This window comes from Gopherus evgoodei, chromosome 7 (assembly GCF_007399415.2).
Source record: "Gopherus evgoodei ecotype Sinaloan lineage chromosome 7, rGopEvg1_v1.p, whole genome shotgun sequence".
Lineage (NCBI taxonomy): Eukaryota > Metazoa > Chordata > Testudines > Testudinidae > Gopherus > Gopherus evgoodei.
Genome location: NC_044328.1, coordinates 19862028 through 19930822, shown reverse-complemented (window position 1 = coordinate 19930822; position 68795 = coordinate 19862028). Strand labels below are relative to the sequence as shown.

The 68795-nt window shown below is 43.4% G+C and overlaps 1 protein-coding gene across 4 annotated transcripts; it reads right to left on the bottom strand.

Moving 5' to 3' along the window:
• Positions 1–27893: 27893 nt before the first annotated feature.
• On the bottom strand, positions 27894–68553 carry DMBT1 (deleted in malignant brain tumors 1). Of its 4 annotated transcripts, XM_030569865.1 has the most exons (28): positions 68474–68553; positions 57421–57480; positions 56611–56628; positions 55785–56093; positions 55116–55145; positions 54555–54593; positions 54022–54333; positions 53824–53856; positions 53342–53386; positions 51266–51295; positions 50732–51043; positions 50534–50563; positions 50053–50097; positions 49277–49306; positions 48744–49055; positions 48544–48573; positions 48063–48107; positions 39339–39368; positions 38806–39117; positions 38607–38636; positions 38126–38170; positions 37470–37514; positions 36160–36310; positions 35604–35815; positions 34050–34222; positions 32873–33273; positions 30025–30296; positions 27894–29352 (listed from the first exon to the last, which is right to left on the bottom strand). In XM_030569865.1, exons 1-28 carry the CDS (start codon positions 68538–68540, stop codon positions 29171–29173), a joined length of 3600 nt encoding a protein of 1199 aa, XP_030425725.1. In that variant the 5' UTR covers positions 68541–68553; the 3' UTR covers positions 27894–29170. The 4 variants fall into 4 exon arrangements, with proteins under 4 accessions (XP_030425725.1, XP_030425726.1, XP_030425727.1 ...); XM_030569866.1 differs by lacking the exon at positions 38607–38636; XM_030569867.1 differs by lacking the exons at positions 38607–38636; positions 38806–39117; positions 39339–39368.
• Positions 68554–68795: the final 242 nt, after the last annotated feature.

Here is a 68795-nt window from a genome sequence, read left to right as displayed (position 1 = left end):
GGGATTGGGTCTGGACTCACCAGGGATTGGTGGGGGGAAAAAAGGGGGGATGGTTAATTTCTCCTTGTTTTAAGATCCAAGGGATTTGGATCTGTGTTCACCAGGGAATTGACAAAGCATCTCAAGGCAACCCAGGAAGGGGAAAGCTTTGGGAGGACAGAAAGTACCCCAGACACTGAAATTCTGGGCGGTGGCAGTGTTACTAGATCTAAGCTAGTAATTAAGCTTAAAAGCGTCCATGCAGGACCCCACATTTGTACCCTAAAGTTCAAAGTGGGGGAAAAAACCTTGAAAGGCTCCCACTATCTCCATTAGAGATACTGGCCTTTGTAGAATCCATACTTGCTTAGAGCTGGAGTCAGGTCTAGAAGTCAAAGCAGGAGTCAGACCTAGTGGTTACAGCAGAAGTCGGTAGCCAGGAATCGGAGCTCAGGGTCACAGCTAGAGTTAGTGGTCAGGAGCCAGACCCAAGGTCAGAGCTGAAATCAAAGGTCAGGAATTGGAGCTTAGGCTCAGAACAGGGTTACCTGGAGTGAGGCAAGAAAGGTGCAAGACTGGAAATGAGCAGGATCCATCACAGCTGAGGGTGAAGGTTTTGAATAGCCACTGACCTGTTACTGTTGCTGTGCTTAAGAGCAGTCTGCTGACCCTTCCAGACAATTAGGCAGTGTAATCAATCAGGCAGCTACTATAGGCCAGCTGTGCTCCTAGGTTTGTCTGAGACTGGCTCTACTGCAGGTCCTGATTCCTGACACTCCCTACAAATGGAGGTTAACAGCACCAATCTATGGCCTTTCCTATACAACAAGGGTAGGCAACCTGCGGCACCCGAGCTGATTTTCAGCGGCACTCACAGTGACCGAGTCCTGGCCACCGGTCTGGGGGATTCTGCATTTTAATTTAATTTTAAATGAAGCTTCTTAAACAATTTTTAAAACCTTATTTACTTTACATACAACAAAAGTTTAGCTATATATTATAGACTTATAGAAAGACCTTCTAAAAACATTAAAATGTATTACCGGCACGCAAAACCTTAAATTAGAGTGAATAAATGAAGACTCGGCACACCACTTCTGAAAGGTTGCCAACCCCCGCTATGCAAACTAGTGTCACTCACCTGTGTAAAAGTTCCTAAATCAACTAGCATCAAACACCCATGTGTAAGAGCTGCACAGCCATACCTGTGGAGCTACAATCTACCACAAGCTATGCAATGTCAGATTGGATCAGTTCTTTGATAAGAGACCTACAAGGAAAACCCATGGGCTACAGAAAGTGGTATTGAATCATACTATTTCTCCAGCACAGTGTTATCATGCTGGGTTACTGGTGGTAGTGTGTAGCTGTGACCACTAAATAACCCATGGAATGCCACCATCACACCCTACATGTCACCTAGAGAATAGGGATAAAGAACTCCGCATGTTGGCAAAATTCAATTCATCTAAATATTTTTCTCCTGCTGAGAGTCCCCCTGAAGTTTCCACTTCTTGTCCTAAACTGTTGAGTAGTGGCTCTATATGCTGACAGTTCCTGCGTTTCCCATCAGAAATGGCTGCATTTCAAAAGTAGCTCAGCTTAATATCTAGTTTGAAATAGGCATTTATAAGTAATTTAGAGACTGCTTCTGGATGAAAGGCGCTATATCAATGTAAGATCAGCATCAATAACCATTATGTCATCTACTCTCAGTCCAATTTTTATTTCTTTCACCTGCATATGTACTAAACATGGTTGGCAGTATGGACGACTGTCAGATGCAAAACTCTCTCTGTTTTCTCCAGTGAGTGGTTCCATAGTTTGTGCGGCTTCAATATGCTCCCATGATTATTTTTACTAAATACTTCAAGTTCTAATCAAAAATATCAAGAAGAGGAAAGAGCTAAATACAGCAGCAGACAAGGTCTGGTAAAGGGTCTGAAGCCTGCTTGGATTTGACATTGAGTCCTAAGTATTTCTGCTCTCTTTCAGGAAATGTACCTGCATTGGGGAAAACACATTGTTCAAGAAATATTCAGGTGTCATTTGGATAGTGTTTTCCACAGCCAGCAAGGTGAACATTCACATTGGCATAGGAGCCGCCATCTTGATTTTAAAGACAACTTTAGTGTTTGACTGAAGATGCTGCACTGAAGCTGACATTCAGGAAATCTTGGCAACTGGTTGACTGAGGCAAAGGGCCCTAAACGCAAACAGGGAAAGGTCATCTTGATTTTAGAACTACAAACAGGAAATGTTTTGTCAGTAGCCCTTCTCCTATTTCTTGGCACTTCCTTGATAACAACACCTTGATAACAAACACCTTGAATTACACAGCCCACATGAGATCAGTGCCCTGTGCTGGGATACAGGCAGAAGAAAGAGGCAGAGACAGCATCTGCTTTTCCATTCTGTTGTTTATTCGGTTTGGCCTGGGATCACAATTCTCCCCATGAGGAGTGCTTTATTTATCTGAACAGCAAAGTCTCGTATATCCTCTTGAACAATCTCAGTAAAACTTTCCCGGACAGAGTCCGCAATCCTCTCCTGAACATTTCTAGGGATGGCAGCCTTGTTTCTTTCCCTGCAGTAGAAACATTCCCATGCCACTTTGCAATGAGTTCTGCGGCACCATTGCAGTAAACGGACTAGCAGCATGTGGGCCTGGGCAGCTCTGGGATGGCAGTAGCAGCTGGGTTCTCTGTGCTTTTGTCACCCTCAGGAGTGAGATATCAGCCAAAAGCTCCACTGCCTGAGAAAACATTAGCACTACTCACCATATTTTCCCTATACTCATGCCCACGGACTCCCAGCATCTATAGCTTCCAGGCTACAGACCATCCCACATACTTACCATAGCCTGAGCTGCAGAGTGGTGTTGTAAGGAGGTGCTCTAAAGCTAAAGTGACAATTAGCATTTCTTATTAAAGAAATTTATGGGAATAATGTAAGGGAATTTTGAAACCTATTTTTCCCTTTCCATTGTGACTGTAAATATAATGCTATATCCTTTTTTTATAACCAATAGCTTCTAGAGGGCTGGCTTTGAGAGGTGCCCCCTCCATTCCTGTTGAACATCTGACCCTGATCAGGCAAAGAAAGAAGCAGACCAGGGAGGATACATTCTACAAGATCCTCCAGAGCTGTTTACAGCTGCTGATCTTGAACACAGAGATTGGAGGGGCCAAATGCCTGAGACCAGGGAGAAGGACCAAGAATGGATAGAGCGGTTTCTGCAGGAGAGGCAAAGGGACCGAGAGATACACTGAGAAGTGCACCAGGATCTCATGGATTTTCTCAGGCAACAAACTCAGATATTGCAGAACATTATTGAGCTACAGGCCCAAAGATCTTGGATACAGCAACCTTTCCAATCCATGGTTGCTGCTCCCTATACCCACCAACGTAACATATGGCAGCATGGTATGAACACTTACCATTATCACCCCATGTCGGGGGAAAACAAGGAAAACCATAACACCACCAACAAAATCACCACAATGCACCACATGTTTGTAACAAGAATGAAACACTTTAATGTGTATGTTTTTAACATATAATCATAAATGTTTATTAAAGTGTGGGTTACTCTCTTACACCGCTGCTTAAATGTTTCTACGCTTTGTTTTTGCACTTTTAGTTTGTTTCCTTTTTTTGCAAATGCTAAAGTTCTGTTTTTGGAAACTCTGAGTACATTTATTAGTTTATGCCATGCATACTTGCAGAGATACAAAATTCACAATGGGTAAGGTGGTCAATAACCCACCCATATTTAAGATTATCACAGTTGGAAGGGACCTTAGGAGGTCATTAGTCCAACTCTCTACTCAAAACAGGACCCATCCCCAGAATGACTTTTGCCCCAGATCACTAAATAGCCCCCTCAAGGATTAAACTCACAACTTTGGGTTTAGCAGGCCAATGCTCAAACCACTGAGCTATCCCTCCCCTCCACATGCTCCATAGTGTAAGTGCCATACACTAGGGCACACTAGCAGTCCATAAAAGCATTACACAATACTACTCTGACTGACTGTTAATATGCTTTTAAGGTCTCCCTCAGCTGTATAGTTCCATGGTTGGCTATTCTAATCACCCTTAAGTCTGGCTGTTAAAGTTCAGCAGATATTTGGTCCACCTTGCTCCCTCACCCTGCTGGTAGCCTTTCTCCCTTCACCTCACAGATATATAACATTTGGGACATTCACCTTCCTGAGATTCAAACTAGGTAGTCAACATCACCAGTGACCTTTTAATCTACCAAAATCACATTCAACTGTCATCAAGCTCCTGCTGAGCTGGAAGTTCAATTGTTCTTTGATGCTGTCGAAGTGGCCAGCGTGAGGCTTCATGAGCCAGGAAATCAAGGGATAGGCTGCCTTCCCCAGAATCACTATTGGCATTTCAGCATCACCAAAGGGAATGTATCAATCAGGAAAGAATGTTCCTGCTTGCAGCTTTTAGAAAAGTCCTGTGTTTTTAAAGATGCAAGCATCATTCACCTTTCCTGGCCAGTCCACACTGATATCAGCGATACATCCCCGGTGATCCACCATTGCTTATATGACCATGGAAAAGTATTTCTTTCTGTTTATGTACTCACTGGCTAGGTGGGTTAGTGTCAGAATAGAGATGTGTGTCCTGTCTATCACCTCACCCCAGTTGTCCAGAGTTACAGTCCTGTGCAAGAAGAAACATTTAATGGCCTTTCACACTTGGATGACGATGGCCCTCACTGTGGAATTTCCAACTCCAGATAGATTGGCCAGTGACAGAAAACAATCTGGCACTGCAAGCTTCTATAGTGTGATCACTGCTTGCTTCACCTCTGTCAAAGCGGCTCTCATTCTGGTGTCCCTGGCTGGAGTTCAGTACACAGATCCAGGAATGTGGCCTTCCACATCTGAAAGTTCTGCAGCAACTGCTTATCATCCCAAACCTGCATTGTGACAAGAGCCCAGCTATCAGTGGTTGTTTTTCAGGCCCAGAAGCAGCAAACCACTGGGTGGATCTGCTCCGTGAATGCCAGCAGTAACCTGGCATTTTTATTTGCTAGGTCCATCAGCTTCCAGTCATCATCGTTAAACATCTCTTTTTCCTCCCTGCACACCTGGTTGTAGATATGCAAATCATAGTCATAGAAATTAAGGCCAGAAGGAACCACCAGATCATCTAATCTGATCTCCTGTATATTACGGGCCATATCACCACCCAGCCCCTGCCCACTAAATCAAACAACCAAAATTAGAACGAAGTATTACAACCCACAGGAGACTGGACTATTATGTGCCTTAGGCAGAGAATAGGAGTGACTGAGGTGCACCAGTAACATGGGAGAATCATGCATACTGTGTTAGCAATGGTAATTAAAATTGCACTGAACTCTATATGGTTCGTGCTTCTGCCTGGGAGATGGTGGACTGCAAATCATCAAAAGGAACTGGAAGAGTTTTTTAAATGGTGTGGAAATTATGGGATGGAAAAAACATTGTAGGATGGAGAAAGTGGCAGCGTGGGACCTTAACACCTACTTCCCAGAAATCCATTGGCCATTCACTACAAAAATAGCCCACAAGGCATTATGCCAGATATCTGCATAGGGCACACTGGGACAGCTCTGTGGTGCACTGCGTTTTTCATCAACACAACCACTTGTGGTGGGTATGTGCAGTGCCAGTGCAAACAGCCAAGTGTGCATGTGCCTGAGGAATATACAAAAGTTGGTCACTGTATGCCAATGTAACTTACGGTGACCAAACTTTGTACAGTAGATATGGCCTTAGAAAAGATTAGAAATATCGTAGGTAGAAGGCAGATAACTCTGACTTGAAGGGCGAATGTGCTTTAATGTTAGATTAATTTATCGTTATCATTGCACTTCTAGTCAAATAATAAAAGCTAAGAAATGCACCAGTGTTAAGCTTAACTGTAGCAAAGTTTCAAGTAATGCAGAAGTATTGGAAGGCTTATGGCAGTGCTGCACTCACCTGGGAAGAGTAATTTTCAGTGTTTGTTTGATGAGCAAATAAAATATATTTTCATCATAATCATCATCATTGTAATGAGAGGACAAGCTGATTTCATGCCTGGGCTGGTACATTCCCATGACAATTTGTGTTACATAAACAATATATTGCAGCCCAAACTCTGATGGTCCAGTGACTAGGGCACTAGACTGTGACACAGGAGCCCTGGGTTCAGTTCTGTACATTTCCATTCCACATGCCATCTGGGTTCTTCCACCCATTTGTTTCTGTTCTAGATAGATTCTTGTATTGGTCTCATCTTTGTAGTATCTGAGACCCTCCCGGTTCCTTAAGTGACATGACTAACATCTGCTGCCTGTGGTTCATTCTCCCCTCAGGGAGGAATGGATGTGCAGTGGAGGGTTTTGATAGTTATTAAAAACAAACCTATGTACATAGAGGCAGATTAAGGGTTTGTGGGCCCCTGGGTCAGAACAAGTGAGGGCCTCTCCCCACCCCTTCTGCCTACAGTCCTGTCCCTCCGCCCCCTCTGCTCCTCCCCACAGTGCTCCTGCCAGGGAAATGAAGTCAGGATGTGGGGGCTTGCCCCTCCCACCCCGCCCCCCTGCCCAGCACTCCTGCTGGGGAGCGGGGTTGGGGCGCAGAGGCTTGTTCTGCCTTGCCCGCCCGGCGCTTCTGCCAGAGAGCAGGGTTGAAGTGCGGGGGCTTCCCCACTTCCCTGCAGGAGCTCTGGGCAGGTGAAGCAGGTTGGGGCACAGGGGTGCCCATTTTTCTAAGGGCTTCACAATTGGCTGAGGCCCCTGGGGACTGGCCCCGTTGGCCCAGTGGCTAATCCACCCCGTATGTACCTTTTGCTTTGTATTTGCATTCAAGAAGGCAGGTCGAAGCAGCACACATTGCACTTAGAGCAGAAGGTGGTGAGGTTTGGGGTGCTGAGATTAGTTTCTAGGGGGAGTTCTTTCCATGGACTGATTCCTGAGAAAGCTCTGTCTCCTGCACAGACTTGCATTGTGCCTGAGGAACTGTGCTGGTGACCACGGTTCTCCAACCTGGAGCTTTGGGGAATCTTTTAGCTAGCCAGGGCCCAGGCTACTGAGCACCTGATGTCAATTGAAGTTCCCTTCCTGAAACACCTGAGTAGAAGCCTGGATAGATGAGCCATAGTCCATGCTGGAGAGGAAGTAGCAGAATGATCACTATGTTTCAATTATACCCCAACTACAGCTTTGTTTCCACTTTTTGCAAAGTATTCTAAAACCAAGAAAAAATGCTGCTGTGGGTATACAATTGCATTAGTAAAACAAAATTTCATAAAAAGAAGCCAAACAAAAAAATTCATTACCCATAAAGGTGGCAATAATACTGGCATAGGCCCAGGTAAGTCATTCATTAACCATCCCACTATATAATTGTACATAACAGACAGTTATACGTATATTTACAGATTTATAGCAATGTTTTGCCACTTATCCTGGAGATCAACAAAACATTGTATTGACACATTTGATGACATATTTTATTTTACAGTCTGTTTATCATTCTTTCACAAATTGCTGCCTGGACAAGAGATCCTTTCTCTTTCAGATAGTGAGGCTATAGCTTTTCTGAGGCTAATTTTCAAGATGCTAGTTCTCAGTACAAATATCATAGGAAAGACTCTGAAACCACAGATTACAGCAGATACCTTTGCTTGCTTTCCCTAGTCGCGTCGCATCGATGAAAATAGTCTGCAAGAGCAGATCATGGAGCCTATTATCTTCTCTATCAATTCAAATGGCAGCTGAGCCCAGGAGGTTGTTCTTTTTTCTCATATTTCAGGTATCTTACCCTTTCATCCCTGGTTCTCTTTCAGTCTATATGAATATATTTGTTTCAGATGAAGGGAACTGACCCACTTTCATCCTTTTATTATAGAAGTGTTTTGCAAAGGGGCACAACAGAGGTGGGACTTTTTATAGTTTCACACAGCACTTCAGGTTTATTTCTCAAGGGCACAGCTCTACAGAATTTAAAAACTGTCACACAGCCCTACTGTGTCCATATTCATGCCAGTTTAACCAACAACTGTCCTTCACTGTCACATCCCCTCAACTGAAACCCAGACCAACCTGGCCTCAACGAACATCTTTCACCCTTGCTTAGCACTGCTTGGATACTGCATGAATCTTTGGATTTATAAACAAAAGTCTTTGATCTCCTCTTGTGTTTGCTTTCCTTGAACATTTGAGTGAGCAAGTTTCACTGGTACAAACATTCATGAAAAGTGAATTCCAAAGTTGCCTGGACAACTTTTCAGAGGTCAGATTTTTAATTCTCACCTCGGAATAGTCTCATGAGCAGTCTTGCACTGTCATTCACTCAGGGAACAGATACCCTAACACATGAGTTAGCTGAATAATCACAGCTATGCAATAAGCATAAAGTACACACAATGCCATATCAAGCATTATACATTCACAACAAACTGTTGACAAAGCAGCAAAATAAAATCTGGGCTTTAACTGTTACTTCACATAGCCTGCAGACAAAATAAACATTTAACAATACAGTAACTAGCATAAATATTGGAAAACAAGTAGACATGATGTTATGCCTGACCGGCTGTTTGCCAGTGGTTTTCCCTTGTACTAAGATGGTGGTGAGTATGGATCTCTGAATCCCATTCTCACTTGCCCACCCTACAGGAGCCACATACCATCCTGTCCATGATACATGCTGGCTCAGAAGGCCATGGCTCAACTACATTTCCATGCCAACAATATGGACACTTTGCCACTCAACAATCCCTGCCTTTACTATATTAATTTTCAAGTTTTCCCTCACATTTGCCTTTTAACTCACTTGTCAATAGTCCATATGTCCCTGTACCAACACTACTATACAATACAGCTGTTAGCTTATCCGGATAAATATCACTCCTGTCTTCTACACACTGGGAGTGAATATTTTAGGCTATTGCATTGGATGATCTCAGCTCATCCCCTAGTGGCCCTTAGGAGTTGTTTATAAATAGCTATGCCCAGTACAGTGCTGCAGACACAGGGCCAAACCAGAGAGCAGCTGAGCTCACCCAACTTCCATTGGACTTTGGAAACAGAAGAAACACCACCATTGGCAGGATGAGCCCCACAGCTAGTACTTAGATGGAGAATAAATCATAGTACTACCCAAAAGATTATGTTATTAGCGCTGTAAACTGTTGCTTCTTGTATTATAATAATACCTAGCTCTTATATAGCACTTGTCTTCCATAGATCTCAAAACTCTTTACAAAGGAGGTAAACAGCATTAATTCTATTTTACAGATGGGGAAACCAAGGCACGGGGTGGTGAAATGACTTGCCTAAGATCACCCAGTGATAGATTGGAAACAGAATTCCCACGTTTCAGTCTAGTATCCTATCCACTAGGCCATGCTGCCTTCCATTAAAGGTAACCATAACCTGCAAATATATTCTTTAAAATACAGCAGCTTTAGACTGATGGCCTAGTGCTCCAAAGCCAGGATAAGAAAGGGGCATGTACCACATTGTTAAATTTCTTCTCCTTTATTAGCCCAGTGTTGTGCAGACGCTAATTCAGTCTGACGCTAATTCAGTCTGACTAGTCCACACCCAGTTTACTTGAGGATGGGAAGTTTCTTGGGGTTACAAAAGAAGAAGAAAATGAATTTGGATCAGAACTTCTTCAAACCTCCAACTTTTTTGTGATTGTCACCTAAATCTGCTTGTGAATCTAGTCCCCCAAAAGTTTATTTTTTTCACGAAACTATTTCATGAATTTGAGACAAATTCATTAATAGTTTTGGGTCAACCAAAGCTGCAATTTTCAGCAAATAAGCTATTTGTCCCAAATATTTCACTCAGCTGTAAACACAGCCTGCCAGCTGAATTCAAGCTCCTGGGGGAAGATTACAGTAAGAGACCAAGTCCAGAAAAAGGGCAGAGGGCTGTACTCCAATGTTGCTATCCATGACGGCCCATCTCATTGTGAGAAGACTTTTTAGCATGGGACTAAGACTTCCAGACCCCAAAAATCTCTTCCTTTAGGTGGGGGAGAATATCCCTTTCTGCACCACCCCCTGGCACAGCACCCCACTCAAACCTACCAGCTCCCGCCATCTCCTCTGAGTGCTACAAAGATGGACCCAAGGCAGCTGTTGTCTTGGAAGTTTCCAGCAACTCCAAGACCATAGATACATGAATAAAAAAAATGTACTCAAAAGGTTAGGATACTGGTAATTCCTTATACTTACCTAACAGAAGAGAACTCCAGCACTACGTGATCATAATATTCTATTTGTATTTCCCAGACACGGAGGTTATCCCAGCAATTACAGGCTGGTAAGCTTGACTTCAGTACCAGGCAAACTGGCTGAAAATTGTCAGACATATGGATGAACATAATTTGTTGGGGAAGAGTCAACATGGTTTTTGTAAAGGGAAATCATGCCTCACCAATCTACCAGAATTCTTTGAGGGGGTCAACAAGCATGTGGACAAAGGGGATCCAGTGGATATAGTGTACTTAGATTTTCAGAAAGCCTTTGACAAGGTCCCTCACCAAAGGTTCTTAAGCAAAGTAAGCAGTCATGGGATATGAGGGAAGGTTCTGTCACGGATTGGTAACTGGTTAAAAGATAAGAAACAAAGGGTAGGAATAAATGTTTAGTTTTCAAAATGGTATTCAATATTTTGTTTTATCTTTATTTCTTGCCCACTGTTCAAACCCTGCTCTGAATAGATGAATTTCCTCGTGGGCTTTTCTATGGCACTCATCACTATAGTCTCTAAGTGCTTTACTAATATCAATGAATTTATCTTCGGAACACCAGTGTGATATGAAGGGTATTACAGATGGGGAACTGAGACACTGAAGGCAAAAGTGCCCACCAATACCAGCAGAAAGGGGAAGGCCAAAGAGGAATTGGGAGCCTGTAATTGACAATCCCCAGGGGCAAAGGTATGAGGCAACTCTCCAAGTCAACCCAGCTGACAGGGCAGGCAGGCCAATAAGGGAGGCAAGAGCCTGGGGTCCATCTTCCATGTGAGCTTGGGCTGCCAGGGGCACAGTAGAGCAGAGCTAAGGGGAGAGCTGCCCAGAGACAGAGAAGACAGAGCTAGGCTGGCAGCAGAGCAGCAGCAACACTGAGCCAGAGGAGGCAGAGCTGGGCTGGAGGTAGTCATGGCGAGTGGCAGCTGGAGCAGCCTGAAGCCAGGAGCTGGAGCAGCACAGACTAGCCATGCAGATGCCGAGCCAGGGCTGAGCTACAATGAGGAGCTGCAGGGCCAGAGCCAGGTTAGCAAACACTGGCTGAGACTCATGTAGCACGGGAGCCAAGCTCAGTAAGTGGCTAGGGAGAATAAGGTGGGGGACCTTGGGATGGAGACATCACCAGAAAAGAGGCCTTTAAGGCTGCACTTGGAGGGGTGACATGAACCTGACAGGAGGGCTGATGCTGAGGAGAAGGATCTAGAGCCACCATCAGGGCAGGTGTCTCACCCACAGTATCACCGCAGCACAGTCAAGGTCTGGGAGGAAGGCCTAGGATGGGTGAGATCTTTTCCTAAATTGTGAATTTTCTTAAGCTACCGTTTATGGTGTTCCCCATGCCCATAGTACAGGGTTCCTTGTTTCTTTAACCTTTTCCATTTTCCCCTCATTTTTCTTACAGTTGCGGTTTCATACGTCTTATTTGGTTTAAACTTACTTATTATAGTGAGCAGTGGGTCAGTGAGGAGAGAGTACCCTGGAGTGGGGATGCCCAAGCCCCTGTTGTAAGTGTCCGTGGCAAGACTGGGGGTTAAGCTTCCCAGGAATCCTGGGCCCAGCCTTATCAGGGTTATGAGGACCCTTCCACATGGGAGAATATGATAGGAGTCCTCAAGCTCAGGCAGGTAAAGAGAGTTGGAGTGGGGATTCGACTCCTTTTGCTATCCGTACAGCAGCCAGGGAAGTGCCTCACAATAGTTAGACCATTCCCCTGCTTACAATTAGTAGAATCAACATTTTATTCAACTAAAGGGTTTAAGCAATTTAGGCAATAGCTTTAGTCAGCAGTATAAGCTGCCAGCTTTTCTATCTGAATAGCTGTCTGAAAACTTGTCTTCATCATTTTATAGGTAACGGGAGAAGGGAGGGGAAAGGGGAGAAATCACAATTTTTTAGATACAATACCTGCATATAAAAGCTGCATCCAAATGAAGATTAAAGATTTATCCATTCTGACTGGGTTTAAAGGTGTAAGAAAAGCAATGAACTTCAAGATATACTTTGCTTGAAAATATACAGAGGAAGCCCTTGAAATGTGATCTTGCCTTTATCAACAAATTGGTTAAAATGAAGCATTTCCCAGGCCACCTTTAAAATGGCTTTTGTTGCCAGCTTGTTCTAGTAAACAATGACAACAATATAGGTGCCCTCAGTGCTTCATTGATTTCTTATCATGTATTTGAGTTACTTCCTCCAGAAACAGCCAACTTAAAAATGATGCTGAATATCTTATGCTACTTCCTTTTCAATTTATTGTGGATCCTGGAGTAGAAGTGTAGGCTGGAGGATTCAATCACCAGTTTGGGGGAAAATAATCAGCCACGTCCCGATCAGTTCATAGCCCTTACCTCGGGGCTCTGTTCATTGTCCAACACACACTCTGTTGAGGTCTAATTATTTTCTCTTCAGGAATGTATACAAGGTCAGGCTACCTATCAGTACGTCTCAGACTAACACATTATCATGTCCTGACCTCACCTCAGGCCATTGGGTGGTTGTTTTATTTAGGGTGTGGAAATGTATTGAGGGAGATCCTTTTAACTGTCTTTCTCATCTCTGAGTTAATGTATATATTCTTAAATATTTTGCAAGCACCTAGGGTAACTTTTTTAAAAGTGCCTAGGTAACTTAGGGAGTCTAAGACCTATTTTCCAAAAATAATTTAGGCACTTAGGAGCCTAAAGCCCACTAACTTTCAATGAGACCTCTAAGTACCTACAGTCCATGCTTTCAAAAATATTTAGGAGACTAAAGATACATAAAAGCACCTAGTGAGATCTTCAAAACTGTGTAGGCACATATCTCATCAATTTCAAGAGAAGTTAAGGTGCGTGTTCCTTCCATCAGCAGAAGTTTGTCCATAAATAGATATTACCTCACTCACCTTTTCTCTCTCCTATCCTGGGACCGACATGGCTACAACTCTGAAAACAATATTGAAAATCAATGGCAGTTAAGCACCAAGGTGCTTTTGAAAATCCCCATAGGCACCTATATGCATGCTAAAACACCTAAATACCTTTAAAATTACTTTTGAAAATGAGATTTAGGCATTCCTGAAAATATAACCCAGAACTGAAATAAATTTAAGTAAAGTAAGAGCTCCTGATCATTAGGTCACATCAACTACTATTGATTGGTACAAATCATTATAATCAGCAATGCAGACTGTTACAGACATATCTCACTAGAAAACCTTATATTAGCAGACACCCAGCAGAGAGTGCCCTACATCCCTTAAAGCACTCATGACTACAGCAGGACAAATAATAGGGGAAAGTAAGTCTAAAATTCACTATTAAAATATCAAGAAATTTGTGCAATGAATTATTTGACAAATGTTCTCCAATCCACTCAGTTCATGACTAAGGTTTCCACATGGCCCTTCAATCAGTAGCACAAACAAAAATACATAGATGGATGAACAATGCCATGGAAGAATTAATTCAAATCAGGAAAGCAAGCTGTTATAACCTTATTCCCAGATTTGGACCTTAGCGTCCAAAATATGGGGGTTAGCATGAAAGCCTCCAAGCTTAGTTACCAGCTTGGACCTGGTACTTGCTGCCACCACCCAAAAAATTAGAGTGTTTTGGGGCACTCTGGTCCCCCTGAAAAACCTTCCCTGGGGACCCCAAGACCCAAATCCCTTGAGTCTCACAACAAAGGGAAATAATCCTGTTTCCCTTCCCCCCTCCAGGTGCTCCTGGAGAGATACACAGACACAAGCTCTGTGAAACTACACAGAGTGATTCCCCCTCTCCGTTCCCCAGTCCTGGGAACAAAAAGGACTTTCCTATTCCCCAGAGGGAATGCAAAATCAGGCTAGCCAATTCAACACACACAGACCTCCCCTGATTTCTTCCTCCCACCAATTCCCTGGTGAGTACAGACTCAATTTCCCTGAAGTAAAGAAAAACTCCAACAGGTCTTAAAAGAAAGCTTTATATAAAAAAGAAAGAAAAAATACAAATGTTCTCTCTGTATTAAGATGATACAACACAGGGTCAATTGCTTAAAAGAATATTGAATAAACAGCCTTATTCAAAAAGAATACAAATCAAAGCACTCCAGCACTTATATTCATGCAAATACCAAAGAAAAGAAACCATAGAACTTACTATCTGATCTCTTTGTCCTTACACTTAGAAACAGAAGACTAGAAAACAGAACTACTTCTCCAAAGCTCAAAGGAAGCAGGCAGACAGACAAAAGACTCAGACACACAATTCCCTCCACCCAAAGTTGAAAAAATCCGGTTTCCTGATTGGTTCTCTGGTCAGGTGTTTCAGGTGAAAGAGACATTAACCCTTAGCTATCTGTTTATGACACGCCCCCCAAATTGCAGACAGTGGGGAAGCTCACTGGCGGCAATTTCCTTCTAGAACTTGAAAATAAACAGATTAATACAACACATGCACCTTTACATATACTACTAAGTATATAACTAACAGACTTTTACATTTTAAGAACACTTTTTAACTACTGGATTCTGGGAAACTCTCACGGGAGAGTGCATCAGCAACTTTGTTAGAAGCTCCTGTGATGTGTTGAATTTCAAAATCAAAATCTTGGAGAGCTAAACTCCACCGAAGAAGTTTCTTGTTGTTCCCCTTGGCAGTATGAAGCCACTTTAGTGCAGCATGGTCAGTTTGTAGTTGGAACCGCCGTCCCCAAACATATGGGCGTAGCTTTTCCAGGGCGTACACAATGGCATAGCATTCCTTTTCACTGACTGACCAGTGACTTTCCCTCTCAGACAGTTTCTTGCTAAGAAACACGACAGGATGGAAGTTGTGATCTGTTGCTTCCTGCATGAGCACTGCTCCTATACCACGCTCAGATGCATCTGTGGTTACTAGGAATGGCTTGTCAAAATCCGGGGCCCTGAGTACAGGGTCAGACATGAGTGTTGCCTTAAGTTGGGTAAAGGCTTTTTGACACTCATCAGTCCACTTAACGGCATTTGGCTGGGTCTTTTTGGTCAGGTCGGTCAATGGGGCAGCGATTTGGCTGTAGTGTGGTACAAATCGCCTGTAGTATCCGGCCAAGCCTAAGAAGGATTGGACCTGTTTCTTTGACCTTGGGACAGGCCACTTTTGGATAGCATCCACCTTGGCCTGTAGGGGGTTTATGGTTCCTCGACCCACCTGGTGCCCCAGGTAAGTCACTCTGTTTTGGCCTATTTGACACTTTTTGGCCTTAACAGTTAGTCCTGCCTGCCTGATGCGCTCAAAGACCTTTTCCAGGTGGAGTAGGTGTTCGGGCCAGGAGTCTGAAAAAATGGCCACATCATCGAGGTAGGCAACTGCAAATTGTCCCAGTCCAGCTAGTAGACCATCTACCAGCCTCTGGAAGGTGGCGGGTGCATTTCGAAGGCCGAAAGGAAGGACATTGAATTCATACACCCCCGCATGGGTGACGAATGCTGACCTCTCCTTGGCAGGTTCATCTAGCGGTACTTGCCAGTACCCCTTGGTTAAGTCTATTGTAGAGATGAACTGGGCACGTCCCAACTTTTCCAATAGCTCATCAGTACGTGGCATTGGATAGTTGTCCGGACGAGTTACAGCATTTAGCTTACGGTAGTCCACGCAAAAGCGTATTTCCCCATCTGGTTTGGGTACCAGAACCACTGGAGATGCCCATGCACTGGTAGATGGGCGGATTATACCCATCTGTAGCATGTTCTGGATCTCCCGTTCTATAGCAGCTTGGGCATGAGGAGACACCCGGTAGGGTGGGGTTCTGATTGGGTGAGCATTACCTGTATCAATGGAGTGGTATGCCCGTTCAGTCCGTCCTGGGGTGGCTGAGAACAATGGGGCGAAGCTAGTGCACAGCTCCTTAATTTGTTGCCGCTGCAGACGTTCCAGGGTGGTTGAGAGGTTCACCTCTTCCACGCCACCGTCTTTTTTTCTGTCGTAGTAGACACCGTCAGGCCACTCAGCATCATCTCCCTGGACTGTAAACTGACAAACCTGTAAGTCTCTGGAATAGAAAGGCTTGAGAGAATTAACATGGTACACTTTAGGCTTTAATGAGGAATTGGGAAATGCTATGAGGTAGTTCACAGCTCCCAGGCGCTCTTGGACCGTGAATGGCCCTTCCCATGATGCTTCCATCTTATGGGCCTGTTGCGCCTTCAAGACCATAACCTGGTCTCCTACCTTGAAGGAACGTTCTCTGGCATGTCTGTCATACCAGGCCTTTTGCTCTTCTTGAGCATCCTTTAGGTTCTCTCTAGCAAGGGCTAAAGAGCGTTGGAGGGTGCTTTGTAGGTTGCTTACAAAGTCCAGAATGTTAGTTCCTGGAGAAGGCGTAAACCCCTCCCATTGCTGCTTCACCAACTGTAATGGCCCCTTAACCTCGTGACCATACACAAGTTCAAATGGTGAAAACCCTAAACTGGGATGTGGTACAGCCCTGTAGGCAAACAGCAACTGCTGCAACACTAGGTCCCAATTATTGGAGAATTCGTTGATGAATTTTCGTATCATTGCCCCCAAAGTTCCATTGAACCTTTCCACCAGGCCATTGGTTTGATGGTGGTACGGGGTGGCAACCAAGTGATTCACCCCATGAGTTTCCCACAGTTTTTCCATGGTCCCTGCCAGGAAATTAGACCCTGAATCTGTAAGGATGTCGGAGGGCCAACCTATCCTGGCAAAGATGTCTGTTAGGGCCAGGCACACAGTGTTAGCCCTGGTGTTGCCTAGAGCTACTGCTTCTGGCCATCGGGTAGCAAAGTCCACTAAAGTCAGTACGTACTGCTTTCCTCTGGGCGTCTTTTTTGGGAAAGGGCCCAGAATATCCACAGCTACTCGCTGAAATGGGACCTCAATTATGGGGAGTGGCTGGAGAGGGGCCTTGACCTGGTCTTGAGGCTTTCCCACTCTTTGGCATACCTCACAAGACCGGACATACTTGGCAACATCCTTGCCCATCCCCTCCCAGTGGAAGGACTTCCCCAACCAGTCCTTGGTTCTGTTCACCCCAGCATGCCCACTGGGATGATCATGGGCTAAGCTTAAGAGCTTCCCCCGGTACTTAGTTGGAACCACCAACTGTTTTTGCGGCTGCCATTCTTCCCGGTGTCCACCAGAAAGAATTTCCTTGTATAAAAGTCCTTGGTCTATAACAAACCGGGATCGATTAGAAGAGCTGAGAGGCGGTGGGGTGCTCCGTGCCGCCGCCCAAGCTTTCTGAAGGCTGTCATCCGCTTCCTGCTCAGTCTGGAACTGTTCCCTTGAGGCTGGGGTCACCAGTTCTTCCTCAGACTGTGGACTTGGGCTTGGTCCCTCTGGAAGCGATGTAGGTGATGGGGTTGTTTCCGTTGCTGGTGAACCGCTCTCCGCTGGTGCACCTGAGGGTATTTCAGGCTCTGGCTGAGCCTTTTGGGTATGGCTGTCGTGTGTTTCTGCCAGTTCTGGCTCGCTGGCGCCCTCTGGCGTTGAGTTTGAAGATGTGGTTGCACTTGCTGGTGCTGGTTGCTGTTCCAGTTCCGGGCCTGGTACTGGAAATGCTGTGGCTGTTTCAGTGGTAGGCATGGAATCCGGGTCCACTACCTCTGTCTGGGTCTCTGGTAACACAGACGAGGCCTCTGTGGACGGCTCAGGAACAGGAATGGGTCTGGAAGCTTGCCTGGTTTGGCTACGTGTAACCATTCCCACTCTCTTGGCCCGCCTCACCTGGTTGGCCAAGTCTTCCCCCAGTAGCATGGGGATAGGATAATTGTCATAGACTGCAAAAGTCCACATTCCTGACCAGCCTTTGTACTGGACAGGCAGTTGAGCTGTAGGCAAGTCTACAGCTTGTGACATGAAGGGGTAAATTGTAACTTTGGCCTTTGGGTTGATGAATTTGGGGTCAACGAAGGATTGGTGGATAGCTGACACTTGTGCCCCCGTGTCTCTCCACGCAGTAACCTTCTTTCCGCCCACTCTCAAATTTTCCCTTCGCTCCAAGGGTATTTGAGAGGCATCTGGGCCTGGGGATCTTTGGTGTGATGGAGGTGTAATGAATTGCACTCGCATGGTGTTCTTGGGACAGTTGGCCTTGATATGTCCCAGTTCATTACACTTAAAGCATCTTCCATCTGATGGGTCACTGGGCCGAGGTGAGTTACTGGAGACTGGTGAGGTTGAAGGGTAGGGTATCTGTGGCTTTACTTGGGTGGTATGTGGGGTCTTTGGCTGTCCTCGGTTGTAGGGTTTATGGTCTGTGTGCCCCCTGGGGTAATCGTTCCCCTTGACGGTAGCTTTCTTGCTTTCTGCCAGTTCCATCCATTTGGCTCCAATCTCCCCCGCCTCAGTGATATTTTTGGGATTTCTATCTTGTATGTACCGTGTGATGTCTTCAGGAACACCGTCCAAGAACTGCTCCATTTGTATGAGGAGGTTCAGTTCTTCCAAGGTTTGAATGTTGTTTCCTGTTAACCAGGCCTCATAGTTTTTTGCAATGTAGTAGGCGTGTTTGGGAAATGACACCTCTGGTTTCCACTTTTGGGTTCTGAAGCGCCGACGGGCATGATCTGGGGTTATTCCCATCCTGTATCTGGCCTTGGTTTGAAAAAGTTTATAGTCATTCATTTGCGGCTTAGGCATTTCAGCTGCCACCTCTGCTAAAGGTCCATAGACTCATAGACTCATAGACTAATAGGTCAGAAGGGACCAATCTGATCATCTAGTCTGACCTCCTGCACAAGGCAGGCCACAGAACCCCACCCATCCAATTTTATAACAACCCCTATCCCAGGATCGAGTTATTGAAATCTTCAAAACTGGTTTGAAGACCTCAAGCTGCAGAGAAACCACCAGCAAGCGACCCGTGCCCCACGCTGCAGGGGAAGGCGAAAAACCTCCAGGGCCCCTGCCAATCCGCCCTGGAGGAAAATTCCTTCCCGACCCCAAATATGGCGATCAGCTAAACCCTGAGCATGTGGGCAAGACTCACCAGCCAGCACCCAAGAAGGAATTCTCTGCAGTAACTCAGTTCCCATGTCATCCAACATCTCCCCGCAGATCATTGAGCAGACCTATCTGGTGGTAATCCAAGATCAATTGCCCAAATTGACAATCCTATCATAACATCCCCTCCATATACTTATCGAGCTTTGTCTTAAAGCCAGGAAAGTCTTTTGCCCCGACTACTTCCCTCGGAAGGCTGTTCCAGAACTTCACTCCCCTAATGGTTAGAAACCTTCGTCTAATTTCAAGTCTAAACTTCCTAATATCCAGTTTATACCCATTCGTCCTCGTGCCTACATTAGTACTAAACTTAAATAATTCCTCTCCCTCCCTAACGTTAACCCCCCTGATATATTTATATAGAGCAAGCATATCCCCCCGCAGCCTTCTTTTGGCCAGGCTAAACAAGCCAAGCTCTTTGAGTCTCCTTTCATAAGGCAGTTTTTCCATTCCTCGGATCATCCTTGTAGCCCGTCTCTGAACCTGTTCCAGTTTGAATTCATCCTTCTTGAACATGGGACACCAGAACTGCACACAGTATTCCAGATGGGGTCTCACCAATGCCTTGTATAACGGTACTAACACCTCCTTATCCTTGCAGGAAATACCCCGCCTGATGCATCCCAAAATCGCATTTGCTTTTTTAACAGCCGTATCACATTGGCGACTCATAGTCATCCTGCTATCAACCAGCACCCCAAGGTCCTTCTCCTCCTCCGTCGCTTCCAACTGATGCGCCCCCAACGTATATCCAAAATTCTTGTTATTAGTTCCTAAATGCATAACCTTGCACTTTTCACTATTGTATTTCATCCTGTTCCTATTACTCCAGTTAACAAGGTGGTTCAGATCTTCCTGAATAGTATCCCTGTCCTTCTCCGTGTTAGCAATACCCCCCAGCTTCGTGTCATCCGCAAACTTTATTAGCACATTCCCGCTCTTTGTGCCAAGGTCAGTAATAAAAAGGTTAAATAAGATCGGTCCCAAAACCGATCCTTGAGGGACTCCACTAGTGACCTCCTTCCAGCCTGACAATTCACCTTTCAATACGACCCTCTGGAGTCTCCCCTTTAACCAGTTCCTTATCCAACTAACAACTTTCATATTCATTCCCATCTTTTGCAATTTGACTAACAGTTCCCCGTGCGGAACCGTGTCGAACGCCTTACTGAAATCTAGGTAAATTATATCTACCGCATTTCCTTTATCTAAGTAATCCGTCACCTTCTCAAAGAAGGAGATCAGATTGGTTTGGCACGATCTACCTTTAGTAAATCCGTGTTGCAATTCGTCCCAATTACCATTGACCTCTATGTCCTTGACTACTTTCTCCCTTAAAATTTTTTCCAAGACCTTGCATACTACAGACGTCAAGCTAACAGGCCTATAATTACCCGGATCACTTTTATTCCCTTTCTTAAAAATAGGAACTACATTAGCAATCCTCCAATCATACGGCACAACCCCCGAGTTTACCGATTGCTTAAAAATTTTCGCTAACGGGCTCGCAATTTCACGCGCCAGTTCCTTTAATATCCTCGGATGGAGATTGTCCGGGCCCTCCGACTTCGTCCCATCGAGCTGTTCAAGTACGGCCTCTACCTCAGTTGCGGTAATATCCACTTCCATATCCACATTCCCGTTTATCATCCCTCCATCATCCCAAGGTTCACTAGTCTTATTAAAAACTGAAGCAAAGTACTTGTTTAGATGTTGGGCCATGCCTAGGTTATCCTTGATCTCCATTCCATCCTCAGTGTATAGCGGGCCCACTTCTTCTTTCTTTGTTTTCTTCTTATTTATGTGGCTGTAGAACCTTTTACTATTGGTTTTGATTCCCTTTGCAAGGTCCAGTTCAATGCGGCTTTTAGCCTTCCTCACTTTATCCCTACACGTTCTGACCTCGCCAAGGTAGCTTTCCTTGCTGATCCTGCCTTTCTTCCACTCCCTGTAAGCTGTCTGCTTTTGTCTAATCCCCTCTCTGAGTTGTTTGCTCATCCAGTTTGGCCTACGACTCCTGCCCATGGTTTTTTTCCCCTTTCTCGGGATGCAGGCTTCCGACAGTCTCCGCAGCTGCGACTTAAAGTAATTCCAGGCCTCCTCCGCATTCAAATCCACTAATTCCTCCGTCCAATCCACTTCCCTAACTAATTTCCTTAACTCCTTAAAATTAGCCCTCGAGAAGTCAAAAACCCTAATCCCAGATCTACATTTGTTTATCCTTCCATCTAGTTTGAACTGAATCAGCTCATGATCACTCGAACCAAGGTTGTCCCCTACCACCATTTCTTCTACGAGGTCCTCACTGCTCACCAACACCAAATCTAAAATGGCATCTCCTCTCGTAGGTACTTCAACTACTTGATGAAGAAATCCATCCGCTATCACATCCAGAAAAATCTGACCCCTATTATTCTTGCAAGTACTCGTCCTCCAGTCTATATCCGGGAAGTTGAAGTCCCCCATAATCACACATTTCCCCTTTGTGTTTACTTCATTAAAGACATTAAAGAGGTCTCTATCCATATCCCAATCAGATCCCAGCGGTCTGTAGCACACGCCAAGCACTATCTCAGGGGAAGCTCTAGTTGCTTTTTTACCCAATGTGATTTTCGCCCAGACAGACTCTGTCTTATCCATTCCATCGCTTCTTATTTCGCTACAGTTAATGTCATCATTGATGTACAAGGCTACTCCACCACCTTTACCTTTCTTTCTGTCTTTCCTAAACAGCACATAGCCTTCAATACCCGTGCTCCAGTCATGAGTACTATTCCACCAGGTTTCAGTTATCCCTATAATATCCGGTTTCACTTCCTGCACCAGTAACTCCAGTTCCTCCATCTTGTTACCTAGACTCCTCGCATTAGTGTACAGGCCTTTTAATTTTTGGCATTTGGCATCAGTGACATTCTTTCCCCCGTCGTGCAGAGACCTTTTACCACCAGCATCACCCGCTACTCTGGTTTCTCCACTATTCCTCCTTGGATCAAATCTTGGGACCACAAGGGTATCCCCTCTCACTTTGTTTACTTTCCTCTCCAGGTTACATTCCGGCGTGGAGATCTCCCGAACATCTCCCAACCATCTCCCCCAACTTCCTAGTTTAAAGCTCTCTTGATGAGGTCGGCGAGCCTCCATCCTAGAATTCTATTTCCCTCCTTGCTTAGATGAAGTCCATCCTGAGCGAACAGTCGTCTATCCGTAAACGCTTCCCAGTGACCATACATCCCAAAGCCCTCCTTATAACACCACTCCCTAAGCCATCTGTTGATCGCCATAATCTTGTCACTCCTTCGTCGCCCCGCTCTAGGAACCGGCAGAATCCCACTGAAGATCACCTGAGCCTCGATGTCTTTGAGCCTCTTCCCCAGTCTGGCATAGTCCTCCTTGATACAGTCCAGCGAGTAACTAGCCGTATCATTCGTTCCCACATGAAGGATAATCAACGGATTCTTTCCCGCTCCCGCTAAGATCGTATTCAGCCTCAGGTCCACATCCTGTATCTTAGCCCCTGGCAGACAGCACACCCTTCTGTTCTCCCGATCAGGTCTAGTTACAGGCCTATCCACTCTTCTCAGTAAAGAGTCTCCAATCACGTAAACTTGCCTTTTCCTGGTGACAGTGCGATTCTGCGGTCTATCCCCCACAGCAGGTGGTCGCAATTCCTTACGATTTGTATTCGCCCTTACAGTCCTCCTAGGGCTCCCACTTGGTGTCGCCTCCATCGACTCCTTCCCTCTTTCTGCAGGACTAGCTGCTCGCCTCTTCTTCTTCGCCCTTTGTCCTTCAGCAGCCTGCTGTGCTCCATCTTCATTTCCCAACTCAGCAAACCTGTTCCTGAGTTCTATGTCTCCATCACTGGCCCGTCTTTTCCTCTGCCTGGTTCTCCTAGTCACATGCTGCCACCGTCCACTTTCCTCACCCAGCAGCCCCTCCTCAGAGTCCTTTGGTCTTGCTTCTATCCGCTCGTCTGAGCTTGTCCCCTGCGCCTCATCATGTCTGTGTTCCATCATCTGCTCAAATCCCCTTCTAAACTCAGCCAGAGTTTCCACTTGCATCTCCAGTCCTCTGACCTTTTCCTCCAGCAGCTCTATCAGGCGGCACTTCATGCAGGTGAAACTCCTTTCAGGTGCTCCCTCTAGGACCATGTACATGCCGCAGCTACCGCATCCAGTCATCCTCAGTGTGTCTGCTCCTGCTACCTCTGCCTCCATCGTAGCGCTCCAACTGTGTGCCTGGCAATCCACGCCTCACACCACTCTGCAGGCCACCAACGAGGGTTGGGCTGCTCGCAGACCCCTGCCTCTTCCCTAGTCTGCCTTCCTGGTTCCTCTGCCTTGGTCTCCCCTGTAACCTCCCCCTGGAAACTCCCACTGAAACTCCCCTGTTAGCCGCTCTGTTCGCCGCCTCCTGTGCCGCTGCAGCTGACTGTCCACTGAGCTGTGGCCTTAATTCTACCATGTACTGGTCTTCGGGGATGCTGTACCCAAGACAGGCTCTTTCAAAATTTTCCAAGAAGGCCTCGGTGTCATCACCTGCCTTGTAGGTGGGAAATTTCCTGTGCTGTGGAGCAATAATTGGCGCCGGGTTGTTAGGGTTGGCTGGCACATGCAGCCCAGCTTTTGCCAAGTCCAGTTCATGTTTTCTCTGTTTTTCCTTTTCTTCATTCTCTTTTTGTTGTTTTTCCATTTCTCGGCGGTGGGCCAACTCTTCTTCTTCTTGCTTCCTTCTGTGGGCCAACTCATCTTCTGCTTGTTTCCTTCGGTAGGCTACCTCTTCTTCTTCTAGTTTTCTTTTGTGTGCTGCCTCTTGGGCTGCCTGTTTGATGCTTTCTTCCTTTTCTTTCATCTCCATCTGTCGCCTGTGTTCAGCTTCTTTGATTTGTTCTTCTGCGTCAATCTTTGCCTTAGAAGTCATGGTTCCTGTTTTCTTGTGTTGGGATGCCCTCCGGTGTTTATCTTCTAAACTGCAGGCTCTCTGTTGCCTCCTGAAGTCTGCCTAGCAACAGTGCTTTTTTCCTTTTCTCTCTCTAGCTAATGTTCAATGAAGGGAAACCAGAAAAACCACTTTATTTGCATGCATATAAGTGCTGGTACTTGCCTCCTAATGGGAGGGCTATTGCATGACAAAAGACCCTCAACAGTCTTCTCGCTTAACATGCAAACCACAAACTGCTAGAGAGAGCAGAAAAAAAAATTCTCTCTGGTTCCCTTTTAAAACCAAACTGTTTCTCTCTGCTAAAAAGCCCTTAGCAGAGAAAAGAAAAATATAATATTCCTACTGGCTTCTGGATTCTGTCTATATCCCGCCGCTGCCACCATGTTATAACCTTATTCCCAGATTTGGACCTTAGCGTCCAAAATATGGGGGTTAGCATGAAAGCCTCCAAGCTTAGTTACCAGCTTGGACCTGGTACTTGCTGCCACCACCCAAAAAATTAGAGTGTTTTGGGGCACTCTGGTCCCCCTGAAAAACCTTCCCTGGGGACCCCAAGACCCAAATCCCTTGAGTCTCACAACAAAGGGAAATAATCCTGTTTCCCTTCCCCCCTCCAGGTGCTCCTGGAGAGATACACAGACACAAGCTCTGTGAAACTACACAGAGTGATTCCCCCTCTCCGTTCCCCAGTCCTGGGAACAAAAAGGACTTTCCTATTCCCCAGAGGGAATGCAAAATCAGGCTAGCCAATTCAACACACACAGACCTCCCCTGATTTCTTCCTCCCACCAATTCCCTGGTGAGTACAGACTCAATTTCCCTGAAGTAAAGAAAAACTCCAACAGGTCTTAAAAGAAAGCTTTATATAAAAAAGAAAGAAAAAATACAAATGTTCTCTCTGTATTAAGATGATACAACACAGGGTCAATTGCTTAAAAGAATATTGAATAAACAGCCTTATTCAAAAAGAATACAAATCAAAGCACTCCAGCACTTATATTCATGCAAATACCAAAGAAAAGAAACCATAGAACTTACTATCTGATCTCTTTGTCCTTACACTTAGAAACAGAAGACTAGAAAACAGAACTACTTCTCCAAAGCTCAAAGGAAGCAGGCAGACAGACAAAAGACTCAGACACACAATTCCCTCCACCCAAAGTTGAAAAAAATCCGGTTTCCTGATTGGTTCTCTGGTCAGGTGTTTCAGGTGAAAGAGACATTAACCCTTAGCTATCTGTTTATGACACAAGCGTTTCCAGGGCTAGGAATGGAGAAAAACTAGAAACATTATAAAACAAAATGAAAGATAAGCTGGAAGCAAAGCATGACCGGAGAAAGGACAGACTGAGATAAAGAGAGCCCTTTTCAAGGAGACAGAGTCACAAGTAATTTAAAATGCAAAGGAAAGAAGTCAACCTGATTTGAAGCAAATCTCAAAAGAAAAAATATGAAATAATTACCAACATTTTCTAGAAAATGAAATAGAAAAATTAAGAGCCTGATTGCACCAGCACAGGTGTTTGGTAGAGTTCAGTTGTTCCAATTCAATAATCAGGCTTCATCCTTAGACTTTCTCCTGGAGGGAAGTGGCAGCAGATAGGGAAGCACTACCAATAAGTATATGCATATTTTAAATGCATCTGTTCAAGGTACCATGACAGAGTGCTGAGAGCCAAGATCTGTCCCAGCACTCTGGTCACTTAAGTTCTGATCAGCTTCCCCTAGAGAAAACTTGAGGAATGGAATACTTACTTAACTAATGGAGCAGGGGACACTGAGGAGCTAATTGTCCCATCAGCTGGAGGGATAGTTACATAGCCCAGGAAGGTAGTGAAGATGGGGAAAGGGATTGAAGGAAGGTGGGATCTCTCCTTTGAGAAAGGGCTGACATCTGAAGAACATTGTAGACAATGCTGCTGCAGAGGACTGTGATAGTGGTGGTAATATTAATAAATCACACAGAGATGTTAACAAGGAAGAGGCACACAAGATTGTATGGATCACAGGACAGGAGCGGAGCCTGCCCTGCTACAGGTACTTAGATGAATCCCATTAGGGCAATACCTGAGCAGCTCACAATCTTCAATATATTTATACTCACTTAATGAAGTAGGGAAGTACTGTTATCCTCCTTTCTTTAGCCCTGGGGTTCTCAAACCTTTTCATCATGAAGACTGTACCTACTGAACCACTTCCTTTCCCATTTGCTATGATGCAGAACCACCTCCCTGCCCCATCTATCAATACATAACTTCCTTGGCAACTAAAGTAATTGCTCACATGAAAAAGTCCTGATATTAGCTAGAAACAAGGAAAATAGCCAGCACCATATGACTAGCTAGATCTATCTGGACTGCCAACAAAAGCTGTGTATAGCAGTGTGAGAATCACTGGCTGTGCCTCAGTCTTTTTCCATTCTATTTCTGTTAATCTTACCTACTCCACACAGATTATGTGGTCTCTTCTCCCACCAGTACCAACACCACCCAGTCCATCTCATATACCAAAATTTCTCAGAACACTTTCCGCATCACTATGAACTTCTGTTCAAACCAGTTAATTCAGGAGTGGAGTAAGAAATTTCAAAAACTGCATCAGCGAAACCTTTGGAGTTCATGGAGTGATCAGAAATGTTTTAAAATATAATAATTGGCCGGGTATTAAGGGCCATATTCCATTCAGGATTGGAATGGAACTAACACGGCTACCCTCTGATACATATTCCATTCAGGTCTTTTTAACACTAAAATACGCTAGCTGTAGAGTATAGTGATTACATACTGACATGTACTGGACTTTCTCCAACAAAATACACATATGGCTCATCAGAATAAAGGCAGGAGCATGTGCTTGGACCCACATCAAGAACTGCAAATGCATGGGACTTCTAGAATCCATTTACACAGTATATGTTTTCAGGCCAACTACTCTACAGAGAAGTAACTTTAAAAAAAAAAAAGAGTCAGAATATCTCCACAGCTCTGGCCACACCCCGGAGCTGGAAAGCTGCAGCATCTCCCCAGTTGATGAGTCTTTTGGAGTGGGTTTAGTCCCCAGCTGGTGACAAGAGCTGGTATAACCAGCTGCTATGCTACTGTCCTTGCAACTCCTGCCTTTGGTGACATTGAGCTAGGGGGGAGGGATAGCTTAGTGGTTTGATCATTGGCTTACTAAACCCAGGGTTCTTTATTCAGCCCTTGAGGGGGCCATTTAGGGAACTGGGGTAAAAATCTGTCTGGGGATTGGTCCTGCTTTCAGCAGGGGGTTGGACTAGATGACCTCCTGAAGTCCCTTCCAATCCTGATATTCCTTGGCAGTGGGCACAGCCAGAGCTCCAGTGATCCTTAACCCATGGATGGCTCTTTAGGAACCATCATCTGCTAGCATAGAGTGAGCCTCAGGATCAGGGAGCTGCAATTTGCTGCTTTGCAGTCCCAGCTGTTCCCCACTGCAATCTTGACATTTAGTTTCTGGTTTAGAATACAGAAAATGTTTGATTCAAACATCAGTGACCCAACCCATTCAAATAGCTGACTTCTTAAACCCCGATTCTCCATAATTTTTTATACTGGATAAAAACAGAAATATCTCATTTCCTTATAAAAGCCTGTTTAAATGTACTTATTGATTTTACCATCCCTGTTTTGGAAATGGAAAAAACAAAAGCACAAATTGATGTCCAGCAAAGTTTCTTTATGACAGATCATATTCTTCATATCACAAAGCATTAGTTCAGAACTCAGATGCATAGACATTTTATTTGCAAGTACACCAGTAGAAATATTGCTTTGTAAACACTTCCACTTCTGATTGTAAATTGCTATGTTTACATATGAAATTCATTTAGACTGGAAATCATCCCATTTTACAAATTAGCACAATCTATTACATTTGTCTCAAAGAGAAATTAAACCTTAAAGAGCAACGTTCAAGATAATCTGAAATAGGGTGTTTTAGCAATTCCATATGTAATTGGATGTATGTTTTCTGCATTTCTTTTCCAGGCATGGCTGAGTACTAAATAAAAATACTTTCTTCTATATAACCACCTTGTATCATTTGGTGTTGTCACATGTAGATTTTACCCTCATCTCTTCACCACAATTTCCATATCAGAATATTTGAGGTGTTAGATACGCTGGTTTTGAAAGAAAGTGAAAGGAGGATTATGAAGGAGAAAAACTGCACTCACATCCAAATATCTTGATGACCAGCAGTGACTGAAATGTGCCAGGTATGCATAAAAAGATATGCTAGGTATGCATAAAACATAAAAACCAATAACAGATTTTTAAGTATAAAGTTGTCATATCAAAGTACTATCGATCTTAGGTACTTCTATATCTCCCTTCATGGTAATATCTGATTATCTTAATTGTATCTATCCTTACAACACTCCTGTGTGATAGGGAAATGCAGTTATCCTCATTTTACAGTTGGGGAACTCAGGCCCAGAGAGATTAAGTGACTGACCCAGGGTCACACAAGTTGTTTATGGTGAAACAGTAACTCACAACCCAGGTTAGTGCTCTAACCTCTGGACCATTCTTCCTGCATACACATTCATTATATTACAAGAGTTGCTCTGTTGAATCTCACTGCAGAATATCAGGAAAACTAGACAGTATTTTTGGTCTATCTAAATTAGAGACCTAATTAGAGATCCTGAGGTGCAAAGTCTGGTTCTAGATTGAGAAGAGGGAGCTGGTAGGTCAAATACTGGGCTTGGGTTCAGTCCATTACTGGAAATGGCAGCTGGTTACAGAATTGGGATCTGGATTCAAACTCTTCCTAGCTTTCCTTGTTATTTGGATGTGGGGTTTTAACCTCAGGCCCATATCTAGCCTGAATTTACCAGAACTCGACGTGTAGCCTCATTACAGTAAGTTTGTCATATTTTCTCTTTGAAGCGCAAATTATCACATAAAAATTATTAAGTGCAAAGGCTAGAAACGGAATAATTACTTAAAAGCCCTGAGATATCATTGTCTGCCAGATGCTGGTGTCTTTAGCGTCTCACATTATCTCATATGGAATCGGTCTCTTCAGTTTACTTTTCAAAAGAAACCCAAGAAGAGTGAAAACAACAGCTGCAAGCACCACAGCCGTAACAATAAATGGAACATGGGAATGACCGGCAGTGGTGGTAAGTGAACCACGGGAATCCACGTCTTCCTGATGTTCAGAATAGTCCAGCTCTGTGAGTTGAGAAACAGAGTTTGTTACATTTTGTTCTCTGTTCTAGTTATTGCCAAAAATACCAGGACTTGAATTTAAAAATTTACATTCTCGATCAGGTCAAGAAATAAATCAATTTCACTCTATTTTATACAAGACATTCTAGATACATCAATCCATCTTTATATTAGTAAAGACTATTTCATGAACTGAACCCCCAGCAGGGATGTTTTAGGTTCAATATTAAGAAAACATCATGACTAGCACAAGAGCTAAGGAATGGAATCATTTTTCAAGGAAGGTTGAGGTTTCTCTTTACTGGAGATACTCAAGGTGAGACATGACAACCACAGTTCTTCAATAGTTTGTGGATAATTAAATCAATGAAGCTATAAGAAGAAGATGGACTGCATCTCATCTTTCTTCCTGAATAATTGATTCATTTAGCATTTTGGAGATGTGCAGATTAAAATGATGGATTTGAAATGTGTTAAATAAGGAACTAACGTAGATGCTATTAGTCAATAAACAAGTCCCTGGTGTTTTTAATGGAGCTAATGATAACCTGGTAAAAGTATGCAGCAGTGCTAGAAATCGGAAGTAAACTGACATGCAAAGATTTTGTGCAATGAAATTAAAAGTGATTTACAGAACCTTTATACTAAATACAAGAGAAGGTTATTTGCATTTACCAGCATTCCTGTTCTCAATGCCTTCTTTCCAAAGCTCAATTGGCCCAACAACAACATCCACTTTTTCTTGGTAAGAGCTTGTATCTCTTTTGGACCTAGGTATGCAGCCCTGGTAGCATCGGGAAGAATAATCATATACCCTGCACACCACCATTTTAAACTGCAGGTAAACTGATGAATATTGGTTAACAAACTTGAAGGCATTAAATTTGAAGCGTACGGTGGAGCTGTAGGGTGAATAGTATGTACCGTAGGTAGGATCTCTAGCACATCTAAAACAAACAAATAAATACAATTAATCTTCATGTGTACACACAAAAATAAATCACTGACCTCAAGCATTTCATATGTGCAAAGATTTAAAAAAAATTAACACTGCATTAACAACACAAAGGGAAGAAGAAAATGAAAGAGTATGGAAGACTGTCAGATGCAAGAAAATGAAAGAGGGTAAAATAGTGGCAGTGACTTGTCTGAAAGCAAAACATACAATATCATTTTCCCTAATTCAGCAAGGTATTTATGTACATACCTAAGAGTGTGAGTAGTTTTACTGAACTTGCATGCTTAAAGTTAAGCTTGTGCATAAATCTTTATAGGATCAGGGCCTAGGACTGGCAAGTTGCAAAGGAGTCACCTAGAGGTGTCCTAATCTATGGAAAGGGCCCAGAGCTGCTTATTTATATCTCCAGGTTGTAATGCGTATGATCCCTATGGAGAAGCTGATGCAAAGGGTGTTATTTGTTACTGTTCAGAGGAAAATGTAACCACGATTTAAGCTCTTAAGGAGGGGGCCAGAAAACAACAATTCCATTTCACAGACAATTTTGAAATTTGTTTTTGTTCCAATGCAGAAGAAAAATGAGAAACCAAATGTGAGAGAGAGTCAACCCAGAATAGCCAAGGCTGTTACACAGGAGAGGGGAGACCCAGGGTCAAGTCCCTGCTCTGCAGAGTCCCCCCAGCAGAGCAGGGACTTGACCCTCAGTCTCCTACAGCCCAGGCAAGCACCCTAACCAGTTGGCATAGGTCTCTCTCTTTGTCTCACCTGAAAAGCCCTTCCCAATGACAGTTCTGTTAGAACTGATACATCTCCAAGAAACTTTTCAGCTTTGATGAAGAGCTGGGTTTTTTTTTGATTTTTTTAATTTTAAACAGGAAAAGATTTAATCACAATTTTTTTTTTACCAGCTCTACTCTGAAGGGCAGGATCTGTCTCTTTACTAAATGGTTATACAGCTCCTTACACAATGGGGCCCTGATGTCTGATTGGGTTCTAGGTGCTACTAGATATGAACAATAATGATGATAAATTCCTTCTTCCATTCTGTTCCATCTTATCCAACTCACTCCCACTCCTCTGATTTCTGCTTTGGATGCAAGAAGCAAGAAAGTCAACATTTCCAATGAACCCAATCTCTAGCAAGTCAGCTGCGCAAGTGCTTCACAGAACAAAATTCTAGTAAGCTTCACTTTCCTGTCAGCATTGACTCATGCCAAAGTTCCATGCCAGTGCATTCTGATTCAATTTAACCACCATGAAAAGGAACTCAATTTATCTGTTAACATGCTGATATTATCTCAAAATAAGGTGCAGAGTTGTCATATGGTCAACGCATTGCATACAAATATTAATGATCTCACTCTCATAATAAAGATCTCAAGGTATTAAACTATTTTTATAATAATCTCAGTTTATACTGTACAATATGTGTTTCTGTTATATTCATGCCAATATTTGTGTCACCTATAGAAAGTTAAGAGGTGGTTGGATTTAGATATGGTAAGTTTATTTCCTGTTGGGTTTTCATTTAAATAAATATTATTAGGTTTAGAGTATTTGACTTTCTCTGCACTGAAAGATTTTATTATATCGTTTCTTAAAAGGACTGGTCTGAATATTTAATTTTTATCTTATACAATAGATAGGAATTTTTAAACAATCATGTAGGTGACTTCCTTAAAACTTAACTTCTGTATATCCTGCTACTCTTACTACCTGGCTGAATTATTTTGAAGTTTCATTATTTATTCCCCATTATTTATATACAATTAGAATTTCACCAGTAAGTGAATGAGTCAGAAATTTATTGACAATGGGACCTACTCCTAAAAGATTTGTCCTTTCATACCCAGAAAGATGTAGAATCTAGTGATAATGGAGAAGTCTACTGAAATGCTGGCAGGTAAAGCAAAGGAAATGCCATAATGGATGAGACCAGTGCCTTTTTTTTCTTGCCAGATCTAAGAATCTAATTTGTTTTCTATAATTCATTTATCTAACTTTGCCACAAAAAATGGTTTAAGCCAAGTAACATGAACAATTCTAGGCCATTTGAGTGACATATAGGAAAGCAGGAATTATAGCAAACATTAAACTTCTGTCATTTGAATCAAGCATTGAATTAGTCATTTGAAATAACATTTCCAGTATAGTACAAAATACAAGACCAAAACAAGAATGAATAATTAAAAAGAATCAGAATATTTTGAAAATAAACAGTTGAATTCTATAGACAAACTATTTGCGGCTGAATTCGATCTTGATGTAGGCAGGTGAAAATTCATTGACCTCAGTGGAGTTTGAGATGAAATCTGCTTACATCACAAGCAGTAACTATGTAACATGCTTGAGTGGAATCTTGCATGACTGCATGGTCTAAACATCATTTCTATTGTTATTTCTCATTTCATACCAGGACTGGCCAAAAAAGATTTTTAAACAGTTTAGTGGCATAGGGAACTGAAATCAATTCACATTGTCCCTATTCAAATTATTCCATAAACAAAACAGATACAGAAGAGCATGTACAAATCCATTGTTAATCATTGCTCAGAAAGTCCTTACCCATTCCTGATAATGTCATAGGTTGTGGTTGTAACACTACGGGGATCAGGTGATGCAACGCATGTGTCCAAAAACAACACCAGATTTGGGTCAGAGCTGTGAATTGAAGCTTGAAGGAATAAATTCTGGTTCAATCTAACGTAGTATGGAGAGTCATACACTGGCCGTGAGAAGGATGGTGATTCGTAAAATGAAATGGTCACATTGTATCTGCCATACTGAGTTTCATTGACCTCAGTAACATCCTCAGCCACATCCTGAGCAACATACATGATTTCTTTCCATGTGTTTTGGAGCATTTTGCAGTTGACATGCAAGTGAAGATCTTTTTCCCTTTTGATTATGTAACCAGAAGAGGTTGCTTTGATCAAGTTGGAATACATGATAGTATTGCTGTTTCCCTGTTTGACCCAGGAAGTACAGAATTATCTAATGTAGTCATATTTTTGCCACAATTACCATTATGTCACTAAACTTTTGATAAACCCATAGAACAACACACATTTTAAAAGCATTGCTTCCATTGGAAGTATTTTGAAAAGAAATGTGACTTGGGTCATTTCTATTCACAACACATTTTAAACAAAATTGTTGGCTGCATGGTACAGTGATTACATTGAGATGTGAAAAAATATTTTCACTGAACCCAGATACAGCCAAGTTAGTTAACATTAATACAAAGGCAGAACATGAAATGCACAAAGGTCCTGATTCAGTACTATACTTAAACGTGTTTAACTTAAAGCACATGAGAAGTCCTATTGAAGTGAATGCTTTAAATTAGATGTGTGTAAGTATCTTGCTGAACAGGGGCCTATGTAAGTACCAAGTATTTTGATTATTCACGAACATTACCCTCCCTCTCCCCTAAGGTCAAGTTACAATATTATGGGAGAGGGAGGGTATGTGAACATGGGTTGAGGTTGTTCACATACCCTCTCTCTCTCTCTCTCTCATAATATTGTAGCTTGACCTTATGGAGAATAAGTGAGGAGTTTCTTCAGGCAAAGGAAGAATAGATGGTAGTGTTCAGTGAATCTGAATCTGAACTTGCAGTCGTTGGTTCACTTGTAACTCCTGTTAATCACAGCAGGTTTCTGTTCATGACCCTTTTCAAAATAAATTCTGCAGTTTGTACAGACTTATTTACACAGGTGCTAAATATTCAACTTCATACCTCTCGTCTTGTGCCACAGCCATTGTATGGGATGTTGAATATAATATCATTTGTTGTAATCTTTGGTTTACAATAAGGGTCATTCAAGCTGACATTCTCTGCAGTGTAGCCTTGTGAGAGGAGATAGGCTCTCTTAACAACTGCATGCATATATTCAGGCAAGCACAGAAGAACTGATAGGGGGATAAAACATATTATTAGTGTGTTCAGGCATACAGTAATAATTAAATATTCAACCAACACACATGCTGCTATCTACTCTGCGTGTATATTGGGAGAGAGGGAGGGTGTTCATAAGACAAATCACATGATTTCACTTCTCTTATGTCTTAACTATCAAATTATGCACCAGGGAGCTGTGGTTTAGACTGTGGGTAACTATCACTACGAAAATCTGCAAATTATTCTCTCCTTGTGATCAGAGTCTCCCATTAGTGTTAAGAATCATATGAAACACGGTTACCATAGTAGAACAAATTCTGGCGTAAAGAGAAAATCCACTTGAAGTTGCTTGGAATTTTCCTTGAGTAAAATTAAGGACAATACTACCAGAGCCTTTATTAAGGAAAGGAACTAAAGACTTTCAGTATTTCTGAGACAGAATGATCTAAACACAAGGGGAGGTGAAGACAAACAGTAAAGTGAAATTAGCGTGTTGATCAACAGCAATTTTGCAATCATGAATTATCCTGATCAGCCAATGGAACTAACCAGTTATGTGCTATTCAATATTAGTAAGGGCTGCGGAATCAGGGGCTTGCATGTATGACCTTATATAAGCCTTACGGGGTTTGGGGATACGTGTTCAGAGGCTGATTCACATCAAAGAGCATCAAAGTGATAGTCCTTAACTGGGGACTGAATCCTGTATAGTCTTTTCTTGGGCAAAATGCACACTCAAAAGAATAGGAGTTTTCCCTGAATGAGGACTGGGATCAGGCTTTGAATGTTTGTGGAAGTTGTTCAAGTTCACTTGTGGGCACCTCTGTAGCTGAAGATGTGGACAAATTGCAGGGGACTCATGGAAGAGCATCAAAAACTGGGAAAGAAAGTGCAGGGAATGATTCCCAATATAAATAATTCTAATACTAAACATGCATCAGTAAAGTGCTAAACAGGCATTGAGCTCAGATAAATAACAACTAATGAATTGGGCGGAGGACATGAGATTGACTCATGTTGTATGAACTGGGGTGATTGCGATGAGAGTTTTGCCTGCATCAGGATTAGGATCAGACCCAAAGAGAATGAGCAGTTAGGTAGTACAAGGGGCCATAAGTAAGAGTAATGAGATGAGATGGTGAAAAAGTAAATTTAGGCTGAATATAAGAGAAAATGTCCAAAAATAATTTGATAATAGCAAACAGTTTTATATTTAAACAAAATCAAACTATTGTCTGAAAGTAATAGGTCAGTAATCACACAGGGTGAAAGATGACAGTCAGTGGTACTACACTGAGGTGGTTGAACATTAATCAACAGTTATTTATCAATAAAATCAATAAATAGGCTTATCTGATGAAAAGCAAAGTTCTGTATTAAACATGAACTTACCAGTATTCTGATCTGCTGGAATGATATAATAGTCAGCACGAAACCCTCTGTTTGTTATACTTGAGTCACTGTGAAATCGAACTGTCATCAAGTTTGAGGATGATGTATATGAGAGATAGGAACCATAACAAATTTTCCCCAGTAAAGGAGAGGTATACAGTGGCCCATCATATATCTCAATATAATCATGCTGGCATCTACCACCTTCTGTCCTGGAGAATAAACATGAACATTTTGTAAACTATTTTGTAAACTTCTATTTAAGTATTCATCACAAAGCAACACATGAATCTCAGATTAAGCCCTTCAGACTGCAAGGTGTTCATGGCAGAGATTGTCTTCATTTTGTATCTTGTATGGTACCAACCACTTTGTTAGGACTCAACAAGTAACAACAAATACTATTCCATTCATGCCACTTTTCATTTTAGGTTTACCTGTCACTTAGAATTGTTAAAGCCTGTTGAGAAATGTCTTTCAAATGGAGAGGGTACTAGTTTTAAAAGTCCATGACTTTGAACCCATGAATTGCCCAGAAAATTAGTGCTTTACTTACGAGATATCTCTAAATAAAAGTGTTATACGGTAATTGCTCACTGCTTCTATTTCCCACACACAATCTGCATTGTTTGGATAATTCCCAGGATAGAACGGACTTTGAAATGTCCCAGATGAATACTGAAGGACACCACCACAAATATATTTTTCTGCAGAAAAAAATGTAAAAAAAAATACGAGTCATTTATATATACTTTTGTATATATTTGTATATGATTTATCAGTCAGAGCCAAAAGCTACTGAAGTTAAAGGAAAGCCTCCCATCATGGTCTTTATAAAAGGTGCTCTATGATCAGCATCTGATCCCAAGAGTTGTTGATCCCACCCACAGTCTCATTTAATACTCAGGACCTCTCATGATTAGGCACTAAATGTATATAGCTGAAGACAGAAAATATGGGCCAAAGAAAATGTTTAGGGAAGAAAGATTTTTCTTTTTTTTTCTCTCCGATAATGTCATGTTATGTTATGAATTAAGGTTGGAAGTCAAATTTTGAAGAAGCACCTGGTACACTGGGAACAAAAATTACAGCCTGAATGAAAATAGCGTCTACAGTCAACTTTTGGAATGTAACCATTTTTACTTAATGCAGCGCTTGAAGTGACATAAGGGTTATACATTCCTCCTCAATTTTGTCTCTGATGAACACATACAAAAAGAAGAAGAGCTAGAAAGGTCGTTATCTTGATGAGGGACCTACAAATATATCTTGTGTTCTTTTTTTAATACAAAAAAACAACAACCAGGGTTTCATTTCTGTTCTGATGCAGAACGAAAACAAATGTTAAAGCCTCAGAATTATTTTCCAAACCAAAATTCTTGTTTTCCAGTCATAGTCTGTTGAGAGAAGAGCAAATACTGTAAAGACAGGAAAAATGAAGGAAGCATGATCTAAGAGAAATGCCATGGGCACTGGGACTCAAAATATCTGGTTTCTATTCCCCACTCTGCATTCATGTAATTTAGCAACGTAATCCCACCATATGCCAACAGCTGCGAACTGAGACTGAGGGCAGATATACACAGTTCTCCTCTCTTCCCCAGAACCACAGGGTGAGCACAGGATTGTGACAGCATATTGGAGAATGGCAGAACACCAGAGAGCAATTCAAGAACAATACCGAGAAACCTTTATTGCCTGAATCAGGTTTGAAATTTGGGCCTTTGAATTGCTTTTCAATTTATCCTTGCTCTCATTTCAGATCATGGGGCAGCTTCACGATGAAACCATAAGCTAAACCATTTCTAGCACAGAATCCCATAAAAGAGAAACATCTTAGGGAAGCCAGAATGAGTTAGCACTCACCAGCGGTTGTGTACCAGGGCCATGGTGGAGTATATCCCGGTGTTCCTGCAGGAAGATAAGAGAAGCACAACTAGATCCCTATGGTGAATTTTCACAGGAATGGTGGCAAAATGCAAATTGCCTTCGCAAATCCCCACATCAAATCATCAAGGCAATGAAGCTCTTCAGTGAAACAGTTGGAAGAATTTTTTTTGCAAGACACCTGCAAACTCTTGGTATTTACCTGAACAGATGACACCAGCATCCCCAGAATAACCACAGTTATGAGAGAGCCGTCCTGAATGAGGCCACAGTCCCATAGACTGTCTCCTGGGGAATGACCTATTTAGATGCTTGGCAGAAAGGCTAGCAGGCAATCTAAACATGATGATCTTGTTCTATACTAGGGAAGGAGTGATGGAACAGAGGCAAGAGAGAGTTGGATGGATTGAAGAAAACTGTATCTACTTTCCACACCTCAGTGTTCCGGGAGCATAAAATGCAAGAGTAGCGGTGTGTGATGGATGGGTGTGTTACTATTCAACTTGTCCTTCCTCTCCTTTCAGTTCAGGTGGCAATTCTTCTATAAAACTATAGGCTAGATTTCAAAACATTTCTAGCACAGAACCCTATCAGAGAGAAACATTTTAATGAAAGCAGAATGAGCTAGCACTTACGAGTTGTTGTGTACCAGGGCCGGGGTGGAGTAGATCCTGGTGTTCCTGCAGGAAGAGAAAAGAAGCATAAGAGACCTATGGTGAATTTTCACAGGAATGACAAAATGCACATCCCTTCCGCTAAATTCCAAATCCCCCCACCAAGTCATGGAGCCACCAGAGCTCTGCAGTGAAACAACTGGAAGAATTTTTTTAACCTGTGCAAAACAGCTCTTCCTAGTCTTAGTTTTCAAGCAGCTGAAGTGTTTTAGCTGAAACTTCCCAATCTCTGGGACAAATGGATTTGAGCCTTAATGGTTGAAGTTTGGCAAAGTAATAAGCAACAAAAATTTGGATCTTATCATGGAGACCGTTAAGCTACCTCAACAATAAGAGGGTCTACCAGCTCTGCCTGTAATAAATTTCAGTGGTGATCCTGTATATGTGCATTTCAGCATATTACATTTTATGTAATATGGATGACATGTAAGTGATGAGCTACCTATTGTTGGAGATGTTCTATATCCAGCAGCTGTTAGGGTGAAATATGAGAAGTTATAATTTCAGTTATTAGTGTCTTGGAGCTTGAAATTGCTAATGATTCAAAATGAAAAAAAAAAAAAGACTCTGGTATTAGCTTGGATTTATGTGGAAAGCATGGTCATTTACCTGCAAGACACTTGCAAACTTTTGGTATTTACCTGAACAGATGACACCAGCATCTTCAGAATGACCACAGTTATGAGAGAGCCATCCTGAATGAGGACAGTCCCATAGACTGTATTCCCATCCTCTGCAATTCACGTCATCCAGAACAATTTTTCCTGAGCCTTGACCATAATAGGCATTGGTCTTTGCTGCAACACCATATCCACATCCAAGCTGCCGGCACACAACATTTGCGTCATTGAGATCCCAAGAATCATCACACACTGTCCCCCAGGATCCTGCGTAATAGACTTCAACACGACCTTCACATCTGCTAAATGAATTGACCAGTCTCAATGCCAACCCTAAAGAGATTCAAGGACATTATTATCAGCACATTAGTTAATTCTTTCCTTCTTGGTAACTCTGTGACAACCGGGGTCAATCTGACCCACATATAGCACCGCATTGGACCACTTTTGTGGATTACATGTACGGATCAGGTCACACATCTGGATCAGTGTGATGTCGAATCCCACAGTACAAAAAATAAATTTTAATAAAACAAAGGCGAGACAGCACTTACCCCTGGGCGTGGTTCTCACTGGAGTGCTTGCTGCAGTAAGACAAGGAGACAATTAGAGAACTCACAAATACTGAGCTTGCTCAAGTCAAATCAGACTAATACTTCTAAAGAATATTTTTAAAACAGTGCACCATGTGTCTTACCGGAGTACAGATATAGTATCTCTACTGCCTTCTTTCATTCACTCTATAAATTAAAAAAAGCAATCTCTTTTTTCTCCCACAATGTGTTCGTCTTAAGCTCATGTTGCTCACAGTTATTACCCCTATGTTTTCTCTTTTGCTTTCCTTATCATGCTAGATAGTTCCTTTCAAAGTAAGTTGAAGGACCATATATTAATCAGAAAAAGCCCCTTAATGTCTCCAGGGGAATGGCCTATTTAGGTTCTGGCCAGAGAAGCTAGTAGGGAAATCTAAATGTGAAGATCTTGTTCTCTTCTAGGGAGGGAGTGATGGAACAGAAGCAAGAGAGAATTGGATGGATTGAAGAAAACTATCTTTACTCTCTACAGCTCAGTGTTCTGAGGGACCAATATGCAAGAGCAGGGGGTGTGTAATGGTCCTGTACAGTTCAACAAATGTACAAAGACACATTTATTGCCTCTATCACTTTTGAAATTTGCCCTACATATTGCTATTCAATCTGTCCTTTTCATTTCAGTTCATGTGGCAATTCTACTATAAAATCATAGGACAGAGTTTCAGAACATTTCCTGACTCACAGGAAGGCTTGCAAGCAAACAGAGCCATCTACTGTCAATTGTCCTGGTTGATGGGAGCCATCAAGATTCTAAACCACCATTAATGGCCCAGGATTTGCATAATTACAAGAGGACTTCAGAGTTATATTTCATAGTTCTATTTTCAGATATAAAAATGAAACATTCATAGAAATAGCAATCTACACTCAGTAGATTATAAGCTTTGTAATGATACCTTACAAGAGACCTTTTGTATGAAGCTTATTCCAGTTACATTATATTCACACTCATTAGAATATTTTCATAAAATCATGTGGAGTGCAATGTCACAGTCCCAAACGGTCAGGGAACCTCGCAGAGCCAGATCCTCTGCTCGTGTAAAACAGTGTAGATACCTTGACTTGCATCAGTGACACCAATTCAAATTGGGTGATGATCTGGACTAAACATTATTACAGAGCTAAAGATATGCAAAGTGGTGCCTCAGAATCTGCTGGAAGGAATCTTTCCTTTCTTATTATTTAATATCATCAACTAAACAGGCTTATCTAGAGGTGTAGTTCTTGGGGGACAATGTGTGATGATTTTTGGGATCTCAATGACCCAAAGAAATCCCATAAGAGAGAAAGATCTTAGTGAAGCAAGAATGAGCTAGCACTTAAGAGTTGTTGTGTGCCAGGGCCATGATGCAGTGTATTCCAGTGTTCCTCCAGGAAGATAAGAGAGGCACAACTAGAGCACTATGGCGAATTTTCACAGGAATGGCAAAATGCAAATTGCCTTCGCAAATCCCCACATCAAATCATCAAGGCAATGAAGCTCTTCAGTGAAACAGTTGGAAGATTTTTTTTGCAAGACACCTGCAAACTCTTGGTATTTACCTGAACAGATGACACCAGCATCCCCAGAACAACCACAGTTATGAGAGAGCCATCCTGAATGAGGACAGTCCCATAGACTGTCTCCTGGGGAATGACCTATTTAGATGCTTGGCAGAAAGGCTAGCAGGCAATCTAAACGTGACGATCTTGTTCTCTACTAAGGAAGGAGTGATGGAACAGAGGCAAGTGAGAGTTGGATGGATTGAAGAAAACTGTATTTAATCTCCTCACCTCAGTGTTCCGGGGGCATAAAATGCAAGAATAGGGGTGTGTGATGGACCTCTACAGTTCAACAATGTACTGAGAAACATTTATTGCCTGTACCACCTTTGAAATTTGCCCTTTGTATTACTATTCAACTTGTCCTTCCTCTCCTTTCAGTTCAGGTGGCAATTCTTCTATAAAACTATAGGCTAGATTTCAAAACATTTCTAGCACAGAACCCTATCAGAGAGAAACATTTTAATGAAAGCAGAATGAGCTAGCACTTACGAGTTGTTGTGTACCAGGGCTGGGGTGGAGTAGATCCTGGTGTTCCTGCAGGAAGAGAAAAGAAGCATAAGAGACCTATGGTGAATTTTCACAGGAATGACAAAATGCACATCCCTTCCGCTAAATTCCAAATCCCCCCACCAAGTCATGGAGCCACCAGAGCTCTGCAGTGAAACAACTGGAAAAAAAAATTTTAACCTGTGCAAAAAGACAGTTACTCACCTTTGTAACTGTTGTTCTTCGAGATGTGTCGCTCATATCCATTCCAGTTAGGTTTGTGCACGCCGCACGTGCACATTCGTCGGAAAACTTTTACCCTAGCAACTCCAGTGGGCCGGCAGGTCGCCCCCTAGAGTGGCACCGCCATGGTGCTCTATATATACCCGTGCCGGCCCACCCGCTCCTCAGTTCCTTCTTGCCGGCTACTCCGACAGCGGGGAAGGAGGGCGGGTGTGGAATGGATATGAGCAACACATCTCAAAGAACAACAGTTACAAAGCTGAGTAACCGTATTTTCTTCTTCGAGTGATTGCTCATATCCATTCCAGTTAGGTGAATCCCAAGCCTTACCTAGGCGGTGGGGTCGGAGTGAGAAGCCGCGGCATGAAGCCCTGCAGAGCCGAAGGCCGCGTCATCTCTGGACTGCTGGACCAGGGCGTAATGGGAAGCGAAGGTGTGGACGAAGGACCAGGTCGCCGCTCCACAGATCTCCTGGATGGGCACGCGGGCGAGGAAAGCCATCGATGATGCTTGTGCCCTGGTGGAGTGCGCAGTCACATGGCCTGTAGGGGTGTGAGCCAAGTCATAACAGGTCCTGATACAGGACGTTATCCATGAGGATATCCTCTGTGAGGAAATGGGAAGCCCTTTGATTCGGTCCGCTACTGCTACGAAGAGCTGGGGGGATTTGCGGAACGGTTTGGTCCTCTCCACATAAAACGCTAGTGCCCAACGGACATCAAGCGAGTGGAGTTGTTGCTCCCTGCAGGACGAATGGGGCTTTGGGAAAAAGACGGGGAGAAAGATCTCCTGGTTGACATGAAAGGCTGAGATAACCTTGGGGAGAAAGGCAGGGTGAGGCCTCAGCTGCACCTTGTCTTTATGGAAGACCGTATACGGGGGATCTACTGTGAGAGCCCAGAGTTCTGACACCCGTCTGGCTGAGGTGATGGCCACCAGGAAAGCAGTCTTCCAGGAGAGATAGAGCAGGGAGCAAGTCGCTAACGGCTCAAATGGAGGGCCCATGAGCCGAGTCAGAACCAGGTTAAGATCCCAGGTAGGGGCAGAGGGTCGAACCTGGGGGTAGAGGCGTTCTAGACCTTTCAGGAATCTAGTCACCGTAGGGTGAGAGAAAACCGAATGGCCATCTCCTCCCGGATGAAAAGTGGAGATAGCCGCCAGGTCAACTCGAAGGGACGATATCGCCAGGCCCTGCTGCTTGAGGGACCAGATGTAATCGAGAATACTGGCGATAGAAACCTCCATAGGGAGGGAACCCCTCTCCGTGCACCAACAGGAGAAACGCTTCCACTTGGCCAAGTATGTCGCTCTAGAGGAAGGTTTCCTGCTTCCCAGTAGTACCTGACGTACAGGGGTAGAGCACCGTAGTTCCGACCTAGTCAGCCACTCAGGAGCCAGGCCGTGAGGTGTAGAGACTGGAGATCCGGGTGATGGAGCATGCCATGGTCCTGGGTGATCAGGTCCAGGTAAAGGGGCAGGGGGACTTGGTCGGCCAGAGACAGGTCCAGCAACATCGGATACCAATGCTGCCTGGGCCACGCTAGAGCTATCATAATCAGGCGGGTCCTGTCCCTGCGCACCTTCAGAAGGACCTTGTGGACCAGCGGGAACAGAGGGAACGCATAGAGCAGGTGCGTCGTCCACGGGATAAGGAAGGCATCCGCTACCAACCCTGGTTCCCGCCCTTGAAAAGAGCAGAACATCTGGCATTTCCTGTTCCCTCTGGACGCAAAGAGGTCCAGCCAGGGACAACCCCACCTCTGGAAGAGTGAGAGGGCGACGTCCGGGCGAAGGGACCATTCGTGCGAAAGGAAGGATCTGCTCAGACGGTCTGCCAGCGTGTTCCATACTCCGGGGAGAAAGGAAGCCATGAGATGAATGGAGTGGGCTATACAAAAGTCCCAGAGCCGCATCGCCTCCTGACATAGAGGAGAGGATCTCGTGCCACCCTGCTTGTTGATATAGTACACGGTCGTCGTGTTGTCGGTGAATACCAAGACACAGCGACCTTGAAGCAGATGGGAGAATGCTTGGCAAGCAAGACGGACTGCTCTCAACTCCCGTATGTTGATGTAGAGGGCCACTTCCTGAGGGGACCACTGGCCCTGCGTCCTCAGGGTTCCGAGGTGGGCCCCCCAGCCCAGGTCTGAGGCATCCATTGTTAGGGATACCGAGGGTAGGGGCGGATGAAACGGGAGCCCTGCACACACTACGGACTGGTCTAGCCACCACCGGAGGGAATCCAATACCTCCTGGGGGATGGTGATAACTGCGTCCAGCCGATGCCTGGCCAGACGCTATTGTGTGATAAGCCAAGACTGGAGAGGCCTCATGCGAAGCCGCGCATAACCCGTAACAAAGGTGCAGGCCACCATGTGGCCTAAGAGAGTTAGGCACGTCCTTATAGAGGTCAAGGGGGCCGTCTGTAGGCGCCGAATGATGGCCGACAGCGACTGGAACCTGGCAGAGGCAGAACGGCCCTGGCCAAGGTGGAGTCCAGAATGGCCCCGATGAACTCTATCCTCTGCGTGGGGAGCAGAGTGGACTTGTCCACATTGATAATGAGGCCCAAAGCTCCAAAGAGTCTGCTGATCTTGCGGACGTGGTTGCGGACCTGCGACTCTGACGTGCCTCGAATCAGCCAGTCGTCGAGGTATGGTAATACGTGTATGCGACTGCGCCGAAGGTATGCGACGACGACCGCCATGCATTTTGTGAATACCCTCGGGGCCGTGGAGAGGCGAAACGGGAGGACCGCAAATTGATAATGGTGGTGGTCAACCACGAACCGAAGGAAGCATCTGTGTTGGGGAAAAATGGCTATATGAAAATAAGCGTCCTGCATGTCGAGGGCGACGTATCAGTCTCCAGGATCCAGAGATGGGATAAGGGTCCCCAGGGATACCATGCGGAATTTCAACTTCACCATATGTTTCTTGAGTTCCCGCAGGTCAAGGATAGGTCTGAGGCCTCCCTTGGCCTTGGGGATCAGAAAGTAGCGGGAATAAACCCCCTTGCCCTTCTCGTTCTCCGGAACTGCCTCTACGGCTCCTTTGTGGAGGAGTGTCCGCACCTCCTGAAGGAGGAATTGCTCGTGAGAGGGGTCCCTGAAGAGGGACGAGGGTGGGGGGCGGGAGGGAGGGTGTGAAATAAATTGCAGACGGTATCCCGTTTGCACAGTGCGTAAGACCCAATGGTCGGAAGTTATTTGGGTCCACGCCGGGAGGAAGAACAAAAGGCGATTGGAAAATGGGGGGGGACGGATCCATGGGGGAAACTGGTACAGTGTCCTCAGGCGCACCTTCAAAACGAAGGTTTTGGGCCAGGTGGGGCGTTAGAGGAGCCCTGATTCTGCTCCCCTTGGTTGCCCGATTGTCTGCGCCGGCCATTCCTGCTTCGGCGTCTACTAAAGTCCTGCCGCTGGCGGTACTGGGGATACGGCCAGCGCTGCTGTTGCTGTTGCGGCCGGAAGGGTCTGCGCTGCATCCCGGGCATGTGCATCCCTAGAGAGCGCATGATGACCCTATTGTCTTTCAGGCTTTTCAGCTGGGGTCCGTCTTCTCTGGAAACAGGCCCTGACCTTCAAACGGGAGGTCCTGGATGGTGTGTTGGAGCTCCGGAGGAAGGCCAGAAACCTGTAGCCAGGAGATGTGGCGCATTGTAACCCCTGAAGCCAGAGTTCTGGCGGCCGAATCTGCCACGTCCAAGGATGCCTGCAATGAAGTTCTTGCGACCTTCTTGCCTTCATCAAGAATTGCCGTGAATTCTTGAGGCGCATCCTGAGGCAACAACTCCTTGAACTTATCCGCCGCCACCCAGGAGTTATAGGCATAGCGGCTAAGGAGGGCCTGTTGGTTAGAGACCCTGAGTTGGAGGATGCCCGCTGAGTAGACCTTCCGGTCTAGCAGGTCAATACGCCTCGCCTCCTTGGACTTCGGTGCTGGGGCCTGCTGCCCGTGGCGCTCCCTCTCATTCACAGACTGCATGACGAGGGAGCACGGGGTTGGGTGGACATGCAGGTACTCATATCCTTTGGAGGGTGCCATATACTTGCGCTCCACCCCGCGTGCATCAGGAGGGATGGAGGCCGGTGATTGCCAGATGGTATTAGCATTGGCTTGAATAGTCCTGATAAAGGGAAGGGTGACTCTGGTGGGAGCATCCGCTGAGAGAATGCTCAGCGCAGGATCTTCGATTTCCGAAACCTCCTCAGCCTGCAAGTTCAAGTTTTGCGCTACACGCCTGAGGAGGTCCTGGTGCACCCTGAGGTCGAGAGGGGGAGGACTGGAGGATGACGTTCCCGCCACTGCCTCATCGGGGGAGGACGACGAGGAGACCCCCAGTAGGAGCAGGTGCACGGGGGGCTCCGTCTGTACCAGCGCCTCTGATTCTGGAGGGAGCTCAGGGTCCTGCTGGTTGGATCGGTCTTCCCCCGCCGGACAGGGGGGAGGGAGAGACAACTAGGCCGCCGGAGCCCTGCCCTCAGATGCCACAGGTTGAGGTGGAATGTGCTGAGGGCCCTGTGCTTGATGGTAGGCCCAGGGCACCCAGAAACCCCACTGCTGCAGTCCCTGATCCTGCAGAGGAGGGTCATGGAAGAGGGCCGCTGGTCTGTCGTTTACGGCGTACATGCTGTCTGTCTGTGATGAGACAGACGGCTGCCGGGAGGGCCATGGTGGGGCCGAATGTGGCTGGTAGGGCTCCCTCGGTCTCGACGTCAACGATTTTCTCGGTGCCGGGGACCAGTACCAGGAATCGTACCGGTGCCGGGATCAGGACCGGGACCTGCCACCAGCGCGGTGCTGGGAGGTCGATCGCGACCTGCCGCCGGCGTGGTGCCGGGAGGTCGACCGGGACCTGCCACCAGCTCGGTGCCGGGAGGTCGACCGGGGTGCTGACCGCTGACAGGAACGGCTCCTGGAGTCTCGGTGCCGGTAGCGGTGACTCGATCCAGACCGGTGCCGAGAGTAGCGAGACTGTCTGGAAGATGACCGGCGCCACGAGTGCAACCGGTACCGCCGAGGGGAGCGGTGCCGGGACTGCGAGCGGCACCTGGAGCGAGAACGTCCACGGTGCCGGGACCTCGAAGGGGATCGGTGCCGGCTGGGCGAGTCCGGAGACGGCGCTCGCATTGTCGCAGGCTTGCCTCTAGATATGACCCACACTGGAGTACCGGGGGTTGAGGCTGGGTAGGCTCCGTGAGAGCAATTATGTCCCGCGCCCAAGTGAATGTCTCTGGCGTCAAAGGGACCAACAGCTCAACCCCAGATCTTATAGGGGAGCTAGGAGGGACCGGACTCAACGGACCTCCGGGGTCCGGAGTCGACCGAATCCCTGCTGGTGGTGCCGCGGCAGAGGTAGGTGCTGGGTGCTCCGCTCGAGCCTGCAAGGATGGAGTTGCAGACTTCGAGGGTCTTGCGTCGGGTCCCGGTGCCGGGGAAGGTCAGTGCCAGGGCGTCTTTCCGGTGCTGGCGTGGTCCGGTGCCGGCGCGGAGCCGGCGCTCTGCGTCAAGGCCACAGGGTTAAGTGCCGCTTCCATTAGGAGAGTCCTTAAGCTTTGGTCCCTCTCCCTTTTTGTCCGAGGCTTAAAAGCCTTACAGATGCGGCACTTGTCTGAAATGTGCGATTCCCCCAGGCACTTCAGACAGGTGTCGTGGGGATCACTGGTCGGCATCGGCTTTTTACAGGCCGAGCATTGTTAAAACACCGGCGAACCAGGCATTGGTATTTACCTGAACAGATGACACCAGCATCCCCAGAACAACCACTAGAGCATTATGGCGAATTATCACAGGAATGGCAAAATGCACATTGCCTTCGCAAATCCCCACATCAAATCATCAAGGCAATGAAGCTCTTCAGTGAAACAGTCGGAAGAATTTTTTTTGCAAGACACCTGCAAACTCTTGGTATTTACCTGAACAGATGACACCAGCATCCCCAGAATAACCACAGTTATGAGAGAGCTGTCCTGAATGAGGCCACAGTGCCATAGACTGTCTCCTGGGGAATGACCTATTTAGATGCTTGGCAGAAAGGCTAGCAGGCAATCTAAACGTGATGATCTTGTTCTCTACTAGGGAAGGAGTGATGGAACAGAGGCAAGAGAGAGTTGGATGGATTGAAGAAAACTGTATCTCCTTTCCACACCTCAGTGTTCCGGGGGCATAAAATGCAAGAGTAGGGGTGTGTGATGGACCTCTACAATTCAACAATGTACTGAGAAACATTTATTGCCTGTACCACCTTTGAAATTTGCCCTTTGTATTACTATTCAACTTGTCCTTCCTCTCCTTTCAGTTCAGGTGGCAATTCTTCTATAAAACTATAGGCTAGATTTCAAAACATTTCTAGCACAGAACCCTATCAGAGAGAAACATTTTAATGAAAGCAGAATGAGCTAGCACTTACGAGTTGTTGTGTACCAGGGCCGGGGTGGAGTAGATCCTGGTGTTCCTGCAGGAAGAGAAAAGAAGCATAAGAGACCTATGGTGAATTTTCACAGGAATGACAAAATGCACATCCCTTCCGCTAAATTCCAAATCCCCCCACCAAGTCATGGAGCCACCAGAGCTCTGCAGTGAAACAACTGGAAGAATTTTTTTAACCTGTGCAAAACAGCTCTTCCTAGTCTTAGTTTTCAAGCAGCTGAAGTGTTTTAGCTGAAACTTCCCAATCTCTGGGACAAATGGATTTGAGCCTTAATGGTTGAAGTTTGGCAAAGTAATAAGCAACAAAAATTTGGATCTTATCATGGAGACCGTTAAGCTACCTCAACAATAAGAGGGTCTACCAGCTCTGCCTGTAATAAATTTCAGTGGTGATCCTGTATATGTGCATTTCAGCATATTACATTTTATGTAATATGGATGACATGTAAGTGATGAGCTACCTATTGTTGGAGATGTTCTATATCCAGCAGCTGTTAGGGTGAAATATGAGAAGTTATAATTTCAGTTATTAGTGTCTTGGAGCTTGAAATTGCTAATGATTCAAAATGAAAAAAAAAAAAAAGACTCTGGTATTAGCTTGGATTTATGTGGAAAGCATGGTCATTTACCTGCAAGACACTTGCAAACTTTTGGTATTTACCTGAACAGATGACACCAGCATCTTCAGAATGACCACAGTTATGAGAGAGCCATCCTGAATGAGGACAGTCCCATAGACTGTATTCCCATCCTCTGCAATTCACGTCATCCAGAACAATTTTTCCTGAGCCTTGACCATAATAGGCATTGGTCTTTGCTGCAACACCATATCCACATCCAAGCTGCCGGCACACAACATTTGCGTCATTGAGATCCCAAGAATCATCACACACTGTCCCCCAGGATCCTGCGTAATAGACTTCAACACGACCTTCACATCTGCTAAATGAATTGACCAGTCTCAATGCCAACCCTAAAGAGATTCAAGGACATTATTATCAGCACATTAGTTAATTCTTTCCTTCTTGGTAACTCTGTGACAACCGGGGTCAATCTGACCCACATATAGCACCGCATTGGACCACTTTTGTGGATTACATGTACGGATCAGGTCACACATCTGGATCAGTGTGATGTCGAATCCCACAGTACAAAAAATAAATTTTAATAAAACAAAGGCGAGACAGCACTTACCCCTGGGCGTGGTTCTCACTGGAGTGCTTGCTGCAGTAAGACAAGGAGACAATTAGAGAACTCACAAATACTGAGCTTGCTCAAGTCAAATCAGACTAATACTTCTAAAGAATATTTTTAAAACAGTGCACCATGTGTCTTACCGGAGTACAGATATAGTATCTCTACTGCCTTCTTTCATTCACTCTATAAATTAAAAAAAGCAATCTCTTTTTTCTCCCACAATGTGTTCGTCTTAAGCTCATGTTGCTCACAGTTATTACCCCTATGTTTTCTCTTTTGCTTTCCTTATCATGCTAGATAGTTCCTTTCAAAGTAAGTTGAAGGACCATATATTAAACGTCAGAAAACGTTCCTTAATGTCTCCAGGGGAATGGCCTACTTAGGTTCTGGCCAGAGAGGCTAGTAGGGAAATCTAAATGTGAAGATCTTGTTCTCTTCTAGGGAGGGAGTGATGGAACAGAAGCAAGAGAGAGTTGGATGGATTGAAGAAAGCTATCTTTACTCTCCACAGCTCAGTGTTCTGAGGGAACAATATGCCAAAGTAGGGGGTGTGTAATGGACCTGTACAGTTCAACAAATGTACTGAGAAACATTTATTGCCTGTATCACCTTTGAAATTTGCCCTTTGTATTACTATTCAGCTTTCCTTCCTCTCCTTTCAGTTCAGGTGGCAATTCTTCTATAAAACTATAGGCTAGATTTCAAAACATTTCTAGCACAGAACCCTATCAGAGAGAAACATTTTAATGAAAGCAGAATGAGCTAGCACTTACGAGTTGTTGTGTACCAGGGCCGGGGTGGAGTAGATCCTGGTGTTCCTGCAGGAAGAGAAAAGAAGCATAAGAGACCTATGGTGAATTTTCACAGGAATGACAAAATGCACATCCCTTCCGCTAAATTCCAAATCCCCCCACCAAGTCATGGAGCCACCAGAGCTCTGCAGTGAAACAACTGGAAGAATTTTTTTAACCTGTGCAAAACAGCTCTTCCTAGTCTTAGTTTTCAAGCAGCTGAAGTGTTTTAGCTGAAACTTCCCAATCTCTGGGACAAATGGATTTGAGCCTTAATGGTTCAAGTTTGGCAAAGTAATAAGCAACAAAAATTTGGATCTTATCATGGAGACCGTTAAGCTACCTCAACAATAAGAGGGTCTACCAGCTCTGCCTGTAATAAATTTCAGTGGTGATCCTGTATATGTGCATTTCAGCATATTACATTTTATGTAATATGGATGACATGTAAGTGATGAGCTACCTATTGTTGGAGATGTTCTATATCCAGCAGCTGTTAGGGTGAAATATGAGAAGTTATAATTTCAGTTATTAGTGTCTTGGAGCTTGAAATTGCTAATGATTCAAAATGAAAAAAAAAAAAGACTCTGGTATTAGCTTGGATTTATGTGGAAAGCATGGTCATTTACCTGCAAGACACTTGCAAACTTTTGGTATTTACCTGAACAGATGACACCAGCATCTTCAGAATGACCACAGTTATGAGAGAGCCATCCTGAATGAGGACAGTCCCATAGACTGTATTCCCATCCTCTGCAATTCACGTCATCCAGAACAATTTTTCCTGAGCCTTGACCATAATAGGCATTGGTCTTTGCTGCAACACCATATCCACATCCAAGCTGCCGGCACACAACATTTGCGTCATTGAGATCCCAAGAATCATCACACACTGTCCCCCAGGATCCTGCGTAATAGACTTCAACACGACCTTCACATCTGCTAAATGAATTGACCAGTCTCAATGCCAACCCTAAAAGAGATTCAAAGACATTATTATCAGCCCATTAGTTAATTCTTTCCTTCTTGGTAACTCTGTGACAACCAGGGTCAATCTGACCCACATATAGCACCGCATTGGACCACTTTTGTGGATTACATGTACGGATCAGGTCACACATCTGGATCAGTGTGATGTCGAATCCCACAGTACAAAACATAAATTTTAATAAAACAAAGGCGAGACAGCACTTACCCCTGGTTGTGGTTCTCATTGAAGTGCTTGCTGCAGTAAGACAAGGAGACAATTAGAGAACTCACAAATACTGAGCTTGCTCAATTCAAATCAGACTAATACTTCTAAAGAATATCTTTAAAACAGTGCACCATGTGTTTTACCGGAGTACAGATATAGTATCTCTACTGCCTTCTTTCATTCACTCTATAAATTAAAAAAAGCAATCTCTTTTTTCTCCCACGATGTGTTCTTCTTAAGCTCATGTTGCTCACAGTTATTACCCCTATGTTTTCTCTTTTGCTTTCCTTATCATGCTAGATAGTTCCTTTCAAAGTAAGTTGAAGGACCATATATTAACAGTCAGAAAAAGCCCCTTAATATCTCCAGGGGAATGGCCTATTTAGGTTCTGGCCAGAGAAGTTAGTAGGGAAATCTAAATGTGAAGATCTTGTTCTCTTCTAGGGAGGGAGTGATGGAACAGAAGCAAGAGAGAATTGGATGGATTGAAGAAAACTATCTTTACTCTCCACAGCTCAGTGTTCTGAGGGACCAATATGCAAGAGTAGGGGGTGTGTGATGGTCCTGTACAGTTCAACAAATGTACGAAGACACATTTATTGTCTGTATCACTTTTGAAATTTGCCCTTCATATTGCTATTCAATCTGTCCTTTTCATTTCAGTTCATGTGGCAATTCTACTATAAATCATAGGACAGAGTTTCAGAACATTTCCTGACTCACAGGAAGGCTTGCAAGCAAACAGAGCCATCTACTGTCAATTGTCCTGGTTGATGGGAGCCATCAAGATTCTAAACCACCATTAATGGCCCAGGATTTGCATAATTACAAGAGGACTTCAGAGTTATATTTCATAGTTCTATTTTCAGATATAAAAATGATACATTCATAGAAATAGCAATCTACACTCAGCAGATTATAAGCTTTGTAATGATACCTTACAAGAGACCTTTTGTATGAAGCTTATTCCAGTTACATTATATTCACACTCATTAGAATATTTTCATAAAATCATGTGGAGTGCAATGTCACAGTCCCAAACGGTCACGGAACCTCGCAGAGCCAGAGCCTCTGCTCGTGTAAAACAGTGTAGATACCTTGACTTGCATCAGTGACACCAATTCAAATTGGGTGATGATCTGGACTAAACATTATTACAGAGCTAAAGATATGCAAAGTGGTGCCTCAGAATCTGCTGGAAGGAATCTTTCTTTTCTTATTATTTAATATCATCAACTAAACAGGCTTATCTAGAGGTGTAGTTCTTGGGGGACAATGTGTGATGATTTTTGGGATCTCAATGACTCAAAGGAATCCCATAAGAGAGAAAGATCTTAGTGAAGCAAGAATGAGCTAGCACTTATGAGTTGTTGTGTACCAGGGCCACGATGCAGTGTATCCCGGTGTTCCTCCAGGAAGATAAGAGAGGCACAACTAGAGCACTATAGCGAATTTTCACAGGAATGGCAAAATGCACATTGCCTTTGCAAATCCCCACATCAAATCATCAAGGCAATGAAGCTCTTCAGTGAAACAGTTGGAAGATTTTTTTTTGCAAGGCACCTGCAAACTCTTGGTATTTACCTGAACAGACGACACCAGCATCCCCAGAACAACCACAGTTATGAGAGAGCTGTCCTGAATGAGGACAGTCCCATAGACTGTCTCCTGGGGAACGACCTATTTAGATACTTGACAGGAAGGCTAGCAGACAATCTAAACGTGATGATCTTGTTCTCTACTAGGGAAGGAGTGATGGAACAGAGGCAAGAGAGAGCTGGGTGGATTGAAGAAAACTGTATCTACTTTCCACACCTCAGTGTTCCGGGGGCATAAAATGCAAGAGTAGGGGTGTGTGATGGACCTCTACAGTTCAACAATGTACTGAGAAATATTTATTGCCTGTACCACCTTTGAAATTTGCCCTTTGTATTACTATTCAGCTTGTCCTTCCTCTCCTTTCAGTTCAGGTGGCAATTCTTCTATAAAACTATAGGCTAGATTTCAAAACATTTCTAGCACAGAACCCTATCAGAGAGAAACATTTTAATGAAAGCAGAATGAGCTAGCACTTACGAGTTGTTGTGTACCAGGGTTGGGGTGGAGTAGATCCTGGCGTGCCTGCAGGAAGAGAAAAGAAGCATAAGAGACCTATGGTGAATTTTCACAGGAATGACAAAATGCACATCCCTTCTGCTAAATTCCAAATCCCCCCACCAAGTCATGGAGCCACCAGAGCTCTGCAGTGAAACAACTGGAAGGATTTTTTTTAACCTGTGCAAAACAGCTCTTCCTAGTCTTAGTTTTCAAGCAGCTGAAGTGTTTTAGCTGAAACTTCACAATCTCTGGGACAAATGGATTTGAGCCTTAATGGTTCAAGTTTGGCAAAGTAATAAGCAACTAAAATTTGGATCTTATCATGGAGACCGTTAAGCAACCTCAACAATAAGAGGGTCTACCAGCTCTGCCTGTAATAAATTTCAGTGGTGATCCTGTATATGTGCATTTCAGCGTATTACATTTTATGTAGTATGGATAACATGTAAGTGATGAGTTACCTGTTGTTGGAGATGTTCTATATCCAGCAGCTGCTAGGGTGAAATATGAGAAGTTATAATTTCAGTTATTAGTGTCTTGGAGCTTGAAATTGCTAATGATTCAAAATGAAAAAAAAAGATGACTCTGGTATTAGCTTGGATGTACGTGGAAAGCATAGTCATTTACCTGCAAGACACCTGCAAACTTTTGGTGTTTACCTGAACAGATGACACCAGCATCTTCAGAATGACCACAGTTATGAGAGAGCCATCCTGAATGAGGACAGTCCCATAGACTGTATTCCCATCCTCTGCAATTCACATCATCCAGAACAATTTTTCCTGAGCCTTGACCATAATAGGCATTGGTCTTTGCTGCAACACCATATCCACATCCAAGCTGCCGGCACACAACATTTGCGTCATTGAGATCCCAAGAATCATCACACACTGTCCCCCAGGATCCTGCGTAATAGACTTCAACACGACCTTCACATCTGCTAAATGAATTGACCAGTCTCAATGCCAGCCCTAAAATAGATTCAAGGACATTATTATCAGCACATTAGTTAGTTCTTTCCCTCTTGGTAACATTGTGACAACTGGGGTCAATCTGACCCACATATAGCAGCACATTGGACCACTTTTGTGGATTGCATGTCCAGATCAGGTCACACATCTGGATCAGTGTGACGTTGAATGCCACAATAAAATAATAAATCTTAGTAAATCAATGGCGAGACAGCGCTTACCACTTGGTGTGGTTCCCACTGGAGGAAAAACAGTGCTTGCTGCAATGAGACAAAAGAACAATTAGAGAAGACATTTATGATAATGACAATGGATCCTGCCATTTTGGTATCGAGAGTATGAACATTAATTTGCAATAGAAATAGCCAATGATATGCAAGAGCAGAGGAACAGGTAAACAGGCTCTAAATTCCTGCCTCTGGATGCACATTGGAAATTTAAGAAAACCTCCTGAACAATTTAAAGGCAAATATTATGTGTCAACGTACAACAATAATATTTAGAACTTTTATATAGGACCATTGATTAATTGCAGTTAACTCACATGATTAATTCAAAACAATTAATCGCGATTAAAAAATTGTATCGTGATTTGTCGCACTTTTAATAGCACTGTTAAATAATAGAATACCAATTGAAATGTATTAAATATTTGTGGATGAAGAGACATGAAGATAAGTCATCCAAATACTTACTAGTAGCAGCACACTACTTTGATGGATTGGGGCCAGAGTACCTTGCAGGAAAGAAACGTTTGTCATAAAGTATAAATCTTGAGTTACCTGTTTCTGTAGGTGGGGTCATTCCAGAATCTGTTAGTGTAGAAACATGAAATATTTAATGGGTCTTTCATTGAGGATGGCATTTTTCAGAACAGAGCAGAAGTTTGAAACAGCATGTTTGCAAATATGTAATCATGTTAAGTATTAGAATAATATTCAAATATAATAAAATTATGCTTCAACTAGGCTTAAACCAACTCCCACTAAAGTTAAATGGAGGTTGGATTGGGCCCATATGGACCAAATTGATAAGACTCCTGACCTACACATGTCCTACAAAGACTGGCATAAATGTTGGATATCTATAACTTGAAGTCTTGAAATCAAAATTTGAAGTTTTCAGTAACTCAGCCAGAAATATAGAGCCTGTTGCAGGAGTAGGTGGGTGAGGTTCTGTGGCCTGTGGTGTTGAGGAGGCCAGACTAGATGATCAGGATGGTCCCTTCTGACCCTAAAGTCTATATCATTCGCCAGCATCATCTACATCAACAGCTAATGCACTTTAATGAAAAGTATGGTTAGTGAGGAATGTGACATTTTACTGTCATGATAAAACAAAATGTAAAGCAAAGAACTTAAAAACATAATCCTTAGTCTATTTTACAGTAATCACAAAGCTCATTAGCTTAATATGAAAGCTACAGAGTTAGAAGAAAAAAGAATATGTACCTGAACATATGACACCAGCGTCTCCATAAAAATCACATGTATTCGGCCAATTTTCATAAGGGCAATACCACAACATGTCTTCAGAGCCAGCACAGTTCACTTTAGTCATCCAAGGATCTGTCGAACCTTCACCAAAATAGCTAATTCTGAGAGCAGCAACAGGCTCACCACAGCCCAGCTGCCGGCACACAACTCGTGCATCGTTCATGTCCCACAAATCACCACAAACTTTTACCCAGCGTCCAAAGTGAAGGATTTCAACACGACCTGCACAGCGGTTTGACCCATTTACAAGTTCCAGCAACAGCACTGTGAAAGACACAAAACAATTAATTGCTAGACTATTTGTCCATTTTCACAGACAGATATTTTAATACTTCTCAGTTACCAATTAAGATTTGACTTATATTGGCAATGCAATGCCATTTATTGAGCAGCTAGTCATCCTCCTTGAGCTCCTGGGTGGTCATAGCACTATCCTAGTTGACGTGATTGTCTCAACAGAAAGGCCAAGGACTCAGTGGTCAATGTGCCGCACCCGAGAAATTTCACCAAATGAGGAAGGTCGTCCCGGGTAGCCATGGCTTGTGCTGTGTTTTTTCTGTGAATGAATAGGAAACTTCGGGCTCCAGCACTCTGAACTACATTTCCCAAGCATGAAACTCACTTCACATTTCCAGGGCTTCAGTTTAATTACAATCATTCTTAAATTCACAGGGCATTGTCATTTCCCAAGCCAGAACACAGAAATTTGTTAGCTAAATGCATAACTCTGTAAATTAAAATCAGTATAAATATAAACAGTACTGTATATAGACAGACTCACCATCACCCACAGTATCAACTGAAAAAAAGCACATAACACAAACTATATTAGCAGAAAATACTTAGTTTTCTAGAACACTTTTTTCCCGTATAAATGCACTAACTTGTTCAGAAAGCATAATTTTTTTTAACATCCAAAGTTGGCACTAGAAAGAACTTCATATGGGGTTCACCCTGTGTGCGCAACAAAACTCCACCCATGGTGCTCCCCATACTCCTGCAGAAGGGGAGGTTTATGCCAGGCTGTGAGAGAGGTTGGCTGATCTATGACTACATTCTCTCCCATGAGGAGCTGCTGCCTCCAGTGTTGCGGTAACATATCAGAGCAGCTCTGACTTCAGAACCCTGTAGATATTCCCAGGCCCCTCTGAAAACTCTCTGGTCATTACAATCAGAGTTGGTGCATTGCTTGCATATCATGGTACTTCCTTAAGCATTCATCTTTCTATTTTGAATCCATGTGATAACACTTAGGTCCAAGCCAATACTAACTAAAGCCACCAAGGAATGTTTCTGATGTAGCAACCAGATGTCTTACATCAGAGTCCAAAAATATTACATCCACTGCCTTCTTAATTCACTGTGTTCATCAAAAACACTGATCAATTTTTTGCCTTTGATGATTTCTTCCAAAGCTCATCTTGCACACAGTTATTATTCATATGCTTTGTCTTCATCAGCCATCATGTTAGTGATTTCATTTCAGTGAATATGATTGTTAAACTGTAAAATTCTATTCTATATTTTCAGTAGGTGGGTACAATATAAAATAGATACAATATTAGTAAAACAAAGATAAAATAGGGCTTACAAATGGTGGTTGACTCTGGCGTCGTAGTTGTAGCAGTCTCAGGAATGGTTGTAGGGCTCTCTTTTGAGAAAACAGACAAAAATAGAGATTTTTTTAATATGGACACAAGAATGGATTATTTTATTGCTTAATATATACCATTTTTTGTATTGCTATTGTGATATTTTAAATTACTTTCTCAGATACCTTTTGTTTTTATGACTATTGATGCAAAAAATATTTTCTTCTTTTCTCTAGCACAAAATGACATGGGAATATAGTTTGGGAATTTTTGTGTGTTTTTGTTTTTATTCAGTATTTATTCAAGGTTGTAAAATGATTTCTAAGTTTTTTATTTACAATTGGGTAATTTCTGAATGCCCCAAAGAGCCAAGGAAACACACAGTGCCAGTGCTTTGCTGCTGTAAATTAGTGTAGATCCATTGGCTTGAGTGGAGTGACACCAATTTATATCAACTGAGGATGTGGCCTAAACATTATTTTAAATTGATATTTTAATACATCCAAAAAGAGACCCCAGTATCCACTGTGCCAGAGACATCCCTTCAGTCAGAGCGAACATGGAGTCAACACCGTGTGGTTCAATTTTGAGATTTTTTTAAAATCTACATGAAGTAGTTTTGCTCAGTATTTTTTCATTTCATCATCTTATAATCATGACACTCAAGCACACTCATCTTTAAGCTGCAAAATGATCACACAAATGACAACATTGGGACAACATGCAAAGGAAGTATCTGATCATCTTAACACTAGCATCTTCATTGTGATTGCACTTGTGAACATAGCTTACCAATAAAGGCACTGTCACACAAAGGATTCATTTCCTTTATAGTTCACAAGTACTGTTGTGCAATCTCTTTACCATGAAAATTGAATTTACAAATGTAGAGTTATGTACAAAAAACCTGCATTCAGAAATAAAACAATGTACAACTTTAGAGCCTACAAGTCCACTCAGTCCTACTTCTTGTTCAGTCAATTGCTCAGACAAACAAGTTTGTTTACATTTGCAGGAGTTAATGCTGCCCGCTTCTTATTTGCAATGTCTCCTGAAAGTAAGAACAGGAGTTCACACGGCACTGTTGTAGCCAGCATCGCAAGATATTTACATGCCAGATAAAGAGATTCATATGTCCCTTCATGCTTCAACCACCATTCCAGAGGATATGAGTCCATGCTGATGACGGGTTCTGCTTGATAACTATTCAAAACAGTGTGCGCCAATGCATGTTCATTTTCATCATCTGAGTCAGATGCCACCAGCAGAGAAGATTGATTTTCTTTTTTGGTGGTTCAGGTTCTGAAGATTTTGCAGCAAAGTCTTGCTCTTTTAAGACTTCTAAAACCATGCTCCACACCTTGTCCCTCTCAGATTTTGGAAGGCACTTCAGATTCTTAAACCTTAGGTTGAGTACTCTATCTATCCTTAGAAATCTCACTTTGGTACCTTCTTTGCCTTTTGTGAAATCTGCAGTGAAAATATTCTTAAAATGAACAGCATGCGGGATCATCATCCGGTACTGCTATAACATGAAATATATGGCAGAATGGGGGTAAAACAGAGCAGGAGGCATACAATTCTCCCCCAAGGAGTTCAGTCACAAATTTAATTAATGCATTATTTTTTTTGACTAATGTCATCAGCATGGAAGCATCTCCTCTGGAATGGTGGACAAAGCATGAAGGGGCATACAAATGCTTAGCATATCTAGGACATAAATACCTTGCAATGCTAGCTACAAAGGTGCCATGTGAATGCCTATTGTCACTTTCAGGTGACATTGTAAATAAGAAGCAGGCAACATTATCTCCCGTAATGTAAACAAACTTGTTTGTCTTGGTGATTGGCTGAACAAGAAATAGGACTGAGTGGACTTGTAGGCTCTATGGTTTACACTGTTCTGTCTTTGAGTGCAGTTATGTTAACAAAAATGATCTACATTTGTAAATTGCACTTTTACGATAAAGAGATTGCACTACAGTACTTGGATGAGGTGGATTGAAAAATACTATTTCTTTTGTCATTTTTATAGTGCAAATATTTGTAATCAAAAGTCAGAATATAAAGTGAGCATTGTACACTTTGTATTCTGTGTTGTAACTGAAGTCAATATATTTGAAAATATGAAAAACATCCAAAAATATTTAACAATAGAACAGCAATTGAAATGTAACAGTGAGATGAAAACTGTGATTAATCACCATTCATTTTTTAAATTGTGATTAATATTTTTGAGTTAATTACGTGAGTTAACTGCAATTAATCGACAGCCCTAGCATATAGTGAAGGAATTTGTATTTGTTTGTTTCTTTTACTTTGAATAATTATTATAGTTTAAAAAGGTGTCTTCTAAATTGTTCATCTATTTAATACTGGGTAATCTGATGAATGTCCAAAATGGTCAAGGAACCTAGCAGAGCCAGATCCCCTGCTTGTGTACATTGACTTGGAACAGCAACACCAATTCAAATGGGATGAAGATCTGGACTAAACATTATTACAGAGATAAATATATTCAAAGTGGTGCCACAGAGTCTACCGGAAGGAATCTTTCCTTTTTAATTATTTAGTATCAACTAAACAGGAACTTACCTAGATGTGCAGTTCTTGTGAATTCCATGCCCACAACTATAGTTTTGGGTACATCAGCTTTTTCCTGTATTACCTGGGGAGTTCTTCTTACAGTACTTATTACAGTTTTAATACCCACACCAAAGGAGATAAAAAAACTTTCCAATGTCTACCATGAAGACCAATATTTTCAAAACATTACATTGTTTCTTTTTCAGCAAGAAAAAAATTTAAGAGATTGCATCTAACTGCTCCTTTGTTTAAATTCTTAATAGTATAGCAGTAGTATATACTTGCTGTTAGAATTCTTGTCTATTATACTTACACTGTAAGTGCATTTAGACACTGAAGTACAGATTCCGGAGATGTACAGTTCAACATATAAAACCTATTCTGCAAGGTCTAGCAAAATATTTAAGCACATGAGTGGTCTCATTGACTGCAATTGGACTAATTAAGGGCATTCATGCTTTGCTGAATTAGAACCAGATTGCTCAGCCTCTAGCAGGATCAAGTCTGTAATTTACAAGGAAAAGTATAAATCTTGAGTTTCTTGTTTCTGGAGGCGCTGTTAGTCCAGAACCTGTCGATGCAGAAATATCAGACATTTTAGACATGGGACATTCCTATTGGATGTGTGATAAACTCAAGACAGACAGCTGCAAGAGAGGGGTAGGAATCAGTCCCAGAGGGTTAAAAGGCCCTCCTCCTTATCAACTGAGAGGCAACCACAGGTCAATCAGGTTCAGCTGTGAAAGGGTTACCAAGGTGGCAAATTAGAATCAGCTGAGGGGGAGCTACCTGAGGTTAATTAGGAACAGCTGATTCCAACTTGGGGCTGCCTGAGACCTTTTTAAACCCTCCCCTGGGAAGGAGGAGTGTGGGGGAGAGCGGAGAGAGAAGGAGCCCCGCTCCCAGAGCAGCAAAACAGCGAGACTCACCAGGAGGGGAGGCAGTACCCTCTCCCACAAGGGAGTAAGAATACACTCAACAGGACTGGTGGAGATACGGGGAGCAGACTTCCCCTGTGTCCCAAGGGGGACCGCATTGCCCAAGCCTGTCTCACCAGGGCTAAAAGCAGCAGAGGCTGGGGAGACTGAGAAGGTGCCTTGCACAGATGGGTCTTTCATTGAGGATATCATGTTTCAAACCAACAGAGCAGAAGAATGAAACACTGTTTACAAAAAGTAATTACATTAATCCTTAGAATAACCATCAGGTAATAAAATTCTGCTTCCTGTGACTCAAACTAAATCCCACTAAAGTTAATGGAGTAATATCCATTGATCTTAAGGGAGGTCGGATTGGGCCATATTAACCCAGAGGATTAAACTCCTGACCTACACATACCCTAGATGGTTCATGATATTACTCTTCAGTATAATCTACATCAGTGGTTTCCAAATTTAACAATCCGCAAACCTCTTTTACTAAATTGTGAAACCTCATGAAACCCCTCCTAAAAATGAATAGTTCCAGGGATTTAAGTTTAAATTTCCTCAGTATGATGGATGCGCTTGCTTTGCTCTGCATAGCTCTTGGAAGTCCAGAACCACTGGAGAAAGATAAAGTCTCAGGTGTGGTTTGGCATCGAGTCTGTTTCTGTGTTTGGTTTTCAGATGTGCATAAGAGGAAAACGCTTTCTCGCATAAGTATGGTAACAAAACTGGAGTAGTTTTTTCTGCCAGAAAGGGGGTACTTGTTTCTTAAGCTCAGTCAAAAGTTAATCAATGACAGATTTCTGAAACTCCTTTTCAGTTCGTAATCACAGGAGATCTCAACCAATTTCTCTTTTTCCTCAGTGATCAATATCTGCATTGAGAAAGTGGTATCATCAAAAGGGTTGCGAATGCAGTCATTATTGCATGACATAGCTGGAAAGTATTCCCTGAAAGTTGTGCCAAGTCCTTTTAGGTGTGCAGTTATATTGGTTTTAGTGCACCGATCCAACTGAAGTTTATGTTTTGCCAAGAAGTCACGAAGATTACTGAAACACTCAGTTTGATTGTTTTCCAAACAACTTTCCCAAAACTGCAATTTCTTTATCATGGATTCAACTCGCTCTTACACATTTAAAATGGTTATACTGAGGCCTCGAAGAGATAATTTTAGGACATTAATTCTTGAGAAAATATCTGCTGAATAAGCTAGGCTCTGGAGCAAGGTGGAAAGGGTGGCTGTTGAAAAAACTAGGATTTCCGTTCTAAGCTCAAACAAGCACACAAGGATTTTGCCCCGTGAGATCCATCTAACTACTGTATGGGTCAACAGACAGTTGTGTATACTACCCCTTTCTTCACAAAGTACATGAAATATTCTGGAATTTGCTGGTTGTGATTTTATGAAATTCACCATTTTCACTGCATTGTCCAGCACTTCCCTCAGTCCCGCGTTTTGTTGTGAGGGCTTGTCTATGGATACTGCAGACTTTTGATGCAACCTTTTTTGTTTGAGTTACAAACCCACTATACTTCCCCATCATTGATGTGGCCCTATCAGTGCAAATGTCTAGGCAATGAGACCAATCTATTTCCTTTTCTTGAGAATAAGCATTAGCCAGATTGAAGATATCTTCTTCAGTTGTACATTCTTCCAATAGTCAGCAAAACAACAAGTCTTCTTCAACCATACCTTCATTTACATAACATACAAACAGTAGCAAAATAGCTAGATTAGCTACATCAGTTGATTCATCCAACTGTACAGCATAATATGGACTATTTTTCACTCTATGTATAATTGTAGTCTCTACATTATTTGACATGTCACTAATTCTTCGTGACAACATATTATTGGACAAAGGTACCATAGCAATCCTTTTTGCAACCTTTTCTCTGAGCATGCAATGAACTACCTTTTTTATACATGGACCAATCAAACTCTCTGCTATGGTATGGGTTTCTGATGCTTTTGCTACTCGGTAGCTCACACAGTATGATGCTTCAAGTGGTAATGTCACTTTTCTTCTCAGCTAATTTTCACTTGAAAAAAATCAACAGGCTTGTCAAGTTGTGCAGGATGCCTAGTTTCTAAATGGCATCAAAGTAGAGAAGGTTTGAGGCTGCTGTTTGCTAGACCAGTGTTTCCCAAACTTGGGATGCCACTTGTGTAGCGAAAGCCCATGGCGGGCTGGGCCAGTTTGTTTAGTGGTGCGGCCGCAGGTCTGGCCAGTTGTGACTCCCAGTGGCCACGGTTCACTGCTCCAGGCCAATGGGAGCTGCTGGAAGCAGCAGCCAGTACATCTCTCAGCCCCTGCCACTGCCAGTGGGAGCCAGGATAGGCCAGACTTGCAGACATGGCAGGTAAACACACCGGCCTGGCCCACCAGGGGCTTTCCCTACCAAGTGGCATCCCAAGTTTGGGAAACACTGTGCTAGACCATCACCACAAATCAGACACAGTGGTTTTGGATGTTCTTGATCACCAATGCATGTAAAGCCATATTTTATATAATCATCATTTTTTCTTCTCTTTTCTTTGTAAATGACTTTCCAGGACCATCATGGTCATTAAACTTAAGATTTTCCACAGTGTGGACTTGAGGAAACACTAGCTCATTCTTGTGTCTTTACACTTCCCTTTTTCAGCCACTTAGCAATTGAACTTGTGTACAAAAGCGTAAAAATAACACAGAGAGAATGCTAACAACCAACAAACTAGAAAATGAAGATTTGCTCACATCTCACTGAAGCAAAACAGCACTCCAGAGAGAATGACAATTATTGAGGCACCTTAACGCTGCTACACTGGCTACAACGTGGTTCCAGCTGGTTTGGCACGCAAACATCTTTATTTCTGCCATGAGGGCCATCCCTAGGGAGGTGCCCCACGAGGGACAAATTAGCCTGGACCACCCCCACGTACAGCATGGCCCCTGCTTACTCTGCCCCTTATGCCACCCAGCTTCACCAGTCTGCTAAGGACAGGGGTCTGAGCTGCCACCTGCGCACCAGGGTCCCAGCTGCTGCCCTGCCAGGGGCAGCTCTAGGTATTTTGCCTCCCCAAGCACAGCAGGCAGGCTGCCTTTGGCGACTTGCCTGCAGGAGGTCCCCAGTCCCGCGGATTCGGCTGCACGCCTGCGGGAGGTCCACTGAAGCCGTGGGACCAGCGGACCCTCTGCAGGTATGCCACCGAAGGCAACCTGCCTGCCACCCTCACTGCGACCAGAAGAAAGCCCCCCACGGCTTGCTGCCCCAGGCACGCGCTTGGCGTGCTGGTGCCTGGAACTGCCCCTGTGCCCTGCCCACCAAGGGGCTCAGGCTGCTGGCCCCGTGCTGGAGTCTGGGCTGCCAGATCTGCACTCCATGGGGCTCATGCTGCTGGACCCCATTAACCAGGGCTCAGGCTGCCTGCTCAGTGTTCCACTGAGCTTGGGTTGCAGGTCCCCACTGATCGCCAGGGCTTGGGCTGCCGGCCCCAACTGCCCAGCCCCATGCTCCATGGGGCTCAAGCTGCCAGCCCCATGCTGACTGCTGGGGCTCAGGCTGTCTGTTCCCCTGCTGACCAGGGCTTGCTCAGTGCTCCATGAGGCTCGAGCTTTCTGCCTAGAAATCAGGTCCCACCTGCTGCCTCCCATGCCCGGGGTCCTCTTGCCGCCATTAGGGAAATGGTACATCCGACGAAGTGGGTATTCACCCACGAAAGCTCATGCTCATGCTCCAAAACGTCTGTTAGTCTATAAGGTGCCACAGGATTCTTTGCTGCTTTTAGTTAAATGGTGGGATGCAAGAGTTTGTTCAAGCCAAAGAGATGCCCTTTAGAAAATGGAACTATAGTCCCAGTGAAGCTAATAAAAAGGATCATAAACTATGGTACTCTGTGTGATCTATACAGGATTTGGCCTCCAGAATATAGACTCCAATAAATAAGGAAGAATATTACTGAAATAAGGGTGAGATGGGACTTACTGGATTCTGTTTCAGAGTAGCAGCCGTGTTGTCTGTATCCGCAAAAAGAACAGGAGTACTTGAGTCACCTTAGAGACTAACAAATTTATTTCAGCATAAGCTGTAGCCCACAAAAGCTTATGCTGAAATAAATTTGTTAGTCTCTTAGGTGCCACAAGTACTCCTGTTATTTTTACTAGATTCTGTGTGTACTACTGTGGTTATCATTCCTACTGAAGTAAAATAAAGGACATGGATTAATTAAGCCCATGACTCATCTGACCTAAGGAATCAACAAACCTAAATAATCAACTCCTTCAATTGCCTTCAAGTCCCGTTCAGTCGATCTTATAGAACAAGATTTCCTTTCTCCTGACATCACAATAGTAACAGTGGTGGCAACAGCTATAAAAAGGTTTGGCATTTCTAGCACTCTGTAAAAAAGCAAAGAACATCTTGACAGAAAGGAAGAAGACTAGGGAGAGAGATGGCTGGATAGATGAAAAGAGCTATGCTGGTCATAAGGAGGGATCATCAATATCGTTCATATTTCTTGATGATTTATAGCTTACAATCAAAAGTCTGGATTTGTAACCTAATTGTGCACAAAGCTAGCCTATGAAGCTGCTTAGTTTTGCCCTTCCTCCCTCATTGCTTGTTAAACCAACATGTTGCAACTTGTCTTAGCTAATATTGTAAGCTCTTACAATGTGTTTGACGCCACTATACAGATAAATAATAATTTTTAAAATGTGTGTGTCCACAAGGTGGTGCTAAATCTTTTAGATCCATGAAAGACATTCATTCAAAATAAACCATTGAACACAAGGTGATTTTCTTTTCACTGAGTATGAGGTTTTCTTGGAAAAATCAACTGACCACGGGACAATACCACTATCAGTTCGGCCATTTCTCTCTCAAACATACTTAGAAATAACTCAAACAGCTATAATGTTAAGTCTAGTATAGTTTTTCTTGATGTCAACGACTAGAAAAAAATAATTTCTAAAGACTTTGAACACATTGGCCGAACATATTCTTGTTCCTTGGCCTCTTCTTGATCCTAGCTTTAAACTACATAATCTGTCTCTGCGCAGGGCCTGAGTCTAATCTCACAAAAGTGAGAAACAAGGCTCCTTTAGATCAATAAAACCAATTGATTTCAAAGTCAGTATGTGAGATCAGAATCAGGCCTATTTTGTTTATAATGAGCCTATCACCCTGGCATACTTCAGCTGGATCCAGCTAAACTACTGGTGGTAGCTTGGTCATTTGAAAAAGAAGCTACATTCAGTTTAAGTGATGAATATTGAATCATTCTATGGTGAACATTATAATACAATAACAATAGAATGTTGGTAGTACTATGAATTAGGCCAGGTCTACACTGGGGGTGGGGGAGGAGGCTGATGTAAGATACGCAACGTCAGCTACAGAAATTGCATAGCTAAAGTCGATGTATCTTATTTCGACTTACCTCCCATCCGCACGGTGTGAGATCGAAGGCCACGGCTCCCCTATCAACTCCGCTTCCACCTCTCGCCCTGGTGGAGTTCCAGAGTCGACAAGAGCTCGTTCAGGGATCGACTTATCGTGTCTAGACGAGACGCAATAAATCAATCCCTGATAGATTGATCACTACCCACCAATCTGGCAGGTAGTGTGGATGTATCCTTAGACATAAAAAGTGGTTCCATGGTGGGGGTCCTAGACACACTGCTTCATCAACAAGTATACTGCTTTATTAGCAAGTAATGATTTTGCAGGAATCAAAATATTCAGTCTCCCCAGAAATGCATATTAGTGGGTGATCATTTTAACAGTAGTGGGAAAACCAATCAGCCCAGATTAAACAATTCTCATCTTTGACAGTGGTGGAATATTTGAACAAGGCAGTAACTGAAGGTCTGCTGACTGCGAGATGTGGCCATCAGTCTTGAGGACCATAGTCAGCTGACACACATTAAACCAGCTGCACTGGGCTTGGGACAGAGAATCAGGGAGCCATAACTGGTTGTTGGTGCTCATCATTTCTTCTTTTCTACTCTGTTGGGTGGCTGGTGAGAGTGCAGGGTAAAGGAGCAATCTCTTGCTAAGCGCTCTACTAGGTTTAGGCAAAATCAGTTGAGCTCCTGCTCTGCACTGAGGGTTGCACAGCCCCACAAGGAAACAAGCTACTCTCCTTTCTCATTTGCAGTGCAACAGGTGGCCAGCAGGACAGCTGCAGTAGGAAAGGACAACCATGGCTCACCAAAGTGTTCTCAGCTTCCTCAGAGCTGCTCCTGGGTCTGCATTAGGGTGACCGTGATTTTATAGGGACAGTCCTGATATTCAGGGCATTTTCTTATATAGGCACCTATTACCCCACCCCCACTCCCTGTTCTGATTTTTCATATTTGCTATCTGGACACCCTAGGCTGCAGGGAGCTGAGAGAAGAAGAAACTGGAAGAAGCTAGAAGAAGCAGGAACAGTCTGGGGGAGGAAAGTTTTAGAGAACCAGAGGAGGAAATAGAGAACGGGGAAAGAGAAACACAAACAGAGTGGAGAAAAGTGGTTAAGTCAAGACTTTCAAATACTTGGGAGGCCAGCCACCTGTTTAACAAGGAGCACAGAGGTTGAACAGATCCCGTGACTGGTATATTAGGAAGGATATTTTAAGTTAGTGAAGGAGCTAGACTTCAAAGTTGTTCTGAAGAAGTTGCCCTGCTTTAAGGTTACAATTAGGGTTCATACATATATCCTTACTCCCCTGTTATAATCATTCATAAATAAACTGAACGGATAAACACAAGCTATCGCACACTCACCCTTCACAAACCTCATTTAACCGAGGGCCTGATGTGAACAGAAATAATGCTGCTTTATTACTAGTTAAGAAAATCACCCACGGTTTCGAGGTACAAAAATCCAAATTATATAACATGAGCTTTACAGGCTTGTTTAGAATAGGTTGGTTTAACATTTTGAACAGGTTACCCAAACTAATGACAAGATAACAAGAAAGAAGATCACTCACAAAGGGGAAGATGCTAGCATACTGGTTCATTCACCCCAAGTACACTCTGATAATTTCACAGTTCTAGCTTATTACATTTTGTTAAAATGTATTTAATGAAATATTAGCTGGGTAGTTCAATGGGCACCTAAACATATTACTTTAGCAGCACTTGATAATAAATATGCCTTTGAGCAAGAGAACCCACATTACTCCTTAATTCACAGCCTGAACACCAAGATTTGGAGACGCTAAATTGTTAACTTATAGGCTATTGATTGACTTGATTTTAATTGTGGCACAAGCCACTAACACAAAACATTAGGTGGTGGGAGCAAGGTTAATTTCACCATACTAAGCAGTTCATTTAAATGGTTCAAATAATAGTCACAATTAATTAGTTGGTTTGGCTCACACTTTTCAACACAACAAAGCTGCGCTAGCCCATGTGGCCCTACGCTGACACTACCTTTAATCTTTACACAAAGCTCCCACTGGCATAACTGGGAGTTCTAGATGTGGACCCAGTGAAAGTGAGCAGAACTTGTCTTTACGTTTTTGTAAGAATGACTTTGTAAGAATGGTAGGCACTGTACCTGTGGTAGTCTGCAGAGCTCCAGAAATTGTCAGGAACATCCAAATGAAGATCATTGTGGCACCCATCTTGTGAGGGCTCCTGAGGAACGGAGCATTAGAATTTATAGGCTCTGACTATGGAGAGGCGTGGCTTTCAACAGTCTGCTCTGCACCAACAGTAAATCAATACCAAGTGAATTCCAAAGGTGTTTTCATTTCAGTCACAAAGGAAGGTGTGTTTAATTTGTTCCTCGTTTCATTTCATTTTTATAACCCAGTGGTCTCTGCCAGAAGATAATATTTAAACAATAGCATTTCACACTTCTTGAAGGAGAATTTTTG

Bases quoted from the DNA above. Each gene is read 5' to 3' on its own strand.
- DMBT1 (XM_030569865.1), bottom strand. From the start codon at position 68,540: ATGGGTGCCACAATGATCTTCATTTGGATGTTCCTGACAATTTCTGGA. The intron at 48,108-48,543 runs GTAGCTCATCAC...CTCTTCCTGCAG, and splicing joins TAGAACATCTCCAACAATAG to GAACACCAGGATCTACTCCA. The intron at 29,353-30,024 runs GTAAATGCAAAT...CTCAACTCACAG, and splicing joins CATTGAGAACAGGAATGCTG to AGCTGGACTATTCTGAACAT.